The 72,089-nt window shown below is 36.8% G+C and overlaps 2 protein-coding genes across 5 annotated transcripts; one reads left to right on the top strand and one right to left on the bottom strand.

Annotated features, from left to right (window-relative positions):
* Positions 1–30,809: 30,809 nt before the first annotated feature.
* LOC148867058 (5'-3' exonuclease family protein) lies at positions 30,810–53,744 on the top strand. Of its 4 annotated transcripts, none has more exons than XM_088975341.1 (15): positions 30,811–31,226; positions 31,976–32,095; positions 44,413–44,650; positions 47,719–47,842; positions 49,023–49,160; positions 49,314–49,523; positions 49,742–49,916; positions 50,045–50,118; positions 51,315–51,438; positions 51,686–51,882; positions 52,008–52,059; positions 52,146–52,510; positions 52,591–52,642; positions 53,105–53,312; positions 53,401–53,744. In XM_088975341.1, exons 3-15 carry the CDS (start codon positions 44,631–44,633, stop codon positions 53,483–53,485), a joined length of 1,824 nt encoding a protein of 607 aa, XP_088831467.1. In that variant the 5' UTR covers positions 30,811–31,226; positions 31,976–32,095; positions 44,413–44,630; the 3' UTR covers positions 53,486–53,744. The 4 variants fall into 4 exon arrangements, 3 of the variants coding, with proteins under 3 accessions (XP_088831465.1, XP_088831467.1, XP_088831466.1); XM_088975340.1 differs by having other exon boundaries at positions 31,210–31,226; positions 44,413–44,462; XR_016109260.1 differs by lacking the exon at positions 44,413–44,650 and having other exon boundaries at positions 30,810–31,226; positions 53,130–53,312.
* An 892-nt stretch (positions 53,745–54,636) lies between these two features.
* On the bottom strand, positions 54,637–57,668 carry CYP718 (cytochrome P450, family 718). Its single transcript, XM_088980510.1, has 3 exons — positions 56,705–57,668; positions 55,168–55,355; positions 54,637–55,044 (listed from the first exon to the last, which is right to left on the bottom strand). The coding sequence occupies exons 1-3, from the start codon at positions 57,666–57,668 to the stop codon at positions 54,742–54,744; spliced, it is 1,455 nt and encodes a 484-aa protein (XP_088836636.1). The 3' UTR covers positions 54,637–54,741.
* Between the last annotated feature and the right edge of the window lie 14,421 nt (positions 57,669–72,089).

Raw genomic sequence — 72,089 nt, forward strand, 5'->3', positions numbered from 1 at the left:
ACTATAATAATGTTAGAATTTGTTATTATAAATTAAGTGTGAAGAGAAACCCATTTTTAACCCAACTTGTTGTGTGTTTTTGTTATTTTAAAAATAGATTTAGATCAATTTTAATTTATTATGTTATTCATTTTTAAATAGAAAGCAAATGAATAATTTTATGAATGACTACCATTAGTTAACTAATTAATTAATTTTGCAAAGAAACGTTGGTGCAAGGTTCAAAGTATTGATACATATCAGCCTGTATCAAGGGGTGGAGGAGCCTTAAACTCGACCCCTGAACAAATTTTGAAAAAAAAAAGGCAAAATAACACTATCGATATTGCCCAATATGCCCCTTCCGACGTATCAGGCATATCGATATTTTGAACCTTGCGTTGGTGTATACATTTAGACATGTGTGTTCTCCAAAATTTTGGAAAATTTTGAAAATTTAAAATAGCTAAAAAAAACCAATGTAAATGGCTCTATGTGTTTAGATGAGACGTGTTTAAAGTTAACAATTTTTTAGGAGTGGAGTTAACCACTCCTATTTTTTTGTTAGTGGATAGACTTAATTTTGAAGGTGGGTTTACCCACTCTCACTTTCTTAATTTTTCGGGCTAAAAATTTAGAGATTGCCATGCTGATATAGCAACTCCTAGTGCTCTTCAAGGGAATTTTCACCCCTCTAAAATTACTCCCTTGGTGGATTTTATTTTTTTGTTTTTTTTTTGTTTTTCGGTAGTCAATGCACCATTAACAACTTCCCCCTGATACCTTTTTCCTAGGGGTGATCATTTCAGCCCGGCCCGGCCCGGCCTAAAAATTCTGGGCTTTAGCCTAGGTTTTGTATTCAGGAGTGGCCCGGGACCGAGGCCATATCAGGCCCACAAATTTTAAGGCTGAGCTTGGGCTCAATACTCCAAGCCTAGCTCGAATCCCATATATTTAAACTTACACATTTTGTGTATAATGTATGCATATGTATACATGTTATTTTACATTATATTATATATTTTATATATAAATATTATAACATGGCATGCATAATTTATATTATATGTAATATTTTATGTTATATAATATATAAAATAAAATTTTATATGCATGTTATGTCATTTAATATAAAATATTATAAATATGTAATGTTTTATATATGAAAGACGTTGGCATAGAATCAGGCTCGGGCCCGTGTAGACCTGGGCTAGGGCTTATGTTACAGGCCTGGGCCTAAGTTATAGCCCTTATCATAAGTGCAAAGCCCAGCCCGGGCCCGACCCATGATCACCCCTAGTTTTCCCCAAAGTGCTGGTTGCGGGATTTGATTCTATGTTAACGTTGGAATAAACCATCTAACACACTAACGAGCTAGCTCTTGGTTGGTATAGATTTTAGGTTAATGGAGAATACTTCTAATCAAGGTTTTGAAAATCGTCTCGGAAACAAAATCGTTTTGGATATCGGTTTTTGGGTTAGTGGTTCGACCATCTGGGTCAAACGGTTTAAATACTTTAATAGGTGATATATCATCTTACCCATTAGATTGGAATATTAGGGTAAGATGCATATAAATATCAAGAGAAATAAGGTTTGTGAATGAGTGTGAGATTTGAGAAGCTATTAGCTGAGAGAGTTAGAAGAAGAAGAAGGAAGAGGGGGATGAGGTCACTTGCAGTGGTGACGACGACCTACAGCGGCGACAACAATGGTGATGACAAACTACAGTGGCACCAACGACGGCGATGGTGGTGAATTGGCGATCAAAGTAGATTTGAGATTTCTCTCAGATCTCTCTCTCTCTCTCTCTCTCTCTCTCTCTCTCTCTCTCTCTCTCTCTCTCTCTTTCTCTCTCTCTCTCTCGCGCGCGCGCGCGCGTGCATATTTGTCGTCTAGACTTCTCTCCTAAATCTCTAAACCTAAGATCTCTCGGATCTCTCTCACACATCTCTCAACTGATTTCTCTCTTAGATCTGAGAGATCTTCTGTCTTTTCATTCTTGTTGTCATAAGTAATAAACCACGAGACCTTCTCCGAGTTGAATGGTTCAGCGGTCAAACCGTCTGGGTCAACTATTTGTTGATTAATTCAATGATTTTTTACCAGGGGTTGGGTTTAGGGTTAAACGAAATCAATCAATAAATGATTTCTGATCCGAATAGTCTGACCGTTCAGGTCCAAAACATTGCTTCCAATTAGTGCACTATTAGAAAATTTCTCCTAACCTTCACTTCTCTTTCTCTATTTTTCCTTATCTCTTGGTACCCACCAAGGGAAAATTCCTGGTTATGCCACTATCGGGGATGGACCAACTCCTTTTCCTCGTGTCTTAAACTCATAAACTTATATTGTTCTTTGTCTGTTGTTTTTAGAATTGGGATCTGCTACTCAAAGCACCCCTTACATCAACCTCACAGCTACATCCCACCCTGTATTGAGAGCATCTCCTGATTTATAATAAATAAAAATATGGGAGATATTCTTGATGTGCAGCTAAGACAAGCTGTGAGATCAGTGTGATCAGTGTGAGGCACACTGTGAGGAATAGATCCAGACTCCAATGCTCCAACAAAATTAACAATAAAAGAATCTAAATCACATGCCAACAAAATATATTCAACACCCTACCAACATCATCTAACATCTCCATGGCATGTCCCACTATCCAGTTTCATAGTGAGATGCGTGGTATCAGACCAAGTTGGTAGGGTGTATTGAAACGAGTTTTGTCAACAAGAGATCCCAACACCCTGGCCTTATGGAGCTCAAAAATCAATTGCTCTACTTGGAGTGACAGGTTTAAACTGTGAACCATGACCTTGATGTATTGATATGGCCTCACCTTGAATTGGAGACATAAAGCGAGATCACAACAATGCATCCGAGGTCATGATTTTACGATTTTAACCCACTTCAACATAAGTGGAGTATCTGATTTTTGATTCACTAATTTAATCTATAAAATAAACAATTCGATCCATGACGTCATAAAAATATAATTCTTAAAAATGGGTGACCTAGCATCTGTTTGGCATCAATGTCGTTACTCCAGAAAATGGCGACACATCAGTGCTATATTGGAAAAAACAGTGCTTAAGGAAATGCCTGTTTGTTTGGAAACGTTTTTCCATAAAAAACAGTGCTCTAAGACATGTACCTTGGAAGTTGAGAAGGTGTGGCTTAGAGCAATGCCGAATATGGCATTTCCTAGAGCTACAATTCATTATTGCCAATAGGACATGATGTGGCAGTAACATGGACATGATGTGGCACTGGACAATAGGTACTAGTGCTGAAAACACTTACTGGAACATTGGTACCAAACAGAAAACGTTGTTGTTACTCCAGGAAACGTTCTACTTGGCAGCAATGTTTTCAAATGAAAAAAAAAACACCGTTTTCTCATAAAATGGTGCTTCCAAGCCACACATCAGCAGTGCTGTATTGCATCAATGCCAAACATATACCTAGTAAGCAGATCAGATGAATGTTACCTATTCGACTGACTGTGTCAACCGGTCATCAATCAATTCAATGTTTTTCTTTGGCAACACAACATGTTAATGATTAGACATGTTTATGGGTCGAGTAGCTCGACGGGTCGGTCTGGCTTGGCCTGATCTAAGTCAGGTTTGGACAAGATTTCAGACCTGTGGGGCTTGGGCTTTCTCAAAAAATCCCGGTCCAAGCCCAAGTAATAGTGAGATCTTTTATTATTATTATTTTTACGTTTTAAGACCTTTTATTATAAATAAAATAGTTTTTAATTGAATAAAAAAGACCTAGGCCCTATGATCAGGCCAGGCTCGGACTCAGACTTGAGCATATTCTGTTAATGTAGAAGCAAAGCCCAGCCCGGCCCATGAATAAGTCTATTAATGATTCATCAGAACTAAAAATTGTGACTGAAACACTAAGTCACCATTCCAACTAACAATGGATGTAAAACATTGCTTGCAGACTTGCAAAGGGAGAAGTAACAAGTGAATGCATGGTTTTGAAAACCGAACCAGATCAAATGGTTGGACTGATTGACCCAGAAACCGCTTATGGGTCAGGGTCTAGTTTTGGACCCCAAAACCGTTCAACCCAGGGTTGAAACGGGCGATCGGACTGATTCACCAAGGAACCGATGGGCAAAACAATTTCGTTTCCGGTCAAGTTTTCAAAACCATGGGTGAATGGAAGGAAGATGGAGATTAATTGGGTCACATTAATTAATTACAAAGGTGATTATTTGTAAGCAACTTGGAAGCTAAGTTGTTGGTTATTAAAAGCAATCTCTTGTCTTCCACTTCCGCATGCTTGCGTAATTGTAAGAAAGAAAAGTCTACCAACTGCTCTTAATGTTGATTCTGCTCCTCTATATAAGACATGGCGAACTGTAGGAATCCCAAACTACAAATAACAAATGTGGTTGCGTAGCTTCCGTTACATGACAAATTAACAGCTCAATTGATATTATTCATGGATGGGGGAGTTCCGGAGTTCTCGTCTCCATGGATGCGTGAGCCGTGAGGAGTGTCTTTTCCAGCTGGGCCTGGAATCCCTAAAACCAAAAAGTCGTATACGCATCTCGAGAGCGTAGTCGTGATGGGACATATCTCCCCCTTTGATGTGTGTACACAGTTTCCTGCTTTCAACTTTCGAGAGATACACCCACGACTATTTCTTGTGTGAGTTCATGCTTGCAACTTGGCATAAAAGGCTTTTCTTTGTAGTAAAATTTTTATAAATCTTATATAAGTTTCTCAACATTTCCTTTAAATCATACATATATGGGTTGAATGTAAATTTTGATTTATAAGAGTGGAATGATAAAACAAAAATGGTGTAATCCCCACTTTGTATGAGAGTGAATGAAGGTAGGAGGATGTATAATTTGTTAGGAGTGTAAATTGCGAAACACTATTACAAACAAATGAATGCAAGTCTGAATCAAAATTCAGTCTTCACAAAATTTGTCCTCATGCAGTCATCACAACACTTGCAGCCCTACATTGGGAAGAGCTCCTCATGAATGAAAAATATAATTACAGAGATGTTCTATTGTAAGTGTTGTGATGACAAATTTTGTGAGGACTGAATCGGGTCTCCAAACAATTAGTACAATTGCTTAATGCCTATATGGTGCTGATGTGCTACTGAAATTGAATCACAATAGACACACAACACCATAATATGAAAGCCCCGCAAATACCAGAATTCAAATTTGCTCCTCACCAAGCATGTCTTAACCTCACAACACGTTTCAGCTGTGCATTAAGAATATCTGTTTATAAATGACAGCATACAAGTATAAAAGACATATCATGTATGGTTTTTAAAACCGACCTAGAGACCAAATCGGTCAGGATTCTGGTTACCAGGTCGAATAGTCGGCCCGTTTAACAAAAAAAAATGAAAACTGGTCAAAACCGTTCGAACGGTTAACCGCCTGGGTCAGTGATTTGTTGACCAAAATCAACGGTTTTTATGGAAAATCCAGTTTTAGGGGAAACTGGTGACCGGTTCCCAGTTTTTTCGGTCCGACTGTCTGGTCCGGTCCAGTTTTGAAAACCATGATTCCATGTATGGCTACCAGTGCTGTGACATTGGTGTGAGGTATGCTCATGAGCAAATCCGGATTCCATATCTCATGCTTTCAAATAATGTTTTAAAAACTGACCCAAAACTGTAACTGTTCTGACCACCGGTTTTTGGGTTGATAATTTGATCATCCAATTCAAAAAATGACCCGTTTTGATAAAAAAAAAATAAAAATAATTAAAATAAAAAATGACCAAAACCATTAAATGGATCGACGATTCGACCGCACAAATCACCAAATCATTAACCAATTCAACAGTTTTTACCAGAAACCAAGTTTTAGGTAAAATGGTCCAACTTTCGATCCTAATGGTCCAACTATCCGATCAACGGCAATTTATAAACATTGCTTTCAAACATGAGAGACTTGACTTCGCTTAATTACGCATCTACCCTCGATGGAGACTTCCTATAATCCTCTCCTTCTCCTTCTCCTTCCATGAAGTATCAAACGTTCTTTTCATTTGGATTTTGCCCATTTAGTTTTGCCCAATATTTTAATATATATTAAAATGATATAAAATGGCATATATTGTGTAAAATTAATAAAATAACTCACATATTATCATATAAAAAGTCTGAATAAATAGTATGATAAGAAGAGTGAAATAGCCAAGTTCTCTAAATTATGAAACATCCACCCCCCACCCTCTGGCCCCAACAATATTAATTGGTAGCAGGTAGCAGGAGTAATCACTATCACTCATATATATCTGCCTCATACCTTGAGCCATCATAACCAATTGGACATTGATTATTGATAAATTTGATATTGCGTGAAAGAAAGAAATTTAAAAGGAACAAAAGAAAGATGTTGTATGAAGGCAAAGATATCTCCATACGCTTCCCACCGGAGTTTTTTAATCATCAAGTTCTTGGCCTATCCCAATCAACCCCAGAAAACGCTATACCTTTATTTTTAGGAAATTATTTAAAAACTTTATTAACTTTAATGATAATGTTTAAATCTCTCCTACAAGTATCAATACATATAGGGGTGTCGATTGGACTGGATTTAGTCCAATCCGATCCAGTCGAGTGTGAATCGATTATAAATATATCAGGTTCAATTCAATCCAATGAATAATTTGGACCATTTTAGATCAGTCCAAGTTAATGTTCGGACCATCCAATTTGTTCAAATTCATTTTAATTTAGATTAGTTTAACTCAAATCCGGTCCATTGACACTTATATTATTAATTTCTTATCTTATATCAATGGACCGGATATTAGCTTAATCCAATATAAATATTTTGAACTGCTTCATGAGCAAGCCAATAAGCCCCCCATATATGTTCAAACTGAAAATGTGCAACCCTTGCATAAACCATATATGCTAGACCTGAAAAATACATGAAACATTGTGTAAGAGTTAAGAAACATACTTTATGTGCAAACTGTACAAAACAGAAGAATGCATCAAGTTCCTACCATGTGCTGAAGGTTAGCAATAGCCAATTAGTCAAAAAATTGATTGGATTATATTCTTCAATTAACCTATGTATTAACATATCTAGGTTGAAATATGTAAGATTTTGGAGTTGGGGATTTCAATTTGATTTTTCATGAATTTGTATGTTCACCTTCTACACGAACAACTTACATGTTCATCTTAAAAAACCTAAAATTGAGCAAGTAGGAAACAAAACCAAAGCCTTAGGCATTACCACTAAAAGTAACTTCTTGAAGCCAAAGACCCCCGACCTCCATTTTAGCCTAGATGATTTTCTTTCCAAGACAACTAAAACTAAAATGGTAAAGAAAGTTAAGCAATTTATGAAAAACCTTATAATTAAGAAAATTAAAAGTTGTTCAAGTTCAATTGAACATCCATTGAAGTTAATATTTAGGAAGCAAACCATGGGAAGACAAAGCACAAAGTATAAAACCTTTAAATTATAAGTAATTCTAACACTTAGGGGGTGTTCTTTTTTCAGATTTTGAGAGGGGGGAAAGTTGGTCAATGGGATTTTGGTTCCCATTGACCAAGAATCGCATGTTCTTTTTTTAGATTTATGTGGGGACTAGGGAAAGTTTATTTTTCTGGGTACCACTTGCCCGGGTAAGTGATACCCATCTCCTAGGTGGGTAAATAACTTTCCCACCTAGGGGGAAAGTTGTCAACACTTGAATGTGACAAAAATGCCCCTTTTAATAATAAATTTTTATGGTTAAAATAGTCATTGCCTTATTTACATGAGAAATAAAAGAACATGGGTAAATGCACTTACCCGGATAAGTGTTTCCCACGAAAAACCTACCCAAGTAATTGTATTTACTAGGGTAAATAACTTACCGAAAAATGAACAGGGCCTTAGATAAAAAAAAATGACTAAGGTTGCAGAAGCAAGGAAGCATCCAACAAAATCATGTTGATTTCATTTATCCACAAGGTTTATATATCCAAGTTACTCAAAACTTCAATATCAAGTGAAAAATAAAAGAAACCAAAAGTTGCATTGGAAAATTTGGAATAGTTAGAACCCTCTGACCAGTCATATGAATTAAAAACCTTATTGTAAACATCAAAATCCCCATTGGTGGGGTCAAACATAAAATTAAGCTATTTAATTCTTGTATTCATCAGTCATTACAAACTTGTTCGATTATGGACTTTTGAGGAGGTTCATAGGTCACAAAAAAGATCTTTATCCTAAAGAGGCTAAGAAATCAAAATGAGAGTTTATTTAAAGAAAATAGATAAAGGGAATTTTGGACAACATCCTTACCTCTTTGGTTGCAAAGGTGGGATGACATTGACTACTGTTAATCTTGGAACAAACCCAACAATCAAAATAATAACACTTCATAATGGTCGGTGAATTATGCATTTGATTTTCACCACTGTCACATTCCTCCAATTTAACCCAAAGAAAGTTCAGGAAAACAAAGAACTAATAATGTTGGTACCATCAATTGTATAAATGGCAATTGGTATTCTAGAACTTAATAAGGGTGTAGCTTTACCCGTTTATCATTAGTATCAAACATAGACATGGAGAGTACAAAATAACTAACAAAGAAGTCATATGAGTTGGTAAGTCTTCTTCAACCTTAACTTTCTACCAACACACACCGTAGCAAAATCTGGTTGAATAGCTTCAGATGGAACCTTGTTGAGTCTCCTTTACAAAATGAGAAAATAATATTCAACCGATGATTGATCAATTGAGCAACAATACACTAAAAAATTAAACGATTGTAATAATAAACATCAAAAAATGAGAAGAAGTAGATTGAAAGAGTATTGCATAGTTCAAATATGGAAGGGGGAATATAAATTAACATTGAACTCACCTGTTACAGAGTAACGTACATTGGATTTATGAAGCCATGAAAGCCAATCGTTACTTGACTCAAAAATGTAGCAGAGTGGGAAAAGGATGGGGAAGAAAGATCGAAAGAACTGTAAGAGAATAAAATTCTTTTAAGGCACCCATTTTACAAAAAGACCAAAGTACTCCTTCCATCTTTAATGATGTGGAATTATTTAACACTAATGGTAGAAATAGACTTATTATGTTTTAGTTTTTGAGTAAAAATCATCTACACGTGCAAGAACGAAGAGATGAGAAGCCTTCGTGTGAGCATTATGGAGCAAGACCCTTCACCTCTCCTCTTTCCTGTTTATTATATAGATATAGATTAGGGTCCCTTATTAGTTTCAAATAACAATAGAATTATGTAGGGGTGCAACTTGGGCGGGACCAACCCGAGTCTGGACTGCCCCAACATGCAATTTCACACGGATTAAGCTTAAATTTTTTGGGCTGGGATCAAGCCTAGCCCTTAGGAATCCAAACCAGCCCAACCTTATAACAACCCAAGTCTGACCCAATTATATACATACATATATGCATATATAGGCACATATTTGCATGCATACATGCATATTTGTTCAATAAACTATACATATATGCATATATGCATACATATGCACACACATGTATATCTATTTTTAATGTACACTAATTGACCAATCTGAGCCTAACCCTAGTGCATTAAATTTTAGTACAGGTTGGCTTGGACGAATAGTTCAGGCTCAAGCCGGGCTCAGGCTTTAGGCCAAATTCTTAGGGTTGGGCCTGGGTTGAACTAAAATCTAGCCCAACCATCCAACTTGCACCCCTAAGACTATGTGCATTAGTGATAGAAATAGTATATTGACTGCAATTAACTATTTTTTTAGACCCCAAACTTTATTCTAGGGTTAGGGTGGCCACTTTAATTTTTTTTAATCAAAGCTAAATTAAATTCACCATCAATGCTTTCGATCCGCCGTTGACCCAGTCGGTTGAACCGTTTGAACTATCACCCAACCAGGATTTCGGGTCTAGTTCAGTCAAGACCCGCCAGACAGGAAAAAACCGTTGACTTGGTCAAGAAACGTTCGACTCAGCCAATTCAACCATTGACCTGTTTGACTTGGTGACCGGGTCATGGGTTGCACATTGAATACATGCAAACTTTCGAAGGCAATAACTTTTCACTCTGATGTTCGATTGGGTTTATTTATCTTTTTTTTTATTATTATTTTGGGTAACTTTTCAAGATCAATGTGTCCTTGCCTAGCTATATTTGTGAAAAAAAAACTCTTTTTTGGCCCCAAATTGCAATTTTAAATATTTTTTGTAAATAAAAAACTGAATTAAAAAACATAAGTTAAATATAAAATAATACATATAACATATCTAAAACATATTTATACATTATTTATTACTAAAATATATATTTATACATATATACACATATATGTATATAAATATATATACTTAATATATATGTGATGACATGGCACGGCCTGAGCTGTTTTACTCAGCCTACTGAACCGATGACCCACAACCCAGAGTTAAAAACGGTTTGGCCTCAGGGTCGGTTTTTAAAACATTGCTCACCATTACGTGAGAGGATGCAGCCCGCACTGTTCCAAACCCAATATGTATCAATTCTCTCCCTCATACACTCACACCCACCCAAAGAAAAACAAAGAGAAGATAAGCAATTAATCATGCTTGGGAATTAGTAAAAGACCTTGTTTTGCGGCTGATTGATGGTGAGAAGTAGACATTCAAAGCTGAATCAATCCCCAAATTCACAAGAGAATGAATCTATTTGTTTTTCTATAAACTAGTCTAAGGGCACGGATAAAGATATAAATTGACATTATATAATAAAATTTAACTTTTTTTTACTTACACCAAAATCAAGGTAATATAAAGTAGATATTTTAGTATCTATCATATCTTTTTTTTTATGGAAAAAAGGTGAGCTATACAAGCTTGGTGTAGCTCTTCCCTTTACATCGGCATCACAAATAAAATTAAAATCACAAAACCTAAACTCATTACTATCCTCTCGATTATTAAGAACTTTACGAGCTAACCAATTAGCTAATTGATTCACTTCCCAATATGCATGCTTAAATCTAATATTCAGGTTAAAAAATTCAACAAGGTTTCGATATTCCCTAATGATACTAACCAATCTCCATGGGGGTGAGACTCAACCATTGAGACAATCTATAACTAGTTTAGAGCCGCCTTCGATGGTGATTTGTTGGTTGTTACATAGTGTATGCCCTTAGCTCCAATCACAGTGATGTACTTGATGACATTTATTGTAAAATGAATAAAAATACATAATTGATTCATGTGTTTTGGTATATTTCGATGTAATACCCTTAAACTGGACACCTATGAGACTCGTGTTAGTTTAGAATCTTCACAGCCGTTGGATAGATCTGGGGAGATTTATCCTACCAAGGCTGACACTGTTGTGCTGCCAAATTGGTTGGGGTGGCTTGTCTCAGCTACCAGGGCGAGACTTGAGGTGCATGCAGTGTGGGTTTTCTTGAAACCCTAAACCGGACCAAAATTCTAGTATTGCTCTGGACCTTGGAGATAGATGGGAAAAATTGGAATATTACACCTGACCCCTATTCTCGATTATGATACTGCACTAGGTGTCGGATTGGGCTGTCTTTGATGTGTCAATTAGTGAGATCCTTATAGGGGATCAAAACCTGGGTATGTTGGGACAGTCTAAGAATTCATATAAGTGGGTGATCATAGTGATAGGATCAACCCCTTTGTTAGACAAAGTGAATGATTAGGGATGCACTATCTCTTATGGAAACCTAAACTGTCGGCAGTTGATTTCAACCGTTGAAATTTATTTTCGATCTTTATAGTTTCAAAATGTTTGCAAAAGGTTTTAATTCCTAGGATCCATGTGAGTAGAGAGTGTAGCAATGTTCCTTGCAGCCGAGGGAGATGTCCTCTCTTGTCGGGCAGTGTTTGATCATTATGGGCTGAGAGGTTAATTGTAAGAACATTGAGGGTAATACCTGATGGGTTAATCTTGCATATGCCCATAGTCTTTGGATTTTCATAAGGTAGCTGGACCCAATGACCATTTAGTGTAAATGTTGGGCCCATTAAGAGCCCATACTGATGGTCTCAGGGGTTCATTGTCTCCTACAGTGAACTCGGCCAAGCCTTGTAACAAAGGTTGGGCTGAACCCATGTGCCTGATGCGTAGATCAATGTTTGGGTCCCACGCCATACAAAGAGAGCAAACTGGGCAGCAGGTTAAGAGGTTAAGTGAGCACATAAACTTAATGGGCCTAAAGCCCAATTCGAACCAGGCTTATGTTAGTTAATTAAAAGGAGGCACGATAGGATTTATTATTTGATTAGGATTAGCTAAAAGATAAGATAAGACTTATTCATTCAAGACTCCAGATCTAAATATCAGTTTTGGATTAAGGAACTCTCTCCTAATTGAATTAGGAGGTTGATCCTAAGAAGGCTATAAATAAAGGGGGCGAATTCCTCAGAGATACATAACACAACAATCTGCAGAGTTCTTCCCTGTTTTTGCCGCCCCTACCCAATTCGATCTCCACTTGTGGGAGTGATCAAGAACTTTTTTGATATTGATTCTTGGTAGAAAAAGCAATTTGAAGTCGTGCTCATCAGCCCTCTACTTCATTATTGCTGAAGAATTCAGTTCTTGCTGAAGAGTTGTCATGCTGATCCTACTTCACTACACACTATGTCATCTTCAGTGGAAGTGGCTTTTGGTTTTCTCCTTGGGCATGAACACCTTCATTGGGAGTTACTGGTACTTCATATCATGTATATCCTTCTCCTCCCTTTTTGTTTCAAATCTAGTCCGGTTTTGGTTCAAGATTGATCATTGAAAATGCAGTTTTCTAAAATAGGGAATGTGATTACCAAATAGGAGAGAGAGAGAGAGAGAGAGAGAAATAGAGATTTTTTTTTTGAAATGTCACCGTACCTTCCTACAAGGTTTGGCCATCCATGTGATGGATCTCTCATCCCTTCACTTGTCCCTAAAGTTAATCGCGATGTTGATAATCTTCCATGCAGCCCACGCTTCCGTAAAATTGATCGTCGTTATACCAATCCCAATCGCTTCGGCCTCAAAGACATAAACTTGATGGTTCCTAGCAACACACCCAATGGCACAATTTTCATTAATCGAACAAGAAGCATCAAAGTTGATTTTGATGCAATCGGTTTTGGGGCTATACCACTTAACAAGATTTAAAATTTTACTGTTAGTGATACCCACACAAGTAGAAGCTTCTTTAACTTCATTTCAATAAGCAAAAGCTCTGCCAATAATATTCTCTGCATTACTGAAACCTCCACTAGAACATTTATTATTTTTATTCCCCATATGAACCAAGAAACACAAGCAAATTTTTCTCTCGAGAAATTATCCCTGGAATAACCATTTGGCTTGCTTAGCAAAGATCACCACTACTTGACCAACGAGAATGAGTTCCCGGGAATAGGAAATTCCTCATCTAATATGCTCCAAATTTGTTTAGAGCTTTCACATTTAATAAACAGGTGGTGAATGTCTTCTACCTCCCCACAAAAGACACAAGCTGGGTCAATCCCAAAACCCCGGGTTATAAGATTATTCTTTGTGACAAGTCGATTATTTAATAAGAGATAAAGAAAAATTTTAATTTTTGGGGGGAGCATGAGTTTCCAAAAGTTTATTTGATATTTGACAACAAGACACTCACCACCAGTAAACCGACACTCCTCTTCATAAGTTGTTTTAAATAGAAGTTACCATCCGGGTGACTTCTATTTATCCATTTGAGATTCCTCACGCCTAATCCACCCCATTTTTTGGGTGAACAAACCCTACTCTGCCTCACAAGATGAATGGCATTTTGGCTCTTTGCATTCGACCAAATAGTGTCCCTTTGGTCTTTTTCTAAATTAGCAATTTCACTACTTGGAATTTTAAAAGCTTGCATAACAAATTGAGGCACCATTGGGCCAGAAGAATTGATTAAAGTTAACCTCCTAGCCAGAGAGGGAATTTTTTTTCCAACCTGCCAGTTTGTTATTCATTTTTTCTTTCAAGAGCTTGAAAGTATCTTTTGAAACTCTACCCTCAATAATGGGAGCACCAAGATAGGTCGTATTCCTACTCCCAATTGGGATTTTAAGAATTCTAGCCATAATTTTTTGATGCCTATTGGGGATGTTTTTGGAAAAAGTAATGGTCGATTTAAAAAATTGGAAAATTGACCAGATGCTTTTGCAAAGCAGTCCAATACCTCCATGATTTTAAGACAAGCTTTAATAGAGGCATTAGCAAAAATGATAAGTCATCCGCAAACTAAAGAATTGGAATTGCCCTACCTCCCTTAGAGGCTTTACAGCCAATATCATTCTTGCCACCCATAGCCTCTATGTGAAATTTACTTGAAAAGGACTTCAGCACAAAGGACAAAAATAGACGAGGAGAGGGGATCTCCTTACCGAATACCCCTACTAGCTCTAGTGGTACGAGTAGGAGATCCATTTAAGAGAATCTAAAAGGAAATTGAAGTGATGCACTCCATCACCCAATTTATCCATTTGACATGGAATCCGAATTTAACAAGCGCCCTCCTAATAAAGTCCCATTCCAACCTATCATATGCATTTTCTATATCAACCTTACATGCAAGTATCCCCTGCTTGCCTTTCTTTTTTCTCATAATATGCGCCATTTCATGAGCAATGAGAATGTTATCAATAATTTGTCTATTTGGAATTAACACACTCTGAAATGGGGAAATAATGTCATTCAAGTACGGCTTAATTATGTTAACAAGAATTAACAGAATTGTATCTATACTTTGAATCATTCTCTCATGTCGGTGGCTTCCTGATATGCCCCTACAGGGATTATATCGGGTCAGCCACTAGTTTAGAGGGTAGCTGGGCCTTAAACCGGCCCCTCTAAACCGATTTAGAACCTTGATCTTAGGTATTGGTGCATGATCACGATCAACTTTTTCCTTGCTTCCTTATTCCTATGACAGATGAACATAATTAGATTTTTTTCCTTTCTTAGTGAGGGAGAGACAGTTAGCATGTTCCAGGGGCATTTTGGTCGCATTAAAAGATAGATGAGATGACATCAAGTAGGTAAATTGATATAAAATCGTTAAGAATATTATTCAATTTAGCCACTTCAGCACATTAGATGATTTTTTGGATCTCTGATACCCTAGAAAATATAACACGTCAAAGACCATAATTGTCCATTTTGGCTGTTGGTCTCATCGTTCATTTATATTTTTCAACGCAAATCATGAAAATGCATGATGGTAAATGGAAAAATTGATCAGGTTTGGATTGTCAAATTTGGGTTTTGAGGTTAGTTTACTTTTAAGCCAAGGTCTATATTTTGGGTTGGTTTTAGGTCAGTCGAATTTAAGGAATATAATTGTGGACTGTTTACAGATGGAGGAGAAGATAGACGGAGGAGATAACTACAGGCACGTGTTTCGGGAGGTTAATCAAGTGATGAATTGACTTGTTAATCAGTCTCACTCTTTGCTATTGGTTTTGTTTCCCTCAATCTTTGTAATTTCCCTTGGGACTTTGATTTTATTCGTTTGAGTGATTTTTGGGAACGTGCTACCCCATCTTGTGTAACACTATCTTTTCTTATGAAAAAAACCCATATAATTTACAATATTTATTTTATTGGTGAAGGTCAAAGGGGTTTAGAAAGATTTAAGAGGAAATGATGAAGGGATGGCGGAGATGTTACAAAATGTTGGAGAAAGAAGAGAGAGAAAGATTTAAGAATGGTTTATTTGCAATATTAATTAAAGAAAATTAAGAATTGAGAGTATATTTTTATCATGATTTCTTATATATATATGCGTGTGTGTGTGTGTGTGTATGTATGTATGTATGTATATGTATGTATATATAACCCTAAGAGGATTATAAAGCTCAACAAAAATGGATGTGTGCAACATATTTAAAAAATAATAATCTTTCACAGCCAGTAAACCCACCTAGGCCAGACCAAGCCCACCTGGTCCCAGTTTAAGCTTAGAGTGGGCCTGAGTTGGTAAACTCGGCTATGACCTTGGGTTGGGCTAGGCCCAAGCCCAATGTTTGGATCTTAAGGTTAGGCATGGGTTGGCTCTCAACCCATTCCACCCAAATTGCACTCCTATTGATAATCAATTCAGCAACTTCAGCTTCAGCCATTAAGGTTTTGTACGCTACAAATTTGTATTTATACTCCTTCCAAACAGAGCCTAAGGAGCTTACAATCTCCTTAATTTCTTATGAGCCCCTCCCCCACCCCTCCAAAATAAATAAATAAATAACTCATTAATTACTTATTCATTAAAAAACAATAAATGTCTTTTGATTGTTGTTTGTTTGTGGTATTAGTGATGCAGCTTTAGCCCCCATAGGGGGTCTGGTGTTATACACAAGACCTAATCAGTGGGCCACTAGGATTAGTGACAAGGTGAATATGTGGCCATTGGGTCCAATGGTACAAACATGAAGAGATTGGTTTTCCGCACTTTGAGTGGGTTGGCAGCCAAAATATTAGAATAAACACAGTAAAAATAGAATATAAGTCTAATGCAATGCCGAACCCAAATTTATATAGCATTAGCAGGGTTGCAGGGGCAAATAAGAATACAATAACACATTGACTAGGAAATTTTATTCATCTAGGCAAATTTATAATTAGTTATTTGGGTAAATGAAGCAAATTAATTTAGTGTAATTTAATTAGTTAATTTAACTTAATTGATTAAATAAGGTAAATTAATTAAATATTTAAATTACATTAATTGCTCAAATTTTAAAACAAATAATTTTATAATTAAAATTAATAACTTTAAAATAATTAATAAAATCTTAAAAAATATTTAAGAAAAATTAAGTAACTTAACATACGAGATGTACTAAGACATTTTAACAAGTGTATAATGTTGGAGGGGTTGGGGGGAGGGATAAGAGGGAGAGAAGAGATAATGTATTAAAATAGGGTAAATTTCTTAAAGTATCCCTAAGTTTGGGGAAATTGATTAACTCTACCCCTACTGTTTATTTATTGTTTTAAAGTATCCTTAAGTTTTCTAACAATTGACTAAATCCTAGAAGCATTAAAAAGATTATTTTGCCCATTGTTCTTTAAATTTTCAAAATAAAACATTTGACAACTTGTTGGAAGTGGGAACCAATCCAAATGTTTGGATTAGACCTTAAAAGCATCTAGGTAGATGGTACTCGGCCATCGCCTCCTTGGTATCCAGTTTGTCATCCTTATCAACGGCACCACATCGGAACACCAGCTCTGCCACCGCACTCATGGTGTTCATCATTTCTCATTCTCTTCAATATTTTTAATAGAAACTGAATTTTGCACCATTTGACCCTAGAAATTAGAAAGCAACGGAATAACAAACCAGAACACAATTTCAATGAATGAAGACCCACAAGGGTGATAGCTATTTGAAAGCTATAACTTTGGTGCGAAATGTCTTAGAAGAAACTACCCTAACTTCGTTCTCAGCTGAGGCCATTTCAGGTAATAAACTATCCTATCTATCGGCATTGACACTCAATGCTTACCATTCATCACTAAAGATGAAGATGAAAATTGGCAGCTTTTAGGAGTTCAAGTACTACAATGACATGTTTTGAAGTATAGGAACTAAGTGAGACTAACCTTAAAGTACAGGGTACTAATCCATAATTTATCCTTTTTTTTTTGTTTTGTTTTTTGCTTTTCTAGCATATGTAATGAAGAAGACTGCCACAATGGAATTAAGTGTAGCAAGTAGCAACCAATATAAAAGCATGTGTTACAATGGTCATGTCATACATTAAAGGGCATAAATATATAAAAGTAATCCTGGCAAGCAAACAAAAAACAATATCAAGTGTGGTAAACAAATGGTGGTTTTTTCTTTGAAATCTTAATCATAATAAATATTAATGGGTGATGGTGAAACTTACATTGGTGAGACAAACAACACAAATTAAGACAAAAGGCGTAAAGGTTCCCCACATAAAAAGAGAATGGGCATTAGATAGCTTCTAAGAAAAGCTTATTGAAGTCTAATTAATTAGAGCATTTCAAATGTGATACTACAAAAGTACCATTATAGCAGTAAGTTGTAAAGAGTTATAATAGCTATTGTAGTTGCCACCAACTAGTTAGTAATTGTTTCACAACCAATAGGTTTTATAAACCAAGCACACTATGACGTTGACAAAAAAATGGTGGTTACTCAGCAAATGCATCGACCTAATTTAGTTATAACAAAAAAGGTAGAGGATGAACAAACCCAACCTAGAAAAAAAAAGAAGTGTTAAGTTTCATTGTCAAAACTTCATAACAAGCCAAAATGTCCTACAACATTCCACCAAAACCAGTCTTCTTAAATATGATGGATATGACCATCTGAGCCCTAAATGGCTTTTCCCTCGCAAGGAAAATCTTTGCTTGTTTGCTTCATTCTCATGTTCACCTAGGTACCCAAAGATAGTGTTCCAAACATGGACGTCATACCCTTTCAAGTCCATAACTTCCCTCCATAAACGATTTAAGAAATCCATTTCAGTCTCCACTGTAAGTGCATATGCAATTTTTGGCATTATAATATTCATCTAGGTACCCAAAGATAGTGTTCCGAACATGGGCGTCATACCCTTTCAAGTCCATAACTTCCCTCCATAAACGATTTAAGAAATCCATTTCAGTCTCCACTGTAAGTGCATATGCAATTTTTGGCATTATAATATTCATTCTATCAATTGCATCAATAAATTCCTGGTTGGGGTTTGGTTTTTTATCTATGCACTCTTTTCTTTGAACTTGAGGAAGCTGCCCTACGATTGTTGTTGGAGACCGATTGAATACCATCTTCACATACGAATTCATCTACAGTCAATGGAGTTGTTGTATCATCATTGATCTCTAGGTCATCCTCCTCAGCACCATTAACATCAACATTACACTTAGTCATGGACTCAAACCCTACCATAGCTTTGTTACCTGTAGGATGATCATTTCCCATAATTGTTTGCATCTCCTCAAAAATCTCCATCACCTTGCCTTTTACACATAATGCAAGTGAATTGGCCTGCATTGTAGATGGCATCATGACCAATTGCTACATTTTTTTTAAATATTAATTAAAAAAAACAAATAAACAATATTTACCTTGATATAATCATCCCAAACAACTGAGTTAGCTATGGTTTGATTCTTGAATTCATTCCAACCAAAGCCACTAGTCCCGAGTAGCTTATTGGATTCGATGTAAATGGGCTTTAATATTCTCATTCTACTCTTAATGTGGGGTGTTCTCACATCAATATTGAAACGGGCAATCATCTCCTTGCATACTGATGTGTATGTAGATGCCTGAAACCCCTTATCAATTGTGTTGTCCAATGCTACTTGATCAACAAGTAGCTCAATCAATGCCTTATCCATGGCATCATTCCATCTTATTTGTCGATTTTGATCACCCTTATTGGAGATAGTTTGAGAGACTGACAACACATCCTTATCCTTATTGCCATCTTTCCTATTACTGGTAGATGTTCTTGTCGTATCTCTACTAGAGACCATCCCTACCAAAGGATACCATTTCATGTAGTAAATAAATAGCATATAGTCATGTACGTACACTATCATAAAGAAATGTTAAAAATACCTATAGTAATCAACAACATAAAAGTAAACATATACAATTCAGAAATAAAGTTGTTAATGTAAAAAAAAAAAAAACTAGTGCTCATATATTCAAATGTCTATACCAAATCATGAATATCTAAAAACATAAATAACTTGGAGGTTTGAAACATAAGAATTGCAATTAATAAAACTTGGATTTAACTGATGATGAGTAATTCAAATACAACAACAACTCCTAATCATTTTCGCAATCTCCTCGAGTCTCGAAACATGTCTAACCCAATTTGGTCCCTAAATGTCGACCACCTTGCTACTTCATTTATTTGCAGCCTCAGTGCAAGAGAATCTGCATTGGTGCCTTCATCCACAAATTAATCCCCAACAAATGTATTATGCTTGTCTGCCTCATAGATCCCTTCTTGGGTGTATTGGTTATGTGGATCAATTCTCATGATATGGTTGTAAAGCACACAATAAGCTATAACAATCTTGACATGTGTGTCAAAGTCAAAATGTTGTGTTGCATCAAGGATTGTCCAACACTTCTTCAAAACACCTAAAGCATGTTCTACTGCATTTCTTAGTGATGAATGTCTATGGTTGAAAATCTCCCTAGGAGACTCTGGCAACCGCCCTTGTATTTCTTTGAGGTGGTATCTAGTGCATTGGTAAGGTGCTAGGAAGTCTGGCATAATTTTGTATCCGACATCCACTAAATAGTATTTTTCTATATTGTGTTGAGTGACCATTGGCAATAAGAAATTAGTTAAGACAATGAAGTCGACTATTCAATTATTATAAAGGATGAAGTATCAATATAAGTTACCTTTTGAGACATAGAGTTTGCATTCCCTTCGTAGGGAATCATAGAGGACTATGGCATCAGTGGCCGAACCCTCCCACCCAGCCAATACATAAGTGAATTTTAAATCAAATGTCATTGAATCCATTACATTTTGTGTTGTTTTCCTCTTCCTACCACAAAACTTGCCTTGCTCTTCAACAAACACCTTGCATGGGATATGGGTTCCATTAATTACACCTATACAGTCCTACATTTAACTAAATTATGTCAATTCCATGGTTTAGGGGGTTTAGGAAAAAAGGGTAAAAAACTATGCATCACTTAACTTAAAATATGGCATAAATTGGGAGTCATTCCTAATCTCCAAGGGTACTTATTCTCCAATTGGTTGTATAACCAATAAAAGGTACAATCCAAGTACAACATGTAGGACTTTGTGAAAATGCTAGCTCACGATCTCTTGTGAACGCCCGAAGATAAGATGTATGACACCATTCCTTCCAATATGCCCTATAGTGTGCAAAAACATTGCAACTTGCTCTTCGACAGACAGATTGTCACAAGTAAATGACAGAGAGAATATAATTTGAGATAAATAGGATGCTTCACTACTAAATACGGTGTTAATAAACACTCCTTTCCCTAAGCATCTGACCTCCCGCACCTTTCAACTCATAGATTCAATATACTATTTGACCATGACAACCACATCAAGATATGTCATAATGGCATTAATGGCCGTACTGATCCATCTACGCTTAGCCATAGTGTCATGTGTAATCCTCATGCTTGACTAACAAGTCAAAATAATGGCATGAGACAACATGCCATTGTAAGACATTATAAAAACAAATTGGGTGTCAAATGTGGTACTTCCTTTTATCCTAGTTTGAACAAGAAATTCATGTTATATGGAAATAATGTCAAAAATACAAATGAGTTGGAATTTATATGGAACTTGGAAATAACATCAAAGTGGCTTGGATTAGAACCAATGGCCCAAGTTCATCCTTATGTTAGGGATTCCATGTGTAAGAGAATCCATATATATATATATATATTGAGAGAAGCTATTTTTTTGCAATTTTTTTATTTTCTTTTGTTTTAAAAATATAAAACTGTAATCATTACTTATCTTAATTACATTAATAATATTGTACACTATTAGAGAGAGACCCTTGGGTTTTCTCAGGCCTCTTATTTTAATGCATGTTATTATTCCATTTAAAAAAGACATTTAAGAGAAAGAGAGAGAGAGAGAGAGAGAGACCATTAGGTTTTCGAGAATCTCTTATTTTAATGTATGTTATTTTTACATTTAAGAGAGAGAGAGAAAGAGAAAATAGTAATAATATAAATCAAGGTTTTTAAAACCGAACCGATTCCTAGGTCGAATAGTTCGACCATTCGAACCTGACGAATGACACATTCTAACAAAATAATAAAAAAATAAAAAACGGCCAAAACAATTGGATGGTTCAAGCGGTTTGACCACCATGGTCAACAATTTGCTAACCAAATCAACGGTTTTTGGTGAAATAACGATTATGGGGTAAAACAGAACCGGTCACCTGACCAGTTTCCGATTTTTCCAATTTGGTGTGGTTTTGAAAACCATGATATAAATCAAATAATATAAACAGGTTGAGGCAAAACAATAAAAAATTATTAATTTAAAAATGCAATAAACTTTTACTAAAAATAAATAATAAAAAAACTTAGTAAATAAGAATTTTAAATATAAATATATTAATTAATAATTTCAATAATATTATTAGATAACTTATGAGTTGTGACCTTAATAAATGCTAATAAAAAAATTTAATTGATAGTAAATTGATATTTATTAATAATTTAAGAAGCAAGTAAATATATATTTTATTTATTATATATAACATAATTACTTTTTATATATGTAATAGTATCAGGTCGAGCCCGGGCCTGGGCCGAGCTTATTTGAGAATGACTGAGCTCGGGCCCGCAGGCCTGAAATTTTGTCCAACTTGAAAAATAAAGGGTCAGGCCGGGTCGGGCCATTGGGCTACCCTGCCCATGAATAGATCAATTTTTTTTTAAATGGACCTCTCATAGCTTGGTCCTATCCACGGCTTGGCCTGGCCCATGGAATGACACGAGCTTGTGCAGGCTCAGGGCATGGGTCGTACTGAACTGGCCCCCCAAATTATCCCAAGGGAGGGAGGCATGGCCCGAAATACCTCGTGGTCCAGCACGACACGGGTCACACAAAGTGCGAGCCGCCTGTAGGTCATATCATGCCAGCCTAGCATGTCTCAATTTACACCTTTACTTGAACATGCCCAATACAGAGGACGAGATAGTGAAATTTGAGGATTCCCCATCCTTGATGAGGAGTGGGGTGCCTTGCCTCTAAATTCGTCCGACATTGATGAGTGGTTGCCTTGCCCTAAACACACCTGACACTAGGGATTGGGCGAGGATGGGGTAGAGTGTCTTGACTATGGGATAGGGACAGGGATGGTGTGCCCCGCCCTGAACCCACCCCCTTGTCATTCCTATATAGTTGTCAGCTATTAGTGAAATTAATAAGAATTTTAGATTTTGAAATTATTTTTATTTATTTAAAGCTAATCAAAATTTCATTTAAAAATAATAAAAATAATAATTTTTATTAAAATAACTACAAATTATAAATAAAACTAAATTTGTTAAAAAATATTTATTCATGTTAAATTAACAATAATTATATTTTGTAAATCAACATTAAATGAAAAATATGATTATTAAAATTTTAGATATTAACAATAACTTTGAATACTTTTAGTCAATTAACAACAAATTTTGATTATTAATTTAATATTAATTAATAGTAATAAAATTGTTAAATCTTTTAGATTTTCCCATGCATAGAATAGGTCCCCGTTAGTATCTATTACATTAACTAAAAATCCAAAAAAAAATCTAAAAAAAACAAAATATAATTAAAAAACTAAAAATAATTGAAAAAAATAAAAAGTTAGCATATTTTATATTAATAAGGGTATTTACTAAAAATAATTAAAAATACAATTAATAGTATTTTATTATTAAAAATTAAAAAAAAAGTATTAAAAATACCCAAAACAGAAATTACTCAAAAATATTAAAATTTAGCTATATTTTTTATTAACTATTGTATTCATTTAGTTATTTAATTTGTTTTCACATAAAGCAAATGCAAATTCATAGTAATTATAATTTAAGCTATAAATAGTAGAAAATTACATTTAATTACCAAAGTTATATTTAATTACTAGAAAATTATACTTAATTAGTTTTAGCCAAGAAATTAGCAATATTTCTAAAAGTGTGATAATTTTCAGTAATTACTATATTTTAATAGATAACAATTTTTTTATAATTAATAATAAAAAGTAACAAATCGTTTATAACTTAACCTAACCCGATTAGATCTATAAGTCTGTAGGTTCAAGCAACTATTTTCTTTTGATTTTGGTCTACCTAAGATATGCACCATGCCCACACATTATCACGGATAATCAGTTCCAAAGTCTAATTGGGTATTAAACTTTTGGAGTTCAATGATGGCTTTAGCGGATGGGGCCCAAGCTAAACAACCCCTAATAAGTTAAACTTGGAAATTATATGCATATATGGTAAATATTGTTATATAACATTTAAATAACAAATTTTATATTAATATATATAGAAATGTTATATATATTTTATACTAGACTATAATTAAATAAAATTTTTAATTTGTAAAAAATCATAGTTTTATAATTAACACAAGCCTCTTTATCAATAGAAAATGTGCAAGCCCGAGCCCAATCCCAGCCCAGCCATCGAGTTTAGGTCTTGAGCCCAAGCCCATCCCTTATATAACGTTCGAAGCTCAAGCACGAGCCCGAAGCCCGATTTGTACACAAAATGTCTTATTTTAGGTATACTTTTATAAACTAACATTATATTAATTTACTAATAAATTAATATATTAATTTATATTCCCTAATAGTAAATTGATATTTATTAATAATTTAAGAAGCACATATATGTTACATTTATTATATATAACATGAGTACTTTTTTTATATATGTAATAGTATTGGCCCAGACTTATTTGAGAAAGCCTGAGCTCAAGCCCATGAGCCTAAAATTGGTCCTTCCATGTCAGCATGTCTCTCCTTTGAGAGAAGCTATTTATCTATTTTCTCAAAAATTTTCATTTTTTCTTATTTTCTTTTGTTTTAAAAATATAAAATAGTAATCATTGCTTATCTTAATTAGATTCATAAGGGTGCACACTATTAGAGAGAGACCTTTGGGTTTTCTAATGCATCTTCTTTGAATGCATGTTATTATTACATTTAAAAAATGCTCTTTATCTATTTTCTCAAAAATTTGCATTTTTTCTTTTTTTTTTGTTTTAAAATTATAAAATAGTAATCATTGCTTATCTTAATTAGATTAATAAGGCTGCACACACTATTAGAGAGAAACCTTTGGGTTTTCCAAGGCCTCTTACTTTAATGCATGTTATTATCACATTTAAAAAAGGCATTTAAGAGAAAGAGAGAGAGAGACCTTTGGGTTTTCGAGGGCCTCTTATTTTAATGTATGTTATTATTACATTTCAGAGAGAGAGAGAGAGAGAGAGAGAGAGAGAGAGAGAGAATAGTAATAATATAAATCAAGGTTTTTAAACCGAACCGGTCAGAGGTCCGACCATTTGAACTGAACAGATGGCATGTTCTAACAAAACAAAAAATAAATAAATAATGTCCAAAGCCGTTGGACAGTTAAATGGTTTGACTGCAAAGGTTAGCGATTTGCTGACCAGATTAACATTTTTTTGGCAAAATAATGGTTATGGGGTAAAACGGAACTGGTCACCTAACCGGTTTCCAATTTTTCTAATCCGGTTCGGTTTTGAAAACCATGATATAAATCAAATAATATAAATAGGTTGAGGTTAAACAATAAAAATTTATTAATTTAAAATTTCAATAAACTTTCACTAAAAATAAATATTAACAAAACTTAGTAAATATTAAAAATGTGTTTCAATTCCACTTAAAAATCCAGCTTAATGAACGCTAATAAAAATAAGAAATTTAAATATAAAAATACTAATTAATAGTTTTAATAATATTATTAGATAACTTATGAGTTGTGGCCTTAATAAATGCTAATAAAAATATTAATTGATAGTTTTAAAATATCAACAGTTAATTAAAAATCTGATTTTTTTTTAAAAACCTCAATATAATTAAAATACTAAAAACTAATTAAAAATATTAAAACATAACAATGTTTTATATTAACAAGGGAATTTACTGAAAATAATTAAAAAGTACAAATAATAGTATTTTATTATTAAAAATAACAAAAATTATTAAAAACAATACCCAAGCTTTAAATTACTGAAAAAAATTGAAAATTTGCCATATTTTTTTATTAACTATGGTATTTATTTAGTTATTAAAGTTATTTTTACTGAAAGTAAATGCAATTTAATTTTGTAGTGACTAATATGCAAAAATAAATGATGAAAATACTGAAAATTATTGAATAATAATGAAAAACACCCAAAATTAATTAAAAATCCAAAATTCTAAAAAACCTAAAGCTTAATTAAAATACTAAAAATAAATTAGTTGTATTTTATTGCAAAAAAATATTGAATAATAATGAAAAAATAATGTATTTGAATTATTAATAGTAATATAATTAACAATGATTATTTTTCAATTGTACTTAACAGTAATTATAATTTAAGCCATAAATAGTAGAAAATTACATTTAATTAGTTTTAGCCACGAAATTAGTAATATTTCTGAAAATATGGTAATTTCTAGAAATTTTTGTATTTTAAATAAATAAAATCATAGTTTTATAATTAAATAAAATTTTGAATTGGTAAAAAATCAGAGTTTTATAATTAACAAGAGCCTCTTTATCAACTGAAAATGTGCATGCTCGAGCTTGAGCCCGGCCCGACCATTAGGCCTAGATCTTGAGCCTGAGCCTAGCCCTTATATAAAGCCTGAAGCTGGAGCCTGAGCCGAAAGCCCGAGCCAAAAGCCCGATTTCTACTATTATTAATTAATAATAAATAAAATTATTAACTCTTTCAGATTTTCCTGTGCATCGTACGAGTCCTTGCTAGTATAGATAGATAGATATATAAATATAGATATATCAGATTCATGGGTAACCTAGTAGCTTGTAAGCTAACCACAACAACAAAGAGGTGATAGATTGGTGGAAAAGAGTCATTCCTATAACTTGAGTGAAAGAGTTTTTAGTTTTCCAATTTCTACTTCTAGAAATTCTTCTAGCTCTCTAGTTATCCTGCTTTTTCTTGTTTTACTTACAACCTTTCATATTGGAAATAAATTCCAATTTGGCATAATTGCAATGAGAAGCTCATCATCTAATTGATTTTTGCAAAACAAGTGAAAATTTCACAATATTTTGCCAAAAATTGGAATGCTTATAGATAACAAATTGCAGTTTTCATTACTTTACATGACTAAAAACATTTGTTTTTGTGAAAATTTTCAGTTTATGTGAAATGTGGAACATTTGTTCTCTCAAAAACATTTTGTTACCATAAAATTTTCTAGAAATCTGTTTTCTTATTTTTGAGTGCAATGTGAAACATAAAGGTTCCACATGGCAAAACCTTTGAAAGTGAGTTCAATTCTCCAATAAGTTGAAGTCCCTAACTAGGTGGGGCCCACCAAAAATTAATTGTTAGAGTATAGAGAGTGGAGGCCTTTAGATTAAGTGTTTTAACAAAGTGACAAAAGTCTTAAGTCCTCTATTATGCTCAGTTTTGCATTTTGGAAAACAACTTTCTATTAAATGTTGAGGAAGTTGTTTTCCTGTAAAATATTTTTCTGCAAAATAAATAGAAGTTGAGGGGAAATTTTGAGATAAGCACTTAAGGGTCTGTTTGGTTCTTAGTTAGGATTAAAATCAAAATCTGTTAGAATCGGAATCAAAATGGTCTATTCCCATAGTTTGTTTGGTTTAGACAAAAATGAGAATGAGAATTGAAATTGGTTGGAATGGGATTTCATTCCCAAGGGAGGGGAGGAAATGTCAATTCCCTCAAATGGAAGAATTTCATTAAGAATGGGAGTGGGATTCTGAATTGCACCCAACCAAATAGTTGAATTTAGACCCCTATTCAGTATTCTTGCAAACCAAATGGGCCCTAAAGTACTCCTCTAAAATGGTTGGTGTAGAGGAGTTTGGCTCAACCTGTGTATAGGTTTGCCAGGCCACCAATCAACTAGTATCAGACAGTTTGATTTAAGGATAGCAATTTTCCCTGTCCCCATCAAGTATCCGACTTCCTTGACCCCATTGGTTTGGGGATGGAGATCGCCTTAGTATGGATAAAAGGTAAGGACAAGGATTGATAGTGATACCTGACTAGGGATGGGGAGTGAATTCCATGCCCCGTCGCACCCCTGATTATATATATTAAATATATACATATATAATATTATTTATGATATTATTTATATTATATATATCAAAATAATTTTTTTTGTATTTTAAAAATATTTCTTTTAAGTAAATCTTTTTTTTTTAATAATTTTAATTTAAAATTTTAAAGGATTTAGGTTTCTAATAGGGAACCCATCCCCAATGGGGATCGGGGTGGTGCGGTGGAGGTTTGTTTCAAAGTCAATGTTGGGAATAGGGAATATAGTCCTTGCCCCGGATCCGCTCCGTTGTCATTCCTAGTTTGGTTTCTCTTTTGGGCAATATATAAAAATCTTTCTTGAGGTTTCTAACAATGATAAAAACCTCCTTTGAGGTTTCACTTTCACAAAATCTTCCACTTTAGTATAAAAAAGCCTGTAGCTACCTTCCTTTTGTTATTGTCCTAGACAGAAAACAATGGCCTATAGCATTAGTTATTCAAAAGTATCCATTTTACCCCATTATCTATTAATTCAGGTGGAAATTCATTAAAATACCCAAAAAAGAACTTTTCATTTTTGGTTTAAAAATTTCTGAATCGCATTCAAAATAATAAAGTAATTTTACTCTATAAAACATTACGTTTAGTAAAATCTAGAAAGGAGAATCTGGCATTTTGAATTATAATGAAAGATGCCCTAATATGTTGTAAGGGTAATTTTCTAACTTTGAAGTTTCCATTATTGAGATAAAGATGGAAATGGAGGTAACTACAAGTTTTTTGTGAGATTATAGAGGAAGTTTTTGTTAAAGTAAAACCTTAAGGGAGGTTGTTGTAATTGTAAGAAACCTCAGGGGAGTTACAATTTCTGAACCTTTCCCTCTAATTATAATTCTCCCGTCTCTTCTCTCCCTCCGTCTTCGTGCAGATTGTTCAATTTCTCCTCTCCCTCTGTCTTCCTCTTTCCATAGCTCATTATGGAGTATATTGATGGCAGTGGGGAAAATCTTATTATTAATAACGAGGAAGATGGATGTAGTATTTGTCTCGCCCCTCGAGGAGCGTACAAGAACTTAAAAGATAAAGAAGGCTCTTCAACTTCATACATAACAATCAAATTCACCAGAAATATCCGTTCGTCTGCTTTGAATGTAAGAATTGCTTTCTGTACCAAGATCAACTCGATACTCATGGGGGCATGAGTTGGTAAGAAATTTGAATTTTATTATTTTGTTGATTATAGTATTTAAGTCTACTTTTTGATTTGTACAGAATCACAGGACCGCTCAACAACGATGATGGAACATGTTCCCTACAATCTATGATGAAAAGGGGACATCCATTCTTTATAGGTTTAGTTACAAGTGGAATTAGGCCTAGTTATGAACGAAATGATTACAGTTAGATTTTTGCTATATTGTTCGAAGAGACATGAATAATGGATATTTTATGCTAGGATTTTCGGCTTTAACAACCTTGTACTTTGTGCTAAAAATACCATTTTTGCCCTTGTACAATGCCATCGTTAGCCCCAAAACGCATGTTGCTAAAAATTGCAAGTTGGTCCCACTGAATCAAACAAAACTATTAATATATAATTAATAAATAATATTGAATATAATATACAAATGGGTCCTACTTGAAATTACCTCTTTTACCAACCTATTATTTTTCTCTTAAAGTAGGAAAGTTAGAGTGGGACCTATCTATTATTTCTCTCTCAAAAGTGGAAGTTTCAAGTGGGGGGGCACTTATAATTTCAAGTGGGTCTTGCCTATCATTTTTTCTCTAAAAAGAGGAAACTTCAAGTGGGTCCCATTTATATATTATTTTCAATATTTATTAATTATATATTAAATAGTTTTATTTTATTTAATGGAATTCCTTGCAATTTTTCAGTTTTTTAAGTTTAATAGTATTATATCAGCATTTTCTATTATTTTATTCATTATTTAAAGGATTATGAATGGCATCACTAACACTGTCTGTTTTGGGGCTACGATAGTCTTTTTCTTTTTTTAAGTTTGAGGTCTAAATTGACCTTTTCCAATTGTCCAAGGGCAAAAGTGGCCTTTTTGTAAAGTACACGGGTTTTGACTCCAGTATGTATTTGGTTTTTTTGGAATAGGGTGTTTGGAATCAGAATTAGATTTGAAGCATTTGTTTGGCGGGAATGGGGTTTTGACTCCCATTCTTGGGGAATGACCATTCCAAGCTTCCCATTCTCAAGTATATCAAAAAGTAAAGAACTCATGACAAAAAACTTCCAAACCCTAAAATAATAAAATATTACTAAATTAATTATAAGATAAAAATAATAACAAATAACAATACATTAATAATAAAATATTAATACAATATAATAATAATAACAATAATATTTCATAAAATAACAATAACACATTAGTAATTAAATAATAAAATGTTATGAAAGTAATAATATGATAATATATAATAATAAAAAAGAATATATTAATAATTAAAATAATAATAAAATTGTAAATTATTAATAAATTGTAATAATATAAATGTTATTAAAGTAATAATAAACTAATAATTTATTAATAAAATGTTCATAAATGAATTATAAATACTATGATATTATTTATTAAATAATAATAAAGTACAAATGAAATATTAATATGATATAATGAAAGTAATAATAAAATACTAATATATTAATTATTAAATAATAATAAAATAAATTTAAATCATAAACAGAATAATGGAATATTAATAAACTGAAATGAAAAATAATAATAAAATAATAAATTATAAATAAACTATAATAATATTTCGATAATAAATTATACATTTATTATACATGTATAGATTAAAATTTTTTTGTCATTTTAAATCGAATTCCTATCTAAAATCCAATATGATAATCCGATGCATACTCATATGTTTTATAATCGGATGCGGATATGGAACCTATCCGAATCCAATCCATTTACAGCCCTATCTACCTGTATCCGATTCGACTCGACCCACGCTACCTTTGATAGTCTGAATCTTCACGAATGGATGTACAACCAACAATTTTCTCCTGTTGTTCCTGCTTCCCGCCATTTTTTGTCTCTCTGTGTTATTTCCATTTTTTTAACTTTTCGATCTTGGTAAAATTCAGAGTACCTCTCTCTCTCTCTCTCTCAAAATGGCAGCATTTTAGGTTTTTTCTTGTCTCTTCGATATTCGGAGATTGCATCCCGGTCCTCCCGTGGCTTATCTTCCCCGAAAGAACAGAAATGGGGATTCAGGGTCTTCTCCCACTGTTGAAGTCGATAATGATCCCGACCCACATTAAGGACTTCAATGGTCTCACCGTTGCCGTCGATACCTATTCTTGGCTGCACAAAGGAGCGTTTTTTTGCAGCAAGGAGCTCTGCAAGGGCGAGCCCACCTCCAGGTAATATAGTAGAAAGAAAATAATGGAAAAAAGGATTCTCCTCTTCCTATACGCATTGGTTCTTAAATAACTTATTTTCGTTATTCCAACCTTTGTGTTGTTAGAGAGAACATAACTTATGCGTTTTCCTCTTCTTGGCATTGTTATTCTTTGGCTGCTGAGATGAAGACTTCTCTCTTGATTTATTGCTTCATTTGCCTTGACAAAACATAAACAAAGGACCCCATCCAAAATTTAGAAGCATGGCAAGCAACAACATATAGAGGGGAAAAGTTTGGTGTTTACTTGAATAAGTCACTAGGTTTCTTCAAAACAAATTTCCACCTTGTTTGGTGTTTAAGAGGGAAAAAGGAAAGAGATGGAAATCATGATATTGGTTTATCCAACAGTGCCTCTGCATATAGGATAAAAGAAAAGGTAAATGATAATTGCCACCACAATAACTAGTTCAAATTTGACTACCTTATGCTTCGCAGGATATCGGTCAGCTGCAAAGAAGCCACTCTAAATAATGTTAATTCAATGTAAGTAAACTAGATTAGGTAATAATGATAGGAGGATTTTAAGGAGCAGTGGAACTTCGTTGCTTGATGGCACTAAAGGATTGTTCTTGTGGTGATTCTTATTCACCTTTATCAACAAAGGGGAAAATAGAAAAGAATAGAGGGTAACTATTTGTATTATATTATATGTCATGAGAGCTGGATTGTGTTTTAATACTTCATTAATTCTTTATTTTGAACTTGTAGGCATATCGACTATTGCATGCATAGGGTAAATTTGTTACGGCATTATGGTGTCAGACCTATTCTTGTCTTTGATGGAGGGTTTCTACCTATGAAAAGCGAACAAGAGAACAAGCGTGCAAGGTATGCTACATATCTTTCAAAAGCTATACCGTAAATGGCTTGTTTCCATTATTGCTTGATTCATAGGTTTGCTCAGCTTCCGTTATTGTACTTTTGCAGTTTTGCTTGCCTCATTTTAGATGATGACACTTTCTTCTTAGTTTCAGTTTGGGAAGAGTACAAATACAAATATGTACAGTGCAAAACCTTGCATGTTGTATTTCTAAACTTTGTATTTGCACTATACATATTTGTATTTGCTCTTCCTAAATTAAGACAATAAAAGTTCCACTCTTTCTGGAGGAAAAAGAAAATATTGCTGTTTAACTCATACTATATAAGTATATATGATGCATGAATAAGTAAGTTATGGTCCTTATGGACACAAAAAGATGCAGAACCAGAACCAAAGTTTCTAGAAAGACATTGCGTGTTTGTGAAAGATGTGGGCAGCATGAGTAATGATTTGATATTTTCCTCATTTCTGTCTTTGACATTGTACCCAGACTAATTTCCCTCAAGCTTTCTACTTTTTGAAGTTGAATTTCTTCCTTGAACAGTTATTTCAATGTATTAACCTTTGTTATGTACATAGGAACTCTTGTAAAATATCGTGCTGATAACCACGAGAACATGAGTTCTAGTCTGAGACCAGTCACTTTGTGCCCAAAGATTAGGTCTGTATCCAGTCCGCTCTTCCAAGACCCAAGATAGTTGGGACCAACATTGGGTAATGGCCATTTTAACCTTAGTTATATACTTTCTTTACACCAAGTGGCAAAACCTTTAACTGTTAGATGGGAGCATTTTACAAGGATGAAACCTTCAACACTTGCGGAATTTCCTTAATGCCAAGCAGGCAAGCAATTTGTGCTGAATATTAATGATGAGTGGATGTCTTTATTCCAAGGGATCTGTTGCAAGCAAAACGGGGTCCAACTTGATCGTACATTGACTGTACAAGCTGGACTGGCACTTTATAAAGAAGGATCCCTTGAAGGTTTTTGAAGAGTTCCATGCAAATGCGGCTTTGGAAAGGTGCTTCAACTCAACCTTTATCACCTTGGTTCCAAAAAAGGATGGGGCCTTGGAGTTGACAGATTTCAGTCCCATCAGTCTCATAGGAAGTGTCTTATAAAATTCTTGCAAAAGTTTTAGCTTCAAGGCTGAAGAGATTGATGGGCCAGATCATTTCTCCCTCCCAAGGTGCTTTCGTAGAAGGGAGACAGGTTCTTGATGGGGTCCTTATTGCTAACGAGTTGATTGACTTGCGGAAAAGGGAAGGCAGAGAAGGGCTGATTCTCAAGGTGGATATAGAGAAGGCTTTTGATCATGTTAGTTGGAATTTCCTGGACTATATGCTTTCTCGAATGGACTTCCCCTCCAAATGGCGAAATTGGACCAAAGTTTGTGTTACCATTCCCACTTTATCTGTTCTCTTCAATGGTGTTTCTTGTGGAAGATTCAAAAGCCCAAGGGGTTTAAGACAAGGATACCTTTTGTCTCCCTTCCTATTCAATATAATAATGGAAGCTTTGAGTAAGCTTACCTGTAGAGCAGCAGCTGGTGGCTTCATTCATGGGTTTAAAGTTGGGGAGAGCTGTGAGTAGTTCTCCCTGCTTCAACTTTCTGATGACACCATCTTCTTTTGTGATTCCTCATCTGACTAGCTGATTTATTTTTTTATTTTTATTATTTTTTTTTCTGGCTTCATTCTTAGATGGTTCAAAGCTTTTTCAGGCCTCAAAATCAATCTTTCTAAGAGTGACTTGTTGAAGATAGAGGAAGTTATTCCCAACCCCGACTGGTTAGTATGTTGGGCTGCAAATCTGTGAACCTGCCTACCACCTACCTTGGCCTGCCCCTGGGGGCCAAAAGCAGTTCCAAGAGGATATGGGATCCGGTTATTGATAGATTTGACAGGAAATTGAGACCGTGGAAATTTAGGTGCTTATCAAAAGGTGGCAAACTTACTCTGATCAGGAGTGTCTCCACTCCCAATTTATTACCTATCTTTATTTCATATCCCTGTTAGTGTTGCAAAGCTCTTAGAGAAGAAATTGTGTGTCCTTTTATGGGCTGGCTGGAGGAACAACTTCAAATTCAATTTGTTGAGTTGGAAATCGTTGCGCCAATCAAGAAGAGCTGGTGGTCTAGGCATTAGAAACATTAAAGCTGTCAACAAGGTCCTTCTTGGCAAATGGTGTTGGGGAGTCAGCAAAGAGAGGAGCAGCCTCTGGAGAAGAACCATTGGGGATAAATATGGGCTCACAAGTCAGGGGTGGGACTCGGGTCCTAGTCTTCTTCCAAGGGGATGTGCCCTGTAGAGGGATATTGTCTCTATTCTTCCTGATTTCTTGAAGGGGATTAGATGCAAGGTTGGCAAAGGTAATCTCTTTAAGTTTTGTCTTGACACAATGGTGCAGGGACTTTGCTTTGAGTGAGAGGTTCCCCTCTCTCTTTGACATTGCTCAAGATAAAGATGTTGTGGTTAAAGAGTGCTTTGAATCAATGAATGGTGAGATAATTTGTGGCCCTACTTTTAGAAGAAATCTGAATGATTGGGAAATTGACCATCTAACTGAGCTACTAGGTCACATTCAAGGTTTCAAGCCCAACCCGCAGTTAGATGATGGAAGAATATGGTCTTGGGAGACCTCTGGTAATTTCTCTTCTAAATCCTTGTACAACAACCTTGTTGTTCATGAGAATGGAGACTTCCCTTGGGTTGTAATCTGGAATTCCCATGCACCCTCAAAAACTGCCTTCCTGGATACATCTTCCTAGTATCTGCTGCCCTTTTTGCAATGAGGTCCCTAGATCCTCTAATCAGAGCTTCATCCATTGCAGTATTTTTCACTAGCTTTGGGAAATGGCTGGGTCTTGTTTTGGTATTTGTTCCTGCATTCCTGTTTTAGTCCTTTAGCTTCTTCAAGGGTGGACTCTCAAGGGTTTAAATGTTAGGGGCAAGCTGCTTTGGAGGATTTTGCAGCTACTATACTGTGGGCTCTTTGCAAGGAAAGGAACAACTGGATTTTTGACAATAACTATAATGATGTAAATGCAGTGAAGAACTATAAGCTATCTATGTTCTTGGTTAAGTGTACGAAGGGCTTTTAATGGTGTCCAACTTTCTTATTTTTTGCAAGCTTGTCCTTTTTTAGCTGATTTCTCAGGTCTTTTTGTATAATCTGTAGAGAGACTGGGCCGAATGGGCCCTAGTCCTTTAGTGTCATTCTTATTAATTCCTTCTTGTTATGTTTTCTTATTGGGCCTTCTTTTTTTATGGGCCTTTAGCTTCTGTTTTGTTTTTTAAGTGTATTGCTGATGTGGATGCCTACTTAAGGGCCTCCTTGTAAATTATGTAACTTAATTAAGTTTAATAAAAAGATTAGAGTAGGGGAAAGAGGAGATTACCGAACTCCTCCTTTCTTTCTCCTTCTCCATTTTTCCTTATTCTTCTTGCTGTCTTCCTCTTCTTCCTTCCTTCTTTTTGCTCTAATCTAAATATTTCTGCTAATTTTATTGGTTTGAATCACATCTTGGTATCAGAGCAGGTCCTCCTTTGCTTTCTCCTTTTTTTTTACCATTTTTCCCATACACTTTTTTTCTAATCGAAAGGTGTATGGAGAAATAAATTGCTGATCAATCAGAGATCTTGTTTGTCTAGTTGGTAGAGGGTTTGGAGAGTCAGAATCTGGCCGAATATTGCCAAGAAAGTGGGACTACAGATTTTTTTCCCAAAACCCTAGCCGACTAGGGAGTTTCCAGTTATGGTTGAAGAGGCTGTTTGGGTGTGGCACTCAAGGCTTGGAGGGTTCCTTTTTATCTCCAAAAGTGGGCAGCTACAGTTGGAACTGGTTTGGATTGCTCTGGTTTGAGCGGCTACCTCTTCTCTCTTTCTCCCTGGAGGCTAGGTACGGAAACCCTAGTTTTGGGATTTTGAGTGTTTGATTGACCTTAGTTAGGTCTATAAAGGTTGAAAGCATTGTTTTTTTATTTTTGTTTGATTGATGGAGAAATATGGAAGTAAGATGAAGCAGATCCCGGTGTCGAGGGTTGGTCCCGTAGATTCCATTTTGACAGGAGTGACTACAATTAAACTTGACGGAACAAATTACCTTGCTTGGGCACAATCTATTAAGATCCATGTCTGTAGTAGAGGTAGACTAGGGTTTCTCACAGGTAGTAAGGTGATGTTGGAAGAGACAGATCCTACATATGAGAAATGGATGTAGGATAACTACACAATTATTGGGTAGTTGGTAAATTCTATACAGCCCCATATAAGTTAACACTATTTGTGGATGACTTCAGCCAAGGAGATTTGGGATAGTGTTATAGAAACATACTCTTAGAAATTAAATGTTGCAAGGGCCTATAAACTGAAGAATGATGTGAAAATTTTAAAACAAGGGGAGAAGAGTGTGGCTGTCTACTATTCGATGTTGAAGTCACTATGGCAGGAAATAGATGTTATTGAAGCATTCGTGTGGGAAAGCACCAAAGATGTAGAAATTTTCAGAAAATTTGTGGAAAGAAACAAAGTGTTTGGATTCCTTACAGGACTCAATCCTGAATTTGATATTACAAGGCAAAATATTCTGGCCAAGGATAGTGTCACTTGCTTAGGCATACTCTATGGTGAGCAGTGAAGAGAGTAGGAGGCATGAACAACTACAGACCCCACCTCCCCCGGAACATTTTGCACATGCTGGATTAAAACCAAAGGGGGTAAATGAAAAAAAGGAGGTGATATGTGAATATTGCAAGAAGCCAAAACATACAGAGGATTCTTGTTGGAAACTTCATCCAGATCTTCTTCCAAGGGTGGTCAGTCTGGAAAGCTCAAGAATGCAAATGTTGCTACAGTATATGAAAGTGAAGAAAAATTTGTTGTGCAACAGCTGGTAGCAGTGAAGGCAGAGTTTGAGAGATATGGGAAGTTGATACATCACTTGGAGTCTACCGTTGCATCTTCCTCCTTAGGCACCCCCTCTACATCCGCCTTTGCCCATTCAGGTGTTCGTGCTTTTGCAAATCATGCTACAGTCTCAGGTAATCATAGAATTCCTTGGATTATAGATTCTGGTGCATCAGACCATATGACTAGCTTACCCAACCTTTTTTGTTCATACCAGCTCCTCTTGGGTAGAGAGAAGGTTTCTCTTGCCGATGGGCCTCTTGCTCCCATCTCTGGCAAGGGGGATGTTAGAGCCTCTGACTCACTTGTATTATCCTCTGTCCTTTATGTTCCCAAACTCAACACTAACCTTTTATCTGTTAGTAGTTTAACAAAATCAATGAACTGTAGCATAACTTTCTTTCCTACTTATTGTGTTTTTTAGGACCTGAAGTCTTAGTGGACGATTGGGAGTGGCCATGAGGCGAATGGGATATACTTGTTGGATGTCTCTGATCAAAGTTCTGGATTACCTAGTGCAGTAGCTTTGGAGTCTGTTTTATTAGATTAGTTGATAGAGTCATGATATGCCATTTCAGATTTGGTCATTTGTCTTTTTCTGCTTTGAGTCATTTGTTTCCAGAAATGTTTAAGGGAATATCCCTATCAGGTCTTCATTGTGAGTCATGTGAACTTGCAAAACATTTTAGACAATCTTTTTCAGTGAGTAATAAAAGATCTGTTTCTCCTTTCCATATTGTGCACTTTGATGTATGGGGGTCATATCATTTACCTACTATGGGGGGTTACAAATATTTCATTCTTTTCATTGATGATTTCTCTCGTTACACATAGATTTACATCATCAAATCCTGGGATGAAGTACCAAATATTGTACAAAAATTTCATGAACTTATACTTAACCAGTTTAACACTCGGATTCAAATATTCCGATTTGATAATGCAAAGGAATATTTTGAAAAGAGTCTTTCATCTTACTTTGATACCTTTGGAGTTATTCATCAGAGTTCCTGTTCCTACACTCTTCAACAAAATGGAGTGGCGGAAAGGAAGAATAGACATGTGGTTAAGTTTGCAAGGAGCCTCCTTTTTGCTTCCCATGTTCCTATTAACTTTTGGGGGGATGTTGTCTTTACAGCTACATACTTGATAAACCAAATGCCTTCCTAGGTTCTGGGGTTTAAAACTCCCTTTAGCTTGTTTTTCCCAAATGATGATCTCTTTTCTCTTTCTCTCGGAATGTTTGGGTGCACTTGCTATGTTCATGTTCACAATCATCAAAGATATAAATTTGAGCTTAAAGCTTTTACCACTTCGGATACCTTCCTTGACCTTGATCTCCCTATTGCCCTTCGCAAAGGCAAATGGAAATGTACAACTCATTGCATTTCCAAACACCTGTCCTACAACCTTCTTTCCCCTTCTTATTATTCCTTCATTGCCTATATTTCCACACAAGTGACTCCCAGATCTGTCCCAGAAGCCTTGTCCAAACCAAAATGGAGGGATGCTATGATGACTGAACTAGATGCTTTGCATAAGAACAATACCTGGGAAATTTTGGATTTGCCTGGGGGAAAGAAACCGGTTGGCTGTAAGTGGGTGTTCACTATTAAGTATTATTCTGATGGTACTGTTGAGAGATATAAGGCCTGTTTGGTTACTAAAGGATATACTCAGATGTATGGTATTGACACCTGGAAACTATTGCCCTAGTAGCCAAGATGACTTCAGTTCGAGTTTTGCTCTCTTTAGCTACTGTTTTTGATTGGCCTCTTCATCAGTTTGATGTAAAGAATGCTTTTTTGAACAGGGACTTTACATGAAGAGGTCTATATGCCTTTACCTCCAAGGGTGTATGGGAAGGAGATGCAAGGAAAGGTTTGTAAATTGAAGAAGTCTCTTTATGGCCTTAAGCAATCTCCTCGAGCCTGGTTTGACAAATTTCAGGCTTCTCTTGTTGCTTTTGGGGTACATACAGACTCAGTTGGATCATACCTTTTTTGTTAAGAGGAGAGATTCCTTACTAACCTTTCTGATGTGTTGATGATATTGTGGTTACTGGCAATGACATCCAGGAAGTTGTTCATCTCAAAAGTTTTCTTAACACTGAGTTCGAAATTAAAGACTTGGGGGAACTCAGATATTTCTTGGGAATTGAAATTGCCAAATCTAAGGATGGTCTCTTCATTTCTCAATGGAAGTATGTTCTTGATCTTCTTGCAGATACTGGTAAACTGGGTGCCTGATTTGCTTCTACTCCTATAGACCTAAACCATAAGCTGTTAGCTATTGAGGGTGAACTATTGCCTGATAAGGGAGTGTTCCAAAGACTGGTTGGGAAGTTATTATACCTTTGTATGACTTGGCCAGATATTTCTTATGCAGTTAGTGTAATTAGCCAGTTTATGCATTCTTCTAGAGATACACATTTAGCAGCTGCTGAGAGGGTTCTGTGCTACCTAAAAGGGACTCCAGGGAAAGGTATCTTCTTTGCTAAGCATGGACACATGAAGCTGGAAGCATATCCTGATGCTGACTGGGCCGGATGTATTGATGATAGGAGGTCCACTTCAGGTTATTCTGCTAGCAGGGAACATTGTATCATGGAGGAGTAAGAAGTAGTTTGTAGTGGCAAGATCCTCAGTTGAAGCGGAGTACAAGGCAATGACACATGGAGTTTCTGAACTTTTGTGGTTGAGATCACTTTTAGAAGAACTGGGTATAGACTGTGAGAATCCAATGATGTTATATTGTGACAACTAGGCTGCTATCAACATGACAAAACTAAGCACATAGAAGCTGACAGGCATTTTATACGAGAGAGAGTTGCCTCAGGAGAAGTTTGCCTACCATTTGTTGCTTTTGAAGAACAGTTGGCTGATATTTTGACAAAAGGTGTTCCTAAAGGAAAGCTGGTTTACTATATAAGCAACCTGGGCATGATTGATATTTATGCTTAGCTTGAGGGGGAGTGTAGAGAGACTGAGCCGAATGGGCCCTAGTCCTTTAGTGTCATTCTTATTAGTTCCTTCTTGTTATGTTTTCTTATTGGGTCTTCTTTGTTTATGGGCCTTTAGCTTCTGTTTTGTTTTTAAGTGTATTGCTGATGTGGACGCCTACTTAAGGGCCTTCTTGTAAATTATGTAACTTAAGTAAGTTTAATAAAAAGATTAGAGTAGGGGAAAGAGGAGGCTATTGAACTCCTCTTTTCTTTCTCCTTTCTTCTCCATTTTTCCTTCTTCTTGTTGTTGTCTTCCTCTTCTTCCTTCCTCCTTTCTGCTCTAATCTAAATATTTCTGCTAATTTTATTGGTTGGAATCTCATTTTATTCCCAATGTATAGGCTCTCATTGTACATGAGCTGGCGTATTCAGTTCTCTTACTTCTGCAATATAATACCTTGCCTTCTTTAGAAAACGAAAAACCAAATTTGGCAATAAACTAAAATAATGCAAATAAACCTAATTTGGCAATAAAGTAACTTGTGCACTCAGGTTGTAATTGTTCAACTGAGAGTATTAAATTATAGTGTTTGTGTAGGTTATTTTTAGTCTTTTCCTTCCTTTATTTTGGTTCTTATTGTTCTGTTCTTAAGTTACATAAACAGGGGTAATCATGTAATTTTGTTCTTATAATACAAGTTATAGGTGGGGTGGCAGTTTGGTCACTCGATACCAACTAACTTTATCCCTATTCTTTTCTCATTATTCTTCTCTACGTTTTGTTCTCTCAACCATATGTCTGTACCCTGGTTTATACTAGGATTTTTGCTTGTTTAATCTAAGATTACAGGTTTAATCACATGGTATTAGAGCCAGGTTCATTGACTTGTTGACCTGCTCTGTGAAGGATGTCTAAAACAGGGTTTGGCTAAAAGTTTCCACTAAGATATAGTGAAGGGAGGAGAAAGGATAAAAAAAGAGTGATCACCTAGAGCTATTAGAGGCCTCCATGCCTCAAGTTGCATTGTTTGTTGGGTCGTTGGTGGTGTTCAAGACTCCCTCTATTTGACAGTTCAAAGAGGGACTGTGTGGATGGTACAAGTAGGTTGATTCTTGTATGTGAATGGTGGGATGAAACAATGTGGTGATCCATTTTTTTTGTTTTCCAATTGATGTGGTGAGGTCGGTTGGTTTTTTAGAAGGGTTTCTTGATGTTTTATATCAGTTTAGAGATGTTGTGGCTAGTCTGTTGGTGTTCCTAAGTGAGTATCAGAATCGACTGAGGGCCTTTTTTGACCTTGGAAGGTGTTAACCCGTGGATATGGTTTGCTGAAATAATTTACCAGTGGTTATGGAAGCTTCTATTAGTGAAACTAAAATGATGTGATGGTATAACCAGATTTCATGGTTGTATAGATGACTTTAGTCAAACTCAATGGTACAAATTATGTACCATGGGCAAAATCGGTCGAAATAAATTTGATAGCCAAAGGTAAACTAGAATATATTAAAGAAAATAAACCAGATCCAGAGGCTCCAGGGTATAATGATTGGATACAAGAGAATGCGTAGATCATGACATGTCTTTGGAACAATATGGAACCTCATATTAGTGTGAACATGATGTTCTTTGCTAGTACGAAAGAAATTTGGGAAAGTGCCAAACAATTGTATTTCGGACAAGATAATGTGACTTGAATTTATCAATTATACTACGAATATTTTTAGCTACAACTGTTAGACAATTATGCCCTTAGCTCCAATCAGATTGATGTACTTATTGACATTTATTGTAAATGAATAAAGTTCATAATTGATTCATGTTATTTTGGTGTATTTCTATGTAATACCCTTAAATTGGACACTTATGAAGCTCGTGTTAGTTTAGAATCTTCACAGCCGTTAGATAGATTTGGGGAGATTTATCTTGTCAAGGTTGACATTAATGTGCCACAAAGTGGGTTGGGGTGGTTTGTCTCAGCTGCCAGGGTGAGACTTGAGGTACATGTAGTGTGGGTTTTCATGAAACCTTGAATCAGACCAAATTCCAGTATTGCCCTGGACCTTGGAGATAGATGGACAAAACTGGAATGTTACACCTGACCCATAGACTCGATTATGGTATTGTATTGGGTGTTGAATTGGGCTGTCTTTGATATGCCAATCAGTGAGATCCTTAATCGGGTCAAAACTTGGGTATGTTGGGGCAATCCGAGAATTCACCTAAGTGGTTGATCATAGTGACAGGATCAACCCCTTTATCGAACAAAGTGAATGATCGAGGAATGCACTCTCTTTGATGGAAACCTAAACTGTCGACAATTGATTTCAAACTGTTGAGATTTGTTTTGCAAAATATATTTATATAGAGATATGCATATATATTACGATTTCACAAAATGTTTGCAAAATGTTTTAATTATCGAGATCCATGTGAGTAGAGAGTGCAATGCTCTACCTTGCAACCGAGGGAGAGGCCCTTTCTTGTCGGGCAGTGTTTGATCATTATGGACTGAGAGGTTAAGTGTAAGACCATTGAGAGTTATACCTGATGGGCTAATCTTGCATATGTCCACAGTCCTTGAGCCTGCATAAGGTGGTTGGCCCTAAGGATCATTTAGTGTAAAAGTTGGCCCATTAAGAGCCCATACTGATGGACTCAGGGGTTCACTGTGTTCTGCAGTGAATTTGGCCAGACTTTATAACAAAGGCTGGGTTGAACCTATGTGGCTGATGTGTAGATTAATGCTAGGGTCTTACGCCATACAAAGAGAACTAAGTTAGTCAGAATTTAAAGGGAAAGTGAGCTATGTGACTAAATGGGCCTAAAGCCCATTTTGAACTGGGCTTAAGTAAGTTAATTAAAAAGGGGCGAATTCTGGTATATAATTTGATTAGGATTAGCTAAAGGATAAGATAAGTCTTATCCATTTAAGAGTTCATATCCAAATATCAGATTTGGATTAAGAAACTCTTTTCTAATTGGATTAGGAAGCTGATCCAAAGAAGGCTATAAATAGAGGGCGAATTCACCAGTTTTACACACTCAACAATCTGTAGAATTCTCCTCTAGTTCTTGCCGTCCCTACCCAGTTTGATTTCCACCTTTGGATTTGATCAAGAATAGCTCTTGATATTGTTTCTTGCTAGAAGAAACAATCTAAAGTCATGCTCACCATTCCCTTGCGTGATTCTTGCTGAAGAACCGTTTGCTGATCTTGCCTCACCATAAGTTGTGTCATCTTCAGTGGAGGCGAGTTTTGGTCACCTCTTTGGGCATGAACACCTACGTTGGGAGTTATTGTTATTCCGTATCTGGTATATCCCTACTTGCTTCCTTTTGATTTCAGATCTGGTCCGATTTGTTTCAAGAACGAACATTGAAAATGCAGTTTTCTAAATTAGGGAATAGGATTCCAGGAAGGGAGAAAGTAAATTTTTGAAATTTCGCCCAATCTCCCTACAAGGTTCGGCCATCTATATGATCTCCCTCAACAACAAGGTGAGAGGAGTATGGAGTATTATGTTGGTTTAAAGATTTTGTGCAATGAGTTGGATTCATATCAACCCCTTTTAATTGATCTCAAGGTGAAACAACAACAAAGAGATTAGTTGGATGTGGCAAGATTTTTTTCCAAATTGAGGTTTGAATTTGAACCAGTGCATGCCCAAAGTAGCAGTGATATACCTGCTTTGTCAGAAGTTTTCTCCAGAGTTAGAAGAGTTACTACCCCACATACAGATAACTCTCCAGTACTAGAAAAGTCTGCCCTAGTTGAAACCAAAGGTGATAGGGGTGTTTCACATGGTAGAAGTAGCTATCCTAGAGGGGGTAACCATGGGGTGAGAAGGGGTCGTGGTAGTGGCAAAGATAGGAGAATCAGAGATTCTGGTGTTGGTGTTGGTGGTCGGGGCATGGTTAGAGAGTGTAGTTGTTGTAGATGGGAAGGATATATGGTGAATTTCTATTATGCTTTGCGTGGCCCTTCATCTACTTGGGTGAATCATGCTGTTGTAAGAGAAGATGGTTGTGCTACAGGTGATGAGTCTATTTCTTTAGACACTGGAAAGGAGAAGGAAATGGTCTCTATCACTCGAGAAGAGTATGAAAAGCTTTGTCTATCCTCCCCTTTCCCTGGTAATATTGCAACCCTTGCAAAATTAGGTACAACATGCCTTGTTTCCTCTTCTAAATCATGAATTGTTGATTATGGGGCCTCAGGTCACATGATTGGGTCTTTAGACTTGTTTGTATCTTTATCCCCTCCCTCCACTATCTAGTCAGTTACACTTGTTGACGGTACTGCCTTTATTGTTTTTGGTACCAATGATGTGACTCTACATTTTGATTTGACTTTTCCTTCTGTGCTATATGTTCCAAAATTTCCTTTTAGTCTTATGTCTGTTAGTAAGTTAACGGAATCTTTGAACTGTTCCATCTCATTTTTCCAGTCTTATTGTGCTTTTCAGGATCTCGAGATGGGAAAGACAATTGGTGGCGGACATGAAATTGGAGGATGGTACAATCTAGATAGTGGTGGATCACATCCATCACTTCCAACTCTCAAGAGTCTTATTCCAAATGTCGTGTTTGTTCGTGAGTTACAGTGTGAAGTTTGTCAACTTAGTAAATATCATCGTGTTTCTTTTGCTCAAAGGGAATGCAATAGAGTCTCGAGCCCATTCAGATGTTCGGGCTCACTGTCCAGTTGAGTCATAATGGTTTTAAGTATTTTGTTTCCTTTATTGATGATTTTTCAAGAATGATTTGGATTTAATGAAATCTCGTACAAAAGTGTTTGATATATTTCTCTCTTTTTATGCTGAAATCAAGAATTAATTTGGTATTTCCATTAACTTTTTTTTTTTCGTTTTAACAATGCAAAAGAATATTTCCAACACCTGTTTTGTACTTTCTTTGATACTCATGGAAGTTCTTTTGGTGAATAAGTCTCATGGCATTATACATCAGTCTTCTTGTTCTTCTACTCCATAACAAAATGGAGTGGCTGAGCGGAAGAATAGACATTTAGTTGATATTGCTAAAGCACTTTTTGATTCAAATGTTAGTTCCAAAAAATATTGGAGTGGTGCTGTTCTTACCTCGTGTTTCCTCATTAATCGTATGCCCTCATCAGTTTTACATGGAAACTCCCCTTTCTCTATTGTCTTTCCTTATTAGTCTCCTTTCCCTTTGTCTCCATGCGTCTTTGATTGTGTTTGTTTTGTTCATCACCAGGGTCGAGGTTTGGATAAATTGGACTCTCCTGCTCTTAAATGTGTCCTTAGGGTACTCTCGAACCCAGAAAGGGTATAAGTGCTATAGTCCTTTTCTTCGTCGTTCCTTTGTTCTTTTGGATTTTTCCTTATTTGAGAATGTTCCTTTTTTTTTCGTCAGCTGAGTCCACCTCTTATGGTAACTTACACCCTCCTCTCCATTTTCTTGTAGAAGAGGTACCTGTGATAGCTCCTATTGTTCAGGAGCCCATGCGACCACCAATTCATAGAGTGTATACTCACGGTCCTCGTGGTGTAGTGTTTCAGTGTACTCCAGCTTTGCTATAGCCATCACTGCCTCCCTCGTCGATTGATCATTCTCACTTAGACCTGTCCATTGCTCTTTTGCAAAGGTAAGCATGCATGTATTGAACATCCTATCTCTTGTTAAGTTTCCTTCACACTCTTATCTCCATCATATCAGGATTTTGTGTTTCTTCTTTCATCTGTACTTGTTTCCAACTCCCTTCATGATGCCTTCCTTTCTTCGGAGTGGAAGAGGGCGATGGGTGATGAATTTCATGCTTTTTAATCTAATCACACTTGACCATACTTCTTTTCCTCTTGGGAAGAAAGCAATCGGATGTCGACGGGTTTATACGGTTAAGCACTATCCAAATGCTAATGTGGAAATGTATAAAGCATGTTTGGTAGCCAAAGGGTATACACAAACCTTTGGAGTTGATTATACTAATACCTTCTCACCCATAGCTAAAATGAGTTCCACCCATGTGCTTATTTCCCTGGTTGCACACTTTGGTTGGGTGTTGTTTTAGTTGGATATCAAGAATGCTTTTCTCCATAGTGACCTCAAAGAGGAAGTGTATATGGAGCAACCTCTAGGGTATGTTGCTTAGGGGGAGGTAGAAAAGGTGTGACGGTTAAAGAAAGCAATCTATGGGCTAAATCAATCTTCGAGGGTCTGGTATAGGAGATTTAGTAGTGTGGTACAATAGTTTGGGATGGCACAATGTAGGGTTGATCACCCGGTGTTTAGTAGAGATTACCTTTGGGAAGATTGTGCTAGCAATCTATGCTGATGACATTATTATTACAAGGAGTGATGAACATGGTATTGAAGAACTCAAACAATTCCTACAAAATCAGTTGTAGACTAAGGACTTGGGGCACTTAAAATATTTTCTGGGTATAGAAGTAGCAAGGTCAAAGTGGGGAATTTCTCTCTCATAAAGAAGTATGTGCTTGACTCGTTGGAAGAGACCAGTTTATTAGGGGAAAAACCAGTGAATACTCTCCTATAGACCCGGATGTGAAGATGTTTGATGGTGAGGGGGAGCCCCTTGATGATCCTAGACAATATAGGAGATTAGTGGGGAATCTTATATATTTAACCATTACAAGGCTAGGCATTTCCTTCAGTGTTGGACCATTGAGCCGGTTTATGCAGAACCCAAGGTCAATTCATTGGGAAGGTATTGCTAGAGTACTACAATACTTGAAGGGTGCTCCAGGTCAAAGGTTGTTGTATAAGAAAGGGAGAGAACTTTCCTTGCAGGGATATCCAGGTGCTAATTGGGTATGATCGGTTACAAACAAGAAATCAACAACTGGTTATTGCACATTCTTGGCTGGGAATTTGGTTACTTGGAAGAGTAAGAAGCAAAGTGTGGTGGCTAGGAGTAGTGTTGAGGCTGAGTACAAAGCCATGGCCCACACTATGTGTGAGTTGGTGTGGCTAAAAGAGTTGTTACAAGAAATGGGAATGTCAGTCACAACTCCCATTAAGTTGTTTTGTGACAACCAAGCAGCCATCCATATTTCCTCCAATCCTGCATATCATGAGAGGACCAAACACATAGAGGTGGATTGCCACTTTGTAAGAGAGAAGGTGTTTAGCGGAGAAATCGTTACCCCATATGTGAAGTCTGAAGATCAACTAGTCGGCCTCTTCACCAAGGGCCTAAATGGTGCACAAATGAAGTAAATTTCTAACAAGTTGGAGCTTTATAATATATATTCTCCAACTTGAGGGGGAGTGTTAAGTTATAGTGTTTGTGCAGGGCCTTTTTAGTCTTTTCCTTTATTTTTGGTTCTTATTGTTTCTGTTCTTAAGTTACATAAACAGGGGTAATTATGTAATTTTGTTCTTATGAGTACAAGTTATAAGGAGGCGGCAGTTGGGTCACTCAATACCGACTGACTTTAGCCCTATTCTTTTCTCATTCTTCTTCTCTACGTTTTGTTCTCTCAACCATAGTTCTGTACCCTGGTTTATACCAGGATTTTTGCTTGTTTAATCTAAGATTACAGGTTTAATCACAAAGAGAATTGAAATCTTACAGGAGTTCATCCATGGACATGGGAACAAATTGCCAAATCACATTATTATTATTGTTATTGTTATTATTATTATTACTATTTGCATTCTTCTCTGTGTGTTTTTTCTTTTTTGTCATCTTTACTTGGATCCTGGCATAACAATGCTTGAGCATTTTAGGAGAATGATATTAAAGAATGAAATACCATTTACTAGTGCAGGGCAAGGAAGGAGAACCTTGAACGTGCTATTGAGCATGAGGCATCTGGCAATTCTGCTGCTGCTTATGAGTGCTACCAGAAGTCCGTGGACATTTCACCTTCAGTTGCATATGAACTAATCCAAGTAGGTGAAGTTTTTGTCTTCGTAATGTCATGGAAAATTAGGCACCGTTTGAGATTGATCCTACTTGTTTTTGTTCTTAAGAAAATTCCTGTTTCAAAACATTTCTTTTGTTTTTATTTTTTATTCCTGAGAAACAATGAATGTGTTTGGCAAACTATTCCTGAGAAATCTCATCCATAGTTGGCAAAAATTTGCAAAACTTAAAAAATATGTTCAACTAATAAAAAATAAAGAAAGGGATTAGTTTAAACAACATCAAGCAATATTTGAAGACAACTGCCATAGCCAAGAATGAACACCAACTCAAATTACAATTGCTTTCCTCATCATTGAATGCATTCAGATTCATTGAAGAATGAATACCAACCATTTGAAAGAAATGAAAAAAAATTCCTAAAATGAACATCAACCATTTGAAAGAATATAATATTTGGTCTCCTCATGCGTTACAGGATGCAACATAGAACATGACATGAAAGAATTCTTAAATGAGAAAAAAAACAGAGCCATTGAAAAGAAAAATGAACAAAGATTGAGAAGGGTATACCTTCTTTTCCCTGCAGGCAATGATCTCACAGACCCCTAGCAATAATTTCTGTTTGTTGAAGGTGGAGATGATTGTCAGAAGCTGGAGTCAATTGTTAGAAGCTGAAGACTGAGGTTATGAGTTGTGGAGGCAAACAGACAATTTTTGATGCAGTGAACTGATGAGAATGACGATAGGGTTTTCAGTTTTGTGCCTATCTTCTAATTTTCGGCCAAAGTTACCATATTATCCTTCCTTATACGTGTGAATTCCACATGTATACGCTTTTTTAACTTTCTGTGAAAACACACGTGTTCCTGAGGAATAGTTCTAGAGAAATATTGATTTTCGTCATTTTCTAGGAATGCATTTATGGAGGGGTATTCTCAACTGAAAACAGAATGTTTCTCGTTGTTCCTCCTGTCCAAATGTGTTTCTGTTCTGTGGGAACATCAGGAACACCAGAAATGTTCCCGTGGAATGATGCCAAATGGGGCCTTAATTTCTGAAGGAATGATGTCTTCTTGCTAGATGTTATCTTCAGAATATCCTTATTTCTTCAAATGAATTTCTATATCTTCTTAGTGATTTAAAGGGGGTTTTCTCTCATATGGTACATAATACCTTATTTTGCTGGCTTAATTACACTGGAAGGTTCTAAAGAAGGAGAAAATTGATTATGTTGTGGCTCCATATGAGGCTGATGCTCAGATGACCTTTTTGGCCCTCAGCAAACTTGTTGATGCAGTGATTACTGAGGACTCAGACTTGATACCATTTGGATGTCCTAGAGTGAGTTATCTTTTAATCAGATTTTGAACTTACCTTCTTTAAGTTAGGCTTACTTAAGTTTGAGTAGTAGAGTTGTCATCCTCTTGTTGCATTGATGTTTTATTTTGATCCTGACTTTGTGCCCTTGGATGCTGTTATTTGTTCTTAAAACAGATTTTCTTCAAAATGGACAAATTTGGGCAAGGCGTTGAGTTTCAATATTCCATGATAGAGCATAATAAAGAGCTGAGTTTTACTGGATTCACTAAGCAGATGGTTCTTGAGATGTGTATATTAAGTGGTTGTGACTATCTGCAGTCGTTGCCAGGAATGGGCCTGAAAAAGGCTCATGCACTTATAAGGAAATTCAAAAGCTATCAAAGGGTTAGAATAATTGTTCTTGAATTTCATGCTGATCTCATAATGAGGAAACTGATGCTTTACTTATTTAAAATGATTTGAGTTAAGCTGCACATACATATGCAATTACATTGCAAAACCCATAATTTTTTCCTTATGTCTTTCTGCTAGCATATATTTACATCCTTGTTAATAAATTTTGATAAGGTTCGGTTATTCTAAACAGTAGTTCTTTCTTCTAGGTGATTAGGCACTTGCAGTACGGTACTGTTTCAGTTCCTCCTCTTTATGAAGAATTATTCAAGAAGGCAATTTGGACTTTTCAACACCAACGAGTTTATGATCCTAGGGTTGAAAATATTGTGCATCTAACAGGCATTAGTGATAACCTTGGTGATGATTTGGACTTTCTAGGCCCATATCCTTAACACAATACATGCCCTGTTTCTAATATTTTGTACAAATAAATTCCTCACTCTAACTTTACTGAAAATTCTTAAGTATATTTACTGAAAATTCTTAAGTTTGTACCTTAACCAGTGTTACATTAATACCACAAAACTTGGCTAAAGGCATTGCTGTTGGAGATCTTGATCCATTTACAAAAATGCCATTACAGGTATGCTTTTCCTTTTTCCTTTTTAATAATTCTATTTCCTTATAATGATAAAAATATGCTTCCTTACTAGTTTTTGTTTGCCATTTGTGGTACTTTATAGTGCATTTCTTATGTTTCAACCTTCTTATCTTCCATTTTCCCTACCTCCCCTGCTGTAGGAACACAGTGGAAAATTGTGCAATCACTCATCTCTAGGATTGGAGTGGTTTGCACATCATTGGCTCTATATTCACCAAAAGACTCTTACTTGACAAAATCTTAATAGATCACAAACTGGAAATTTCTTAGGGTGAAATATGAACATCCACTTTATATATTTAGATCTTGTCATAATGTTCCACCTATTCCTTCAGAACTTTCAATGTAAGACAGTAATAGTTCTCTAGCCACATAACAATAGTAGTTGTTACTTTTCAAATTCTCTTTGTAATTTTTGGCCTTTGAGTTACCTAATAGTCCTTGTTGCAGGTTATATGCATGTTTATAGTTTCCCTTGGGGACAAATAACTTTCCCTAATGATCTTAGTATCTTACAGAGATGCTTAAGACTTGAACTGTCACATATATGGAAACATTTTTTGTTAAATATTTGTACCTTTGTTTAAATTCTAATAGTTTTAACCATAAGAAATGTCAGTTTATATTAGAAAATGGATGCGAGTTATCTCTGAGTATCACTTGCAGCATGTCATATTAGTTAAAAGTAGTCAGGCAATTTGGGTTTTTCTTTTCTTATTGTCATTCTTGAAAGTGTATCATGTTATGTGGCTTTTTTCCTCCATGGTTCAATTTTAGTTACATGATTCAAATTTTGATGTGTAACAACTTGTTAACTCTGGCTGTGTTCCCTACTATTGTTGTGATCCTAAGCATGCATGTAGGTTCTGTTTACAACCATGTTTGTCACTACTCGTTAGACTTAATCTTGCCAAGTATTCTCTATGTGGTTTTAAGTTTACTTTGAGGTCTCCAAATTCCACGTTTTGGTCTCATCTCTATCCAGTGTTCTAAGATTTTGTTACTGTAACTTTGAAAATCTGAAAAAACCAAAAGTAATATTTTACATCTGAATATAGCTAGTATGTACAGTTGCAAGTTGCAATTCATTTAGCTTCAAGAAGTTGGTTCAATGAATCAAGGTGTAGTTTATTTTTGGTTATTAACCCTTATTCCCTCCATTATCTTTTGGCTTACAGGGAGTTGCTGTCTGTGCTGAGCTTGTAGTTGATAGATCTTACCCACTCAAAGAATTTAAACCTGAAAGTGAAAGGAAAAAGCTTGACTTGCCTGCTCAGAAAAATGTATTAACAAACTACTTCTGTATCCATTGTTGGAAAATTTTCTTGATGATATTGTTGATGATGATGAATGTATATTTATACATGTTGACATATATTATATTTGTTTCTTATTTGTATATTCATCTTTATATGTTTAATGTATTTATTAGAATTTTTTTAACATATTTATGTTCCACTTGATAATAAAGTTTCCCTTGTGTCAACCTTCATGGTTCTAGTTATTTTTGGGCGGGTGTATTCTCTTAATTTTTTCTTAACACTTGAAGGCTTTGCTTCACTTGAGGCAAAGAGGAAATTTAAAGCTCCTCGAGTTACACCTAAACATTTAGATTCAATTGAAGAAAACTCTTCAAGCTCTGGAGAACAAGCTTCTCAGAAGCCTGCTTCTTGTACAGTAAGCTGCTCAAAAGTGTCTGCACTTCATTCAGGAAACTCTATAAATGCTTTGCTTTCCAAGGATCCTGTAAGTGACATAATATGGAATGTTAATTTTAGTTAATTCTCTTTTTATATATTAAGATTTTGATGGCTTGTTTCTTTTTTATTTTAACTATTGCCTTTAAAAATGGAATCTTTCTTTCATGTCAGTTGGAAAATGGTTTTGCCCTTAATGGTCATCAACTTTTGGAGTTCCCAACTGGTAAATATCTAAGTTTTCCACCAAGTCAATCTAGAAAATCAAATTATGGAAAGTACTGATTCCCTTTCTGAATGTGATTAATTCAGATGTGGTAGGTAATTTGAGAAATTCAGACCATTCTGTGTCCTTGCACCAGTCCAGACAATCGGTACACAAGCCATGTTTACTATCACATAAGGAGGGTGGAAATGAGTCCATGCTCAATACGGTTGATGGGCATGCAGGATTGGCGAGCAGAAAAGCCATTGTTAGGAGTTCTTATTTTAAGAATAAGTTAAAAAATGAGGGTGATCTTGATAATAAAAATAAAAAGCTTCCGGTTGAGAATGACTCTCCTGCTGGTGTTAATTGTGACAATACTGTACCTGTACCTGAAAATTCTGCCTCTTGGTGTAATGACCTCAAAAGTGGTGCTGCAAAAAGGAAGTCCATCCCTATTGAAAGTACAACTGTATGTGCTTTTTCTTCAATGTTTATTGCCTTCATATTGTTCTCTCTCTCTCTCTCTCTCAATTTTTTGGGTCATTTCAGGAAACTGCAAAGGTGAAGTATGCTCGGTCAAATGCAATTCTTCCCAGTAAAAGTATGTATCAATTGTTTGGTAACTTTATACCTCTCACCCCAAATATGTTATTTGTATTCTTGTATTCCTTGTGTGATTGATTATGTTGTGTCCCCCTTTCAATTCCCAGTATTTTAGGAAAGTCTTTTTTTATTGTTGATCAAAACAAAAGGGTGGAGTATATTAATTAAAAAGATGATTTGGGATTTTGGGTATTCAAGGGATTATTAAATGTTGGTAAAATTATAGTTAATGTTAATGTAATCTGTGAGTTTTGTCCCTCTTGGCTATTGCCCCTCTTAATTGATGTCAAGTTAATCTACCTCTAATTTATCAAGGATGAAGTTTGGTTGGATTAATTATCTTGACTTCTTTTTTCTTTCTTCTTTTGCACTGTCCTTTATGTTAACTTCAAACTGTAGCTTTGTTAGACCTGATATTAAAACAAATGCAGTTGATGTAATTGTTTTACACTTCCTCCAGGTGATTGCATTCCTGATTTTGACAGGAATATTGAAGAAAGAAAATTTGGATGCAACATTTCCCATTTGAGCCATTATTCTGATATAGCAGAGAAATCAATGCAAAGATTTGTTTCAATAATGTCATCATTCAGATGCAATTCATCTGGTTCCCGTGCAAGTGGTCTTCGTGCCCCTCTGAAGGATGTGCAGAACACATGTACAATAAGGTAGTACAGATTAACACAATGCAATATTCTTTTCCTTGGTACTGTGGAATTATTACATAATAACATTTGATGGTTCTGTTAATTGAAGGTCATCCACTGTGCCTATGGATCTGAGCAAATTCTCCTACATACCAAATAAAAAGAGGACTGCCTCGGCATGTCAAAGAGATTAGTTTTGAAACATTATTTAAGAACGTTGTTCAATGCTGGGTACTATCCTAAATTCCTAACCCATTTTGGTCGCAGCTGCTTGTCATCTCACCTTTATTTTGGTATAAGTGCCACAATTTACTTGTGCCATTTCATTGTAATTTTTTAAAGGCTAAGGAACTAAAAGATATTTGATGAATCAGGGTTCAATACGTCCATCTGTATACATGTATGTCCATATCATTGTTTCTCTTGTCTTCATTGATGTCTGCTCTCTTTCTGTCAGAAGAAGTTTCAAAAGTTTATTATTTTTCTTTTTTTTTCCTTATTATTTCTTAGCATGATCTTACATGATTGATCAATCCTGCAGTCTCTGATTTAGAGAAGTTCTGCTCGGTTAATATTTATTGGGTTGTATGATCATCCTAGTTCACTAATTTGAGAGGTCTTATTAGATTACCATCCATAGGTCTGTATATTTCTAGTTCAGAATTTGTTCCTTGCTTATGGATCCAAGTTCACAGTATATTTCTAGTTTGGGAAGATTATTTTGCCTGAGGCTTTAGGTGGTGAAAACTACTTCAATACCATCTTTTCATAAGTTTTCCCGCAATTAATGACATTGCTAAAAACAATAGGTTTATCCCATGATACAAGTATTTGAAATGCACCTCCGAGATCATTTACATTTTGCCTCAGTCGAATTGACAAATTCCATTTTTTGTGGTTATCATATAAAAATATTACTCAAATTCTAAAAAATCCAATGGAGGAAAGGTGTGTTTTAATCTTGGGGCAATCTATGATGCTTGAAAGACATGGTACCGGAAAAGCTTTGACCAATTAAAACCCACCTGTGAATTTTGATAAATACCACTTGATTGGTTACCACGTTTATGATACAGGATGATTGGTCACAAGTTTTTTGGATGTCATGTCTCTGGTATCTTAGTCAAACCCTACCCTTTAATCTTTTATTTTGTTGCCTTTTCTTATGAACCAGCCAATCTCAGATTCTCAATTTCTAAACATTTCCATTCCCCTGTTGTGTTTGGGTGTTAATGACACCTAACCCTTGCATAGATGCACTAGGTTATGGATGTTGGCCTGATCATATAGGTGCTCGAAACTACAGAGGATAACGATTTGCACTGAATTAATCTAGTAACAATACTGTCGGGAAAAAAAATCCAGTACCTGTAAGACTGAAATGGTCTGAGACAGCTTTTACAGTATAGAGGTTTATATATATATATATATATAAGCATCTGATTTCATTTCATTTACATAGCTGCTTTGGAGCAATTTTGATGGGCATTCCCTGGCTAGGGAAGGGGAGGGGGTCTGCGGTAATGGTTTCATCTTTGTGCAGTAGGGACCAGTCATAACGAGTCACCATAAAATGCAAGAATAGGAGTATGTTTAGCTTGGCCAATTGGTAGCCTGCACAGAGCCTAGGCCCTCCTCCAAATGGAACAAAAGCATAGGGTGGAATAGGTTCCTGGAACCTACTTGGATTAAAATGCAGAGGCTCTGGAAAGCATTGCGAATCATAATGGGTTCCATATGCTGTCCATAGCACCTGTGCAGAGTTGCACCAACAAAAAATATGAATGCATGTACTAGTGAGCTCAAATTGACATCACTGAAATGAAAATTTGTATTGGAAAACCAATTTTAGTGAGTTTGAGGCTGAGCTGAGCACCTTCCATCCTTTGGGAATGGTAAATCCTTCGTATTCAATGTCAACAATGGCTTTTCTAAAGGAGCCAAAGATGGGAGGGAACATCCGCATGCTTTCACGAGCCACTTGCCATGTGTACTTCATCTTCTTGGTGTCTTCCAATGTTAGATTTTCACCTGGTCTTTTACTACCTGCTATTTCTACATGCTCTGCAGGAGAAATGAAATTCAAGTAATCTTCTGTCATCTTTTGAACATTTATTTGAATGGAAAGTAAACCTGCTTAAGTTGGAAATAAAAATTGAAAAAAAAGGAGAGCTCAGATGTTAAATTGAGTTTTTTGATTAGTTGAAACACTGGGTCTGACAAGTGTGAAAACATGGGTTCAATTCAAGTCTCAGAGAGGACGTGTAGTGCAAAAATACCTGTAAATTAGGTCCATATCCAATTCACCACATTGGAAAATGACCTTTTAGACTGCTGGAAACACATTAAAACTAATAATTTAGGGGGTGTTCTGTACTGTGGTAGCCAGAGTTTTGTGTTTCATTTGATTATGAAACATATTCCTGGTTAGGGAACCAGCAATTCATGGTTTGTGAAGGAAAATCTCTCAGAAAATTGAACAGGCTTCCATCTCATCTCTAACCACATCATAGTGAGGACCACTGTTCACCAACATGCCACGCCCATAACACATTGCAACCATGATAGTGCTCAACACCTGGGCGGTTTTGGTAATGATAATGTGAGCTTAGGAAAGAATAAAAAGATTCACATTTAGATGGAGGGAATTCTTGGAATACCCAGGAAAGCACCAAAAGGTGCTGCCACCTCCTTAAAGCTAGCAGATGCTGCACTAAAGATTAAAAAAAAAAAAAAGCTGCTAGAAGATAGAACATTGACATAAATCAATGTCAGCAATCAGTAAACAGAGATACCTTCTATTCTGGATTTAAATGTAACCTATTGCTTTATTATCAAACCAAGGGAGTAGCTCATTTTAATGGAAATCCAACATTGAAGTGGCCCATGTTATCCCACATATAGAACTCAGACTTATATCCAGGGTCCTGGGAGGTGTGGACTGGTCTGGACATGAATCTAATCCGGTGCTTCTTTAGGGAGAATAATAATACCCATATTGTTGCTGGTAGTGCAGCAGTTCTTCATTCATTGCAGTATTGCTTCTAATTTGCAAAGAAACACTTCCACGTATACAAGGTTCGGTTAACCTAACGAATCACTACCGACCCAACTCTAATAAACAGGGCCTGGGCCAGGTCTGAATTTTGAATCCCCCATTTTTTTTCTAATACCATACCAGGCTAAAGTCTTTGGTGTGTGTTAAATTCGGGGCTAGATCTATCTGAACGGGCCCAGACCCAATCCATTGACAGAGCAACATTTTGTTTTTGACTGTATCATACAGCCTAATCTCTACAAATACCTTGTATAGGCAGGAAATATGGTAGCTAGGGGAAAGCAACTGCATAGCTGTGGCCTGGGTACTAGTTTAGCAACATAAAGAGAAGACAGTTGAGGAGATGTATGTGCACCTTCAACAAGTCGAGAATGGCAGTTTGGGTGGAGAGCCAACATCCTACATATCATGGCAATGGCGAAAGAAGTTGTGTCATGAGCTGCAAACACCAGCAAAACCACATTATCCACCACTTCTTTCTCACTCATCTCTCCTTTCATCAACCCCAGCACCAGACCAGACAACAACCGCCTTTCCTCCTCTCTTCTCACCTTCTGTTCCATCTCTTCCCTCTTCCTCCTAACAACACCCACCAGCTTCTTCTCTATCTCCAACCTCGCCTTCTTTGCTCGCCAAAACCGGCAGCCTGGTAAGTTAACGGGCGCTGCGAAGGCTCCTTCCACAACTCCCTCGAACATCTCCAGCATGCCCGGCTCCACATCAATCCCCAGCAAGCACTCGAGCACGATGGAGAACGATAGCTTCTTCACGGATGGGTAGAGGCTTACTGTGTCTCGCCCATGCCAATCCTTGCTCAGGTGTTTGTCAATGGAGTTGCATATCTTGGGCACTAGAGACTCGAGCCCGGTGCAACTGAGGCTGCTGGCTATCGCGCCACGGATGCATCTGTGCCGCTCCCCTTGCTTCTGCATTATGCAGTCTGTTCCCATGAGCTGCACCGAGGAAGATGGCCATGAGCTCACCACCAGCTTGAATTCGTTTGAGAGGAAGAACTTATTAGCCTCGGCTCCGCTCACCAGCACTGTTGGCGATCCCATTAGCCTTGTTTTGAATATGTTTCCATGTTTTGTCATCCGGGGTTGAATAAAATCCTCGAGTAATCTGTTGCTACGCTGTGCTTTGTGGAACTCCAGCGTCTCACCAATCCAAGGAAGACCCATCTCTCCTGGGGGTAGTTTCTTGTTGCTGCTTCTGTTAATACTGTTCTTTTTGGAGGTAGACATGAGAAAGATGAGAGTGACCAGTATGGCCAACACAGAGAGCACCAAGGAAGGAACAGAATCCATCTCCAGAGCCATGGAGGAAGGAGAAATGGAAGGACTGGGGACATACACAGTTTTTGAGGTTTATAGGTATCTTTAGTTCTTTACCATTGACAATTTGTTCAAAGATGAATGGGGTTATAATACTCGGGTCGGGTCGAGTAAGTCTAGGACGAGGTTTGAACTTTGAACTTGGGATTCAATATGGCGTTGGAAATGGGAAAGGATCCGACGGGAAGACTGAGTGAAGCGGGTCGGATCGGGTTAAGAATTGCCAATGCCCAATGGCACATTTACGCATAATTTGAGGAAACATGGTTTCACTTGGAGGAGGCTGTTGCCCCTTTGAAGGATTTAAAAGTCAACCACATTGGATTTGCATAATCATCAGATCCATTTATTACATGGGTAAACTAGACAAAGTCCACAGATTGGATGGTTGGGATCCTCTCATAAGCTGGATCATTCCTAGGTGGGACCCATGAACATGTGTGTGATCTCTCCTCGTATCATGCTCAATGAACAGTCACTCCTATAATTTATTTGAATAATTATGCTTGAGAATTATATATTCACCACGCTTCCCATGATTCAATGAAATTATTTATTTTTAATTACAAAAGAGAGGAAAATAGATATCCCGGACTCCATGGTGTGTCTTTGATAATCTAGCTTTTCACTTTGGTTGCAAGTCAAGTGAAGAAAGTGGAGACCATCTCCCTACATAACCCATTAATTAGGTAACATACTAAGATCAGAAATGATCCGCTTAGTTGTTATCTTACCTGTCAATGGATTGGGTACACCTGTCACCTGAGAACCAAATAGATTAGACCCAATTATTCTTGAATTTGTTCTCAGTTTTCGTATCATGCCCTAACTATAAATGGGTTGTATGTGTTCGGGTGGTTGTTAAGCTGGCCAGGGCGCCACGTGGATGACTTCGTAGTCGCTCTCTCAGGGTCACGCATCGTCACTTAAAACCGCGTGAAGGACGGGCATGGTTAGGAAGGAGTGTACATATGGACATTGAAGCGGATTCCGCTGGGGAAAGGGAAACCTACGAAGACTTCTTCGGACAATCTCATCTCGACAATCTTAGAAGTTTTATCTGGCCTCAACACGGACATCTAATTATAAATAAGTATGTCACATTCAAGATAAGCGATTTTGGAAACTCTGCACTTTTGAATATCTTTTTGCACTGTCTCTTCAGCTCGGATCAGTACTGTCTCAACTTGCTCATCCGGGCCATATCTCTCTCTATCCTATTGTCTTGAGCGTCAGAGTGCCTATTTGGGGAACAACTTCTTGGGCCTCTGACCCTTCTCCTAGTTGCAGATCTTGGTGCACAATTTCGTCTAGTTTGTAGGATTATTTCATCGTGTCCTCGGTTTGGAACACTTCGGATTGGATAACATCAAATTAGCGTCGTTGTGGGAAACATATAAAAAGTCATTTCCCAAACCCCTTTATGTGCACTAAAAGCAACCATGCCTAAGAACACATCCGACTGCTCTGGAGCCCGTTCTCCATCTCGAGGATCCAACACACTTCGCAGCTCCTAGCCTCAAGAGCCCCAACATCATACAACAGTCGACCCTGCGCAATTCCAAGCCATGCAACAAAAGGTCAACCGTATCCTAGTCATGATGGAGATGCTGGGGCAATCGGTACACGTCCACCAAGCTACTCGCCCTACCGTGCAAGTGCCTATTATAGCTGATCCTTGCACCGAGGACCCCAAAAGGCACCACACAAAGAGGCACATGGTCCTTTGGCCGCGAACGACCGCAACAATCGAGAAGATCTTACTCCCTAGCCCAGCATCATGCACACGACGCCCGCACTAGATCCCATCACTCTGCTGCTTGGGTACCAGTGAAAGAATGACTTGACTAATGTCTGCAACAACTGATGATCTCGATAGTCAAATCCGGCTCAATCCGAGACTGAACTGCGACCCCAAAAGGGGAAAGGTATGCAAACGTAGTCCCAATCAACAAAGACATTGAAATCAAAGAACTAAGAGAGCGGTTGGCCGAATTAGAGTGCCCACAAAGGAACCCATCTTTGTCCAGGAGATCGTTGACGATCTTCCCCCAACCAGTTGGCAACTCCCTCGATTTGAGAAGTATGATGGAGCTTCGGACCCCAATGCTCACATTGAGGGGTTCAAGGCGATAATGATGCTGCATAGCTCCTTCGAGGGTCTCATATGCAAGGCCTTCATCGTCACCTCCACAGAGTCACCAAAACCTAGTATGCCTCCCTTCCACCACGGTCCATATCCTATTGGGTTCATCAATATCCTCCCTTTGTGGGTTCATATCCTCCCTTCCATCGCAATCCATATCCTCCCTTTGTGGGTTCATCATATCAAAGTGCATAAATCCAGAGAAGAGTCGTACCGCACTAATGAGTCCCTAGCCTAAGTTCCCCCGATCGAAGTCGTCGCCATCATCTCGAGTGAGGCGGCCCTTAAAGGAGAAAACTAGGCACAGAAGACCTACTTTGAAGAGTTCGAGCGTCGAGACTAAGATTTTCTAAAGACGATTGGTGTCAAGCACTAACAACAACCGAACTGTACAAACTCAGCAAATAAAGAGTTTTCTTCAAGCACAAATGACCAAACACCTGCATAAAGTAAGACCGAACTCCATGCTAACCAATGAATGCAGCACGACAGCAACCTCTTCAAAGACCCAATTGACCTATAACAACCGAGGCCCATCAACCATCACACGAAAGACCTGACCGAGCAGACGGTCGAGGCCAAACCAAGCCCTTAACAAGCATTGCATGAATAATGTTCCCACCACAATGGAAAGAGGATGACCATCAAACTTCATGCACCCTTCCGACTCATAGTCGAAGTAGAGCTAACCAAGGACCATAGCCCAGTCAAAGAGCATAATGCTCTCAAAGACCAAGTGCTACCAAGCTCATTGACAATGTTGAGAGCTCGGACGCACCTCGGCCAACATCAGACTAAGGCCATGAAACCGAAGACCTTGGCCAACATGAGACCAAGACCACAAGGTTGAAGACCCCGGCCATTTAGTGTCAATCCCAAGACCTCGGCCAACACGAGACTGAGACCACGAAGCCAAGAACCTCGACAAGCCCAAGACCTCAGCCAACAAAAGATCGACGCCATAATGCCGAAGACCCCATCCACAATGTCAAATCCAAGACTCCGACTAGCCTAAGAACAAGTATAGGAGCATGGCCTATGAACCCTACTGACCAACCTAATTCCGAAGCGGAGCAACTCAGAAAAAGAAGAGAGAAGCAATACAAAGTGTGCTCGGCAATAAGACTAAATTTCCATTAATCAAGAAGTTGATATAGTGATTATAATCCCAACATACCGGGCTAAATACAAAGACCCTAAAATACAAAAAAAATAGGGGGAGGGGAAGAGATAGCACATCAATATTCCGTTGGGGTCCTTGGCATGCTCCTAGGTGTTGGTGATGACAGCACCTTCGCGAGCAGGCTCTTCGGTATTGAACAAGCTGAACCCCTAAATGACACTGGCTACCTCCAGGCACTGATGCATCACCTGCCATTGACAGAGAGCGAATCCCTCTTGCCAAGAGTCGGTAGCGTAGTCGCCCAACTCGTTCTGATGAGCCTTCAAAGCTCTTAAATTGGTGACACCCTCTTCCTTTGCCCGAGCTATCTTCGCCTCAGCCTCCTCGAGCCTCTTCTTCAACACCTCCCATTCTTCTTTGAGATTATGGACGCTGCCATTTAGCTTGCAGACAGTCTCATCCCTCTCCTCGATGTTGCACTTCAACTTGGCTAACTCCACCTTTAGCTAGGTGTTCTTGATCTCTTGCGACTCACAAAATCGTCGTAGCTCGCAGAGGCAATTGACAAGGACAACGACCGAACAAATCAACTGCAAGGATCGAATAGTTAGTACAGAAGAAAAGAAGAGAGACAAGGAAGAACAAGTAGAACTGAACTTACTGCCATGACCTGATGGAGAGTCGTGCTCTCCAAGAAACTGGTAGATTCCTTCCTAATATCGAGGAGCATCACACCTCAAGCAAACTACTTGGACACCCCCTCCGTCTCAAGTGTATCCTCTAGCCGAACCAACTATTGTGGCACGTGCACACCGGTCGAACCCTCAATCGAAGTATATTCCAGAGCATCCCCCCATGACTTCCTTTGTCTACCTTGGCCTTTTCGCCTTTTGAGGCGTTCACTCTACCGAATAGCGTTGGAGCTCCGCAGCCCCGAGCTAGGTGCTTGAGGTCCTAGCCGCTTATGCATTCCTAGCGGTCGTGGCTTGCTTACATGGAGCTCTCTCCTTAGCATCAACCATGTCCAAATTTACACAAATCACCACAAAATTAGAGCCAAGTAAAGACAAACTCATAAAAAAAAAAGGAGATCATGTAGTCCATGGATCAGACTAGGATTGTTCAGCCGAAGGGCACATCAACCCAACCAATGTCAACAATCGGGATGATGTGTACTCCTCGATGTGCACCCGCACTATCCTCCAAACATAGTAGCTATCCCCTCTTTCAACAGTTTGGCCTAGGAAGGACCCTTATCCTTGGTCTTCGAAATGGGCAAGGTGAGGGAGAACGACCAACCTCCTAGCTGGTTGGAACAAGAAGCCCTAACGAGCATCTTGGTGTTCAGCCTAGCTGGAAAGTAGTAATACCCCTACTTGTGCTTCTTCAGGTGGAGGAAGTACCTAAACATCAGTAGGGTAATCTCAATATCCTTGAGAGTGCAGTAGCAGAGTAGCCCGGCCACTATCCTGAGATCTAAAGGGAAACTAAGGCTGGCAATCAAACTATGGACGTACACCTTAGTTCGTACTCCTCGAGAATGTGATACACTTCTTGGATTCGAGTTAGGTCAGCTAGAGAAAGTCTACATGGAGCCAAGGCAAACCACTCCCCAAATTTTCTTTCGACGGCTTGCCCTTTCGACTCCACATCGACTTCAGCTGCCTCGTCGGCACTAGTCTCCCAGGCACCAACCTCTCAGACCTCAGTGTTGCCTTCGCCATCGACCTCGGCTGCATTGGTGTCGGTCTCTGGTACCCTAACATCGATCGCCTCGCGCTGAGGACTACCCTCACTCTCATCCCTTGAAGTATACCCAACAAAAAGGGAAGATAAGGAAGACGTAGTAGAAGACATCTTACCAAAGAAAAAAGAAGCTCGAGGTAGCTGAAATACCAAGCAAGGGACGTTAGCCAGACTCCAAGGCGTTGACTCTTTCCAAATGACAAAGTGAAATCGCTCGCTTACCCCCTTTTATAATGGCATCCAACAATCCAGATCAAATCAAATCAACAGTATAGGACCACTGTTGCACTTCGCATGCGTGTGACCTCGGGAAGACGAAACAACGTGTATGCCAAACCATAACGGAAATGTTATGAGCAATGAACCACTTGGTCCATCCAGCAAGCTAGCTCGTAAGTTGGAGTTCCTAAACCGAGGAATTTAGAACTCTCCCGCCTATTCGCGACCGAGCACCACACTCTTCGACTTCGGATCTGGGGGAGTGGTGTTTGGGTGGTTGCTAAGCTGGCCTAGGGCGCCATGGGGCTGACTCCGTAGCTGCCTTATTAGGGCCATGTTGGCACCGTCACCCAAAAACACGTGAAGGACAGGCGCAATTAGGAATGAGTGTCCCACACGGATAGGGAAGCGGATTCTGCCAAGGAAGGGGGAACCCCCCAAAGACCTCGATAGACAATCTCATCCTAACAACCTCAAAAGCCCTATCTGACTCGAACGCAGACATCCAACTATAAATAGGTACGCCACACTCAAGGTAAGGGACTTTGGGAACTCTCTCTTTAGCTCGGACCAGCATTGTCTCAACTTGATTGTCCCGACCATATCCCTCTCTATCCTACTAACTTGAGCATCGGAGTGCCTACCCAAATAATAACTCCTCGGGCCTATGACCCTTCTCCTGATTGCAGATCTTGATGCACAACTTTGTCCTTTCACCTCGGCATTAACCATTTGATAGGACTATCTGGTTGTATCTTTAATTCGGAATACCTCGGATCAGATAGCATCGGTACGTATAAATATCCTACAAAGACAATCCTATTTTAGTATTATGCTTTGTGAAATACGAATAAATGAAAAATAAGCAGGTTTTAAATTCCAACATGATTGGTTAAGATCTGAATTTAATGTATAGCTAATATTAGTAAATGGATCGTAGTTGAACTCTTCTTTCTCATGATATATTTATATTGTTGTCATACGAAAATTTTATGAGATTTTGATCAATTAAAGTCTCCTATGAATTTTGATGAAAACGTTGCCACTTTTATAATGCTGGTGATTGGTTATAAGATTTTCTAATATCAAATGTTTCTGGTATCATAGTGAAACCCGTTATCATGTTATTATTTCTAAAGAGTTTATTTAACTCCAATTGGGTCTTATAGTAAGACCCGATAGTCCTGACCTGCACATTTTTATTGGGTTGGGACCAGGTCTTAGTCTACCCTGATCCGGACCAGACGCGACCCATATTGGCAGCACTATTCTCGACCCTTGGATGTTGGATCTAAGGCTGCTCAATGGGCTTTCCATTGAAAAGGAAAAACCGAAAAAGCAGTCAAACGGAGGAAAGTTGTATTCAGACTAAAAAAAAGTTTTTTTTTTTTTTTTTTAATGGGCAAACTGCATAAATCATAAATATAAAACTAATAGTCTGCAGTCTAATGTAAATGGAGAGAAATGCAAAAGTTGATTTCGTGATGGATGAAATGCAAAAGTTGATAGCACACCACAAAGCAAAGCAGTACCACAACCAACCCTTTTAAGCTTTAAACTTCAGCTTTTCTTTTTTAGGATTTAACTCTCTGTTGGAAAGAAATGCCAGTCAAATGACCAGCAACTGTTATTTGTAGGAGTTTGTAACTAGAGCACAAAACCCACAAATTTGTTGGTTACCGAACACTCTATTATAAACCAAAATTTATGTTTCTAAAGGATGAGTTGTGGGAGCGGAAAGCTAGGCAAGCTATCATCATTCAGTAAGTTGTGGTTACATTTTAGGCACAGAACCACTAGGGGTGTTTACGGTTTGGTTAATTGAACTAAAGGCAAATTGAATCAATCAGTATTTTTGGCTTTTGAAAATATACAAATTTGAAATTGAATTGATCAGTTCAATTAATTGGATTTTTTTTTTTTTTTGATAAACACCCTTAAGAACCACAGATGGTTTGGTCAAAAAATTAACTCCCATAATCTCTACTATAAGCCAAAACATCACTAGCTAGTCATTATTAGGTTGAGTTTGGAAGGAGTACAAATACAAATATGTAGAGTGTAAAACCTTATATTTTGTATTATTTTGTATGTATTTATGCTATACATTATTGTTCTAATATCTCTCGATGATTAAGGGCCTGTTTGGGAGGGTTGGGCTGTAGGTTCAGCAGCTTTGAAGTGTTTCAGATAAACTATTTAGAGGCCAGAGAAGATAGCCCTTCAAGTAGCTGACTGACAGTTTTTGGGTTCTCTAGATTTTTCAGCAAACATAGTTTATAGACTATTTGTATAGGACCCACCTTAAAAAGCTAGAAGCCACATCAGCCGTTCCAAACAGACACTAAGAATGCTTGCTTTCTAGAGTAATTTGAGAATTAATTCTTATTTTTGGCAACATGTTATTGAGGCTATTAGGTTGATGTTGGTGGGTTTTTAATATGGACTTACAGACCATAAAGGGTTATAAATTTCTCATATTCTTTCCCATTTATCTCTGACCGGTTCTTGTGTTGATTCTTTAACACATCATATTGGTCCAAATTTTTAATATATTTAAAACACACAGACAGATGAGTAAATATATTGTCCTAATAATTTATTATTAGTTTTGGTTGGGGTTGCAATTTTGATGGGCTCAGGTTGAAATTTGAATAAGCCCAGATATGAAGTGTCACTTCTTCACATTGAGTACCTGATTTGCACCCTTCCCAATCCAACTTGACCTATGCCCTAAATGACCCACGCAAGGTTCTTAATTTCAGCCTAAGTTCAAACCAGGTTGGCCACTGGGTTCTGGGCAGGTTTAGTCGGTTTTGAATTTAAAAAATTAAAATAATAATAATACTAATCTGAGCTTTGGGTTATTTTAACCTTGGGTAGTGGACGTTTCAAAGACAATTTAGCACGAACCAGTTGCAGCCTGAATCCATTCCAATTCATGCAAAAACCCGAGTTAATTGGATTGAGCTGGATTCGGGTTAAAGCTGCTTAATTTTTCTTTAATCCCCCCACCTCAAGTTTGGTTGACAAAATTATCAATGTTAGGAACAGTGGGCTTGGGAATATCTTTGGATAGTTCTTCCAGTTAAAAGACATATTGAGTTTTTGCGTGAAGATTTGAGTAGTTTGGATTTATGGTTATTGTATGTCTTTTTATGCATCTTTTCGTGTCTTTCTGTGCAAGAATAAAGCGAGTAAAAATTTCATTTGAAACTTCCCAAAATGAATTTTTTGCATTTTTTTGGCATACCGGTTTTTAGCGGCTAGATCTGTTATAAACCAAATGGAAAAAGACCACGGTGCGGTCTGCCCTACTTGTAAATAGCAAAAGATCATGTAGAAAGACATGCCAAACAAGACCGATATTAGCATTTTATGCAATTTTTTATTTGATTGATTGATTTAAATAAAAATGGGTTTAAATTTTTTATCTCGATTTATATTTATATGAAAATTATTTTTCCAAAAGAAGCATCTTTTTCATGTTTCTTGTTAAGAGAGGCATTTGAATTTGGATTTTTTCCTGAAATACCATTCACACCCACCTCACAACTTACAATTTTGGAGATGTCCTGATGTGGGGCTCCAAATGCTAAAAGTGCATTTTTACCCTTTGTCTAAGCGATATACAACGAACATAAAAATGGTATATATATCGTTTACTCTCACTCAAAAAATTGCTCAATTATAATAGTTAAGAAATAATCTATTTATAACTGTTTAAAAACTATTCATAAATTATAAATAATTTTATCTTTACATATTTATTAGTATACTGTATTCCGTAAAATTTGCACAAAAATAACTTTTCTCTCACTTTTCCATCATTGCCTCAGGCAACTACTACAACACCAAATGTCACCATGATAGCTGGTAAAGGCTGTGGCTGTCGTCTTTACAGACTTTTGGAGAGTTGGAGCTTGGCTTTGAAAAACGGGTCAATGGCTCATGTGAATACAGTCTCAGTGTTGAAAGTAACTCCTCAACAGGTAGGGTGTCCTGGCATGGGTTATAGCTCTCATCACCTCCAGTCAAAGAAGTAAATGAGGTGCGGAAGAGTCACATGAGATTGGCGGGTCGGGTTGGATGATTTCAATAAGTTTACTGTAAATATATTAATTCAAACACATACAACCTCGCAATTTGGTGAGCTTTCACTTCAATTTTGTGCCATGCGGCACTCCTCTGCCGAACCAACATGGGTTGCTGGTTTTCGGTGGCCGGCTCGTTGATTGCCAAGTGTCCCCAATGATGTAATGGCTATCACCATTTATTGCTTTTTTTCTTTTTGTATTACACACTATACGTTACAGGGGAATTAGGAATGGGGCAGAGCATCGTGCACGTGAGATCCATTAACCACACCATGCCTCTCATAAGAGGGGGTGTCAAATTACCGAACCGACGAATTTAATTATGTATGGTCACCATGTTCTTCAAAACTAAACACAAGACTACTCAAAATACTTTACTTGTTCAACCAAACAAGTTTTGACATGGAATGACTTTGTGGCTTTGCCTTTCTAAGGCTGCATTTGGAAATAATGCAAATAGAGTGTGAATTCCGGTTCACGGTAAATTTATATTTTGATTTGCTTTTGCTTGTATTTGTCAACATTATATTTATGTATATATAAATGACAGATTAATATATATTTATATTAACAATAAGATGTAAAAGTAAATTTGTATTCAAGTAGGTTTTTGATAAAAAAAAGTGTATGTTTTATTGTAATTCATGTTTGCATCCATTAAAGATTAAAGTCTGTTTGGTAAGAAGATAAATTTATCAATGCAAAACTAACTCAACTTTATAAGTTAATGAACCGTTTTACACTCTACATATTTACTTTCACATTTATTTGCATCATTTCCAAACGCAGCCTAAATGTTTGAGCTTGAAGTGGCAATGGTACTGAGCACTAACTTTATTGTGCCCATTCAACTTGTATTGAGAAAGGGTTTATTACAAGTGAAATAGGGCATCATGGATAAAGTAGTTTGGGTATTTATTTTATCAATGTACGTGTTTTAGTGACAATCTAATTATGAAAACATTAAGATATTTACCAATGTAAATGATTTTATTTTTCAAGAGGAAAACCATTGCCCACATTGCTACATTAGCAAAAATGTATTTATTTGCAATTGTCTTTTTTTTTTCTTTTTTTTTAGAAAGCAAAACCACTTACATTGATGAATGCCCTTTGGCTTTGAGAAACCCAATTTAGTTTTGCTATGGGGCTACAATAGGCTATCCCCCAAATCCATAAATGTCTCAACATTGGTGCAGATAAAATTGGATTCCAAATCTCACTACAATTAGTAGGAGATTTTATCAACCAACCAATTGGCATTTTGGAGGAATTCTAAATCTTCCCTATAACAAGCAAGAGACCTTACCAATCAGCCAGTTGACACTTTGCAGAAATCCTAAATCTCAGCTACAACCGATAGATACCTTACCAATCGGCCAGTTAGCACCTTTGGTGATATAAAAATTAGTCTACGTATTAATGCTGTATCATTTTAATTGAGAATAGTAGATTACACATGGGCTCATATATTTGTGAACATCGCATGTACGACGTTAAACCTACAGCGTTACTTCAGCCTTTCTCACTTAAGTTTCTTATTCATTGGAGTTCTCTCCAAGAGTGTGTGTGTGTTAGAAAGAAAGAGATGAAATGATATATTAGCTCATTAATTTTGGGCCTAAAGAAGTTTCCAGATGGAACCCCACAAACAGGACACCTCTAAGTATGGTAGAGGACTAGGCTCCGTAGTAATAATAGTATGATAGTACATTGTACCGTGTTTTGGACACCCCCCCACCCACCCCATCCCCCAGTGGTCCCGTAAACTACTTGGCTTTAATAAGCCAACTCAACTGATCAAGGCATCAAGCTTTCTCCCACTCGGTTTGGGCTCATGACCTCATACTTGGGCTCGGTTTTGTGCAGAGCTTTTGGCTCGGCTTCTTTAACTGAACATGAGCTCTGGTTGAGGCTCGGCCTTGGTTGGGGAGGTTGAAAGTTGAGATCAGGCTCTCATCACTGAGCTCATGAATGAACTCGATTGGTTCATTTAGAGCTTACTTCTAGTTTTCTCAAGGGCTACTATAAACATTAATTACATAGGGTGGGATTATGGGCTACATCCATATGAGAGTTGTTCAACAACTTAATTGGACCAAGAATGGTTCTGAATTCAAGATTGTAGGCCTTGTAGAATTCCGTAACAATAAAAAATTAAAAAATAGGGAATATATTTTATAGAAAAGTACACTGCATTCTACTGCAAAGTTCTGAAATTACAATTTCCTAGTAGCCTCCTATAAATCGCACCCTGGATGTAAATTTAACATGTCAGATTCATTTCACCTTTACCCAAGGCTAAAAATTCTGAGGTGCGTTGAACAGTCATTCTCCCTATATTTTATCCTTCTAATCCTACGACTTTGTAATGTTGTTTGGAATGTGAACTTCATTTCCTGTCTTGTTTGTTTGGGACAAGTAAATAAGAAATAAAACGAAGTGAATCCCGTTTTATATAAAAAAAGAAGGAAAGAGGAGAATTGTTATTTTTTTGGAAGGGTGGTAGAAAGGATTAATTAACTGAATTTAATAACATTTTTACGGGCTGTGGGATCAACCATTTTGCTCCATACCAGCCATAAATGCAAGTGAAAATTGAGTTATTGTGGACTATATGGCATAAACGCTTAATTTATGGCTGGTCGGCAGCAAAATGATCGGTCAACTTTGAACCCGGATTTGCTCCTCAGAAAGTACGTGCTATTCACACCAACCTCACAGTCCATTACAGATAGATGTGTATTGAGAACATCTCCTCAAGAATGACAAAGTATAGTAAATGTTCCAAATGCATGCATGGCTGAAAAAGCTGTTTGGTTGGTTTAAGGAGGGCTTTGTGAGTAGCAAATTTAGGTTCCAGTAAATCAATCTGTTCTCATTAACTAACAAGATGATATAGTCCCCATTTTATATAAAAAGCAACTGAGGTAGGAGGAAAGTGGTGCAAAATTTGGGATCATAATTTGCATTGTTAATGAGTGCAAATGAATAAGCAAGAAGTATAAAATTGTATCAGACGAGAACAAATCATAATTACAAACAAGTAGATGTGAAACTTAACCAGGTTCAAAATTTGTATATATTCTGATTCAGATTTGCACCGCAGGTAAAAAGAGTATAAAAGAAAATTTCCCAGCAATGAGCTGGTGATTTAGCTAGCTAGCTTTGTGACACCCTAATAACACCTAGGTCCATCCCATCTATCTTCATTTTAAACCACCACCAAACACAATGTTGTATTCAAGAGGATTCGAGGGCTTGATGAGACATTTACAAGCAAATCTCTGAAGAGTCAAAAAGACAAGAAGTCTACCCCATTTCTGCAATATCACATGCAATGCATACACCATGAAATTCTTCAAAAGAACATACAGTATTCAAGTGGAAGTGTAATATACAATGTTTAAAATATCAATACAGGCTGATATATTGTTATCGGACCTGTTTTTTATGTTTTTTTAATTTTTTTTTAAATTGATTTAAAGGGGTCGGTTTAAGTTCAGTCTACTCTCTGAATCACTCGGCGACCAGAAATACTGCCTGTAGAGACGTATTGGAAAAACTCCAATACAATACATATTAATCGATATGGGCGATACATAACAAAATTTTGATCCTTAATAAGATTTATAAGCAGAATGAGTCTAGCTACAACCCCCCCAATAATAAATGGGTGTGGATGGAACACAATATATGAATTTCATATGAAGTAGTCTCGATGCATAGAGTTGGGAATTATCAGTGACCACTCATATGCTCTACAATTTGCAGACTCTCTTGCTTTCCAATCTCTGTAATTTTCTTTTTTAGAGAATTCAAAGGAAAGAGACAAATTTGTACTGCCTTACAAGATTGTGAACCTTTAGAGCTGTCTCTTAATTTCTTTTATTTAATCTTGCCAACTAAGCACCATTTATGTAGCATTAATTTGGCCGACCCACTCCCTTATAGTTGAGATAAGGTTTTCATGGTGTTGATGATGACCTTTTATGAAAAGGAATACTTGACATCAAAATATCAGACAAGATTGAGAAGATTGTTTTTATGGGACCAAACAAGATTGATGAATGCTGCAATGAAGTGGAAGATGCATTACATTATTTCATATATCGGGTACTGATTACACATACACTTCATCCAGTCAAGGAGGCAATTAATAAAGTTCAGATATAATTAATAGTGAAAATCACATACATCTTTTCTGATCTTTGACAAATTATTTATCGTTTGTTGAACTTTAACACATCCGGGTACAGGCCTGCCAGCAGTTGGATGGTCTTGGTGACATTTTCAATTCTCTGTTTGGTTCAATTTTGCATATTTGTTTGTAATTGATTAGCTGTGATTTGCACTCTTATCTGATATAAAATCTGTACTTTTTTATCTAATCTACATTTACTGGCATTGAAAATTTTGTATCTTAATTAAAAATTGATACAAAATTTGTATCATCTTCTTCCTACTTCAATCATTTCTCATATAAGGTGGGGATCATATCATCTTACTTCCTATCTTATTCCTAAACAAATAACACTCATCCTAACTCCATTTTCTTCATATAAGGTAAAATACTTTATTTTACTTCTTGTAAATAAGCAAATCTAAAGCAAAAGTGAGCCAGAATTTACACTACTATTTGGACTCCCATGCATTTACATCAGTGCAAATGAAATTTTCACACTGTAAAAAAGATTAAATTGATGATGTGCCTCAATTTGGTGTGGATTTGTTGGGTTTTTCTGGCAAATTCAAACGCATGCTGCATGCAGAGGTGATCCAAAGTGATTTAGTGTTGTTAATACACGACCTATGAATTAATTTTTGACATGGCAATATAACTTTGGGGCTTAAAGACTTCATGTATTTGTTCAAGATGTGCAAACTTGCCACGTAGCCAAAGTAACGTATTAATCTTTTATTGAGGCGTTTAAAAAATTGAGACTTTGAAGTTTGAATATCAGAATATGTTGCGCCAAAGGAGGCATGCATTTCCTACTTGATGAACCGGTGGTCTGGATTGGAGAAATAGTGATGTGGTCGTCGCCTAGGGAGTTTTTCTATTTGACCCAACG

The sequence above is a fragment of the Nelumbo lutea genome, chromosome 3 (assembly GCF_056320005.1).
Source record: "Nelumbo lutea isolate HS-2025 chromosome 3, American lotus-T2T, whole genome shotgun sequence".
In the NCBI taxonomy this organism is placed as follows: Eukaryota; Viridiplantae; Streptophyta; class Magnoliopsida; order Proteales; family Nelumbonaceae; genus Nelumbo; species Nelumbo lutea.

Excerpts from the sequence above, each read along its gene's own strand:
- LOC148867058 (XM_088975339.1), top strand. The coding sequence starts at position 30,841 with ATGGATGTACAACCAACAATTTTCTCCTGTTGTTCCTGCTTCCCGCCA. Across the intron at positions 31,227-31,975 it reads AAGGGCGAGCCCACCTCCAG|GCATATCGACTATTGCATGC; the intron begins GTAATATAGTAG and ends TTGAACTTGTAG. Across the intron at positions 50,119-51,314 it reads TTACAAAAATGCCATTACAG|GGAGTTGCTGTCTGTGCTGA; the intron begins GTATGCTTTTCC and ends TTTGGCTTACAG.
- CYP718 (XM_088980510.1), bottom strand. The coding sequence starts at position 57,668 with ATGGCTCTGGAGATGGATTCTGTTCCTTCCTTGGTGCTCTCTGTGTTG. Across the intron at positions 55,356-56,704 it reads CCATTCTCGACTTGTTGAAG|AGCATGTAGAAATAGCAGGT; the intron begins GTGCACATACAT and ends TTTCTCCTGCAG. Across the intron at positions 55,045-55,167 it reads CCATTCCCAAAGGATGGAAG|GTGCTATGGACAGCATATGG; the intron begins GTGCTCAGCTCA and ends AACTCTGCACAG.